This window comes from Rattus norvegicus, chromosome 4, assembly GCF_021556685.1.
Source record: "Rattus norvegicus strain SHRSP/BbbUtx chromosome 4, alternate assembly SHRSP_T2T, whole genome shotgun sequence".
Lineage (NCBI taxonomy): Eukaryota > Metazoa > Chordata > Mammalia > Rodentia > Muridae > Rattus > Rattus norvegicus.
In genome coordinates, this window is record NC_141537.1 from 106,519,368 (window position 1) to 106,591,456 (window position 72,089).

Here is a 72,089-nt window from a genome sequence, read left to right on the forward strand (position 1 = left end):
ATACTTATAGCTGGATACCATGGAGGCATTTCCTCTACTGAGGCTCCTTTCTCTGTGATGACTCTAGCTGTGTCAAGTTGACACACAAAACCAGCCAGTACAGTAACCTTGAACTCCTGATCCTCTTGTTTCTGTCTCTGGAGTGCTAGGATTGCAGGCACGTGCCACTCTGTGCCAGGTTTGTGCCAAGCATGGTTTTTGCTGCACTGGGGATTGGACCCAGGGCCTCTCGTGTGCTGGGTAAGCACTCTACCAACTGAGCTATGTCTCTAGCTCCTATTTTTGTCCTTTTAATTGACATAAACGTTGCACATATTCATGAGGTAAAGCATGGCGTGCCTTGTTGCGCATACTTTACCTAATGATCAATCGGGATATTTAGAATATCGCTTCCCCTGAAACATTTAGTATGCCTTTTAGTTACTTTGAAATATGTAACATCAGAAGCTGCAGAGCCCGGAGGCATGGGGAAATGGAAAAAGAATGGCCTGATTTAAACTGTTCCAGGGCAATGCTAGAGAAGATCATGACTCAGCTAGAGGATGGTCAGAATGATGTGTTGATGATATTAGAAACTGAACTTCGAAGCCAGAAGTGAGCTTGCATTCACACCGTGTGTCCGCCACTCACTCACGGCTTGACCTGGAATGCTGTATTCAGCGTCTCTGTGCAAGCCCTCAGCTATAACATTGCCGTCTCAGACGTACTAACTGCGTGAGGGGGAGACTGGTGGAGGAAAGGAATGAGTGCTGCCCGTAAGGGCTTAGAACAGTGAAGGGAGTGGGCCACCCAAGTGATGGGAGAAGCCAATAAGTGTACTTGAAGCTGAAGGTTTGGGAGGGCTGTGGTCCAGGACAGGCGCACATGAGAACACAGGACTGGTGGGTGGAGAGTGCTGCACGGGATACTGAGTGGCCTCTGCTACAATCCACTGGTGACCAGTGTCTTAGGATGCTGAGGTAAGAGATGGAGAGCGCAGGGATCTATATTTACATACACAGATGACACCCACGGGGGAGGAAGCAGTAAGAGAAATTGTTATGACTAGGCTAGCCAGCGTGAGGCAGGCATCCTACGATTTGGCTAAAGCTTAGAATTTAGAGCCTTCATACATTTTTCTTTCTTAAAAAAAGAAAAAGCAGCCACATGATCTAGTCACTAATATCCGTTCCCATTAGTTGTTGGTAGGTCCCCCGCTGCTGGGCAGATTTGATATATTTTAACCCAGTTTCCAGCTTTCTCTAATCTCACTCCATCAATCCCTCTGTGCCCAGGTACGTCTGCCTCCATTTGGCAGATATGGCAGGTTTTTCATTTCCCCATGTAAACGACTTGTTTATTACAGTAGGGGTCCCGAGTCTTCGGAAAGGAAGCTTGCAGACATCCTCAAATAGGTCTTCATGAATAATAATGCCCAAGAAAACCTGAGATGAGTTTGGATGTTGCCTCTTTGAAATTCATACATCATAAAGGATATCATTTAAACAGAAAGTGTGGACGGCTTCCTGGGAAGACTGAGTCTGAAATATACTTTCTTTACAAAACCGATCCTCTCGGCTCAGAACAAACACAAGCAGCCGGCAAAGGTGGGAGGAGGTGATTCCCAGGATGTGTTTTACTTGAGCATACAATTTGTTTTTTTTCTGATTGTATTCCGGCTTTTTACGGTATCTGGTTCTAACTTTTTAATTTGCAGCTCTGTTTCTGGTAAACCTCTCTCAGCTTGTTCACTTCTAGATTGTGTATTTACTACAAAAGGCACAAAACTGAGGGTTGAAAGTCAACTTATTCACAACAAGTTAACTCAGTTTTATTTGTTCTGGGAGACCAAACAGAAATGCCAGGAGCATTTATATTAGGGACTTCATTTCCTATCCAGGCCAAAGGTCCTGCGGCTTGACTGTGCTTGTAACTACTCAGAGTTGGTTTAAACACACGGACACCCAGAACGTGCTTATGAGTTTCTGTTCGGGGTGTGTCCTGGAGATCGGCACTCTTCAAAGATTCCTAGGTGATCCCTATGTGTGGTAAAGGTTGAGATTCACTGGTATGTATTGTGCCAGTCACAGGGACTTGGACATTTATGGAGAACAAATAGGATGATCCAACAGAAGCCTTCCTACCCAGAGGTCTGAGTGGGCTCCTAGGAGAGAAGCTACTGGAAACTGGAAGGAACCATGTCTAGAAGTTAGAATTTATACAAATTCATTTTGTAGGTTATAGCTCAACCCATAACAATGTACATTTACATTTAACTCAATCTGACAAAACCTTTCCGTTATTCTACCTACTTTTATTAATCTATTCTTCTAGTGGATCAGGTACAGACATTTACTGTACAGGCTGTACCTGTGGTGTTTCAGCTTCTGATGCTGCTCCATTCTTCAACTGTTCTCCAAAACACCATGGGGTCAAACTGCCTGTGTGTCATCTGGGATCTCACTTACCGCCTGAGAGAGCCTGACGCCTATCTAACTGCTTTCCACATTCACAATCAGCACTGGCTCCTCAAGCCATCAAAACATTCTTCTGTATAGAATTTATAGTCATATTTCAGAGAGATGCTTAAATATTTCCTTTGACATTTGAGATCTGGGAGTCTACATTTTGACTTTTTATAATCAATATTCAATGAAAAGATGAATAAATGCTCTCTCTCTCTCTCTCTCTCTCTCTCTCTCTCTGTGTGTGTGTGTGTGTGTGTGTGTGTGTATACACCTACATGTGGAGGCCAGAATTTGATGTCAAGTATCTTTTTCAACTCCCTCCACCTTATCTTTTAAGAAAGCTTCTCAAACTGAATTTGGAACTCTCAATTGGCTAGATTTGCAGGCATCCCAAATCCTCCTCTCTTTGCTCCCCTCCAGTATTGGGGTTAAAGATGTGTGCCTCAGTTCTTTGCTTTCCGTATGAATTCTGGAAATCTGCACTCAGGACCTCATGGTCATCCAGTGAGCACTTTACCAACTGGGTTTCTCTCCAGTCCGTCCTCATTTCTTTCACGGTACGAAAGTCTAGCCATCTTTATTAGGGTTACTATTGCTGTGACGAAACACCATGAGCAAACCAGTTTCAGGGAGGAAAGGGTTTATTTGGCTTACACTTCCATGCCACAACTCATCATCAAAGGAAGTCAGGATGGGAACCCAGGCAGGGTAGGAGCCTGGAGGAAGGAGCTGATGTGGAAGCCTTGGAGGAGTGATGCTTACTAACTTGCTAATCATGGCTTGTTCATGTTTCTTATAGAACCCAGGAGCAGCAGACTGGGAGTGGCACCACTCAACATAGGCTGGGTCCTTCCTTCCCCATTAATCACTAATTAAGAAAATGATCTATGATATAAAACCAGCCAACACAATTGACCACTTGTCGACTTGACACATAAGTACATTACTGTTAAGCCACAACCGTTTTTTTTTTCTTGTTCGTGCCCAAGATGACATATTCATATCTACATCAAAATATAAATTCTCCAAAATTTAAAGGCCCCACAGTCTTTAAAAATTCGAACATTTAAAAATTTGGTCTCTTTAAACTGTCCAATCTCTTTTAAAATCCAAAGTCTCTGTAAAATTCCAAAATATCTTTAAAAGTTCAAAGTTTCTCGATTGTGGTCTCTGTAAAATCAAACACAAATTAAAGACTTTCTTACTTCAAGGGGAAGAACAGGGCACAGTCACAACCTTAACAAGGCAAAACCAAACCCCAACAGTGTAAATAATTTATTGTCCAAAGTGTCGGATGCACTCACAATCTTCTGGGCTCCTTCAGAGGCTTTGGGTCGTTTTTCTGGCTCTGACATCGTCGCACACACCGCTTGTCTTCCAGGCTTCATCCGGTTTCACTCCAGCACTGCTGCTGTTCTCGGTGGTGATCCCATGGTACTGGCATCTCCAAAATGGCCAGGGTTTCCTGCTGTAACTGGGCTGAACTTTCACCAAAGCCTCTGCTGGACATTCTCAATGGTGCCAAGCTTCAGTTTCTCTGTATGACCACTTTAATCCTGGGCCTTCAACTTCTGCTGAGGTTGCAATTCTCTAGTGACCTCTCTCGGCCTCTCATGGTGCCAAACTTCAGCTGCTCCCCGTGACCCCTTCATCTTCACATCCTATATTGGGAGACTCTTCGACGTGGCTAGTTCAGCTGCCAGATAGAGGTACAATCTTGACTACCTCTGGAACATAGCTTCTGTGTGCTGACCCTGTGGAAACACTTCTCCAAATACTCACTGATGCTGGGAAATGTAGGGCAAAATAAAAGATCGTCTCAAGTATTGGAGACTTATGGTCAAGTGCAGGGACAGGTGGTAGTGAATGAAATGGGGTCAGACGGAGGTTGGTGGTGAAACTAAACTATCTGTCAACTGCTGAGCCCTCTACCGAGATATGCGTGTACTAACATGTTAATATTACCTCCATGTTTGAAAGGGCAAAAGCAAACCAGATGGGAAGCTTTGACTTTAATCCTCCCCCAACATTCACTTGAGGGTGTTTATCAGAATGTCCAAATGAAGAACTGGGGATCTGAGACAAGTGTTACATTTGTAGGCAATGTTCCGTTCTCTCAGTCCCAGTACATAATGAATCCCTTACACCAGAAGGTCTGAAAATCCCAAATATGAGGTACTTCTCTAGGTTCTCTTGCCAGAAAGCCACTTTAAGAAGCCAGTGCTTTGGAACATGCAACTTGGAGAGGAGACTAAAGCAGTTGGCAAATTGTCCTGCACACTTTGGGTAAAACAAAATGTGCATAGAGTCCACATGAGTGAAGTTAAACAGACCTCTGTGCCCACATTACAAAGTAATCCAGTATCAGTGGGGAAATGTTGCTATCTCTCTCAGGTCTTAAGTTAATTTTATTATTTGATGTCAGGAGGATGGAAACAGGGTTCTCATGACTGATCTTGTGTCTTGTGTTTTATTCTCTCTCTCTCTCTCTCTCTCAATGTTTTCTTTTATTTATTCTTTCTCACACAGTACATCTCAACTGAATCCATTACTCCATGTACTTCTCTCGGTTCCCTTCAACCTTCCCTCTCCCCATAAATTCTTCTTCTTTTTTTTATTACATATATTTCTTTACTTACATTTCAATGTTATTCCCTTTCCCGGTTTCCTGTCCATAAGCCCCCACCCCCTCCCACATACAGATGTTCCTCCATCCACTCCCCTTACTGCAGGGGAATGTCACAGGAGGTCCAACCTTGACAGAACCAAGGGCTTCCCCTTCCACTGGTGCCCCAACAAGTCTATTCTCTTCTACATATGTAGTTGGAGCCCTGGGTCAGTCCATGTATAGTCTTAGGTAGTGGTTTAGTCCTTGGAAGATCTGGTTAGTTGGCATTGCTTTTCTTATGGGGTTGCAAGCTCCTTCAGCTCTTTCAATCCTTCCTCTAACTCCCCCAGAGGGGGTCCCGTTCTCAGTTCAGTGGTTTCCTGGTAGCATTGACCTCTGTATTGGACATGCTCTTGTTGTGTCTCTCAGGAGAGATCTATATCCGGTCCCTTTCAGCATGTACTTTTTAGCTTCTTCAATCTTATCTAGTTTTGGTAGCTGTATATATATGGGCTACATGGGCCACATGTGGGGCAGGCTCTGAATGGCCATTCCTTCAGTCTCTGCTCTAAACTTTGCTTCATTTTTTATTCTCTTACACTCTGATTTCATTGAGCTTGGTGGGGGTCGGGGGTGGGATTAATGTCTTAGTACATATTAGCTGTTATTGGATCTCAGAGCTTCCCACATCTGCAAAAGCAATTCCTTTATATCTGTGACTGGCACTTTTAGCTGTTTTCCTTATAGCCATTCCTCCTTTCTGTTCCCAAGCATTGCCCTCTCTCTGTCAAGTTCATGTTGTTGAGCCCTACAAGTTTCTGGGTTCCACTTTCCTAGTTGGCCTCATAGTTAGAATAAGCTGTAGGACCTCATTCTGATGAGAGCTTTTGGAAAACTTTTTGTTCTACTCTTAATACAAGTGGTGAACTGTAGAAAAGGCTCAGTGGGTGAAATGGCTGCTCTGCAAGCATGGAGACTGGATTTCAGATCCCCAACATTCATGTAGAAAGCCAAGGGTAGTAGAACGTGCCTATAATTCTAGGACTGGGAGGCAGACGCATCCTGAGGGCTTGCTGCCCAGCCATCTTGGTAAATAAGAGAGTTTCACATAGGGTGAGAAACCCAGTCTCAAAAAAAAAAAAAAAAAAAAAAGGTGAGGGCTGGCTGGCAAGATGGCTCAGTGGGTAAAAGGCACTTGACCACCTGAGTTTGATTCCTAATATACACAGGGTAGAAGGAAAGAACCAATTCCTGTAAGCTGTCCTCTGATCTCCTCATATATAACTTACATATACACAAAATAAATGGCTATGAAAACATTAAGACACACACACACATATTATAGGGAGAGCACTAGACAAAGATACTTAATGTTGACCTATGGCCTTTCATGTACATCTGCACACTTGTGTGCACATATGCATACACCACAAACAAAGACTCAGAACAGCTGGTATCATTGTCCCCTTGTGATTGACTTTGAATGTAAGCATGGTTTAGAGTTAGGACTACCGTTTTGTGATGACACGAGGAGCCATCAGCGAGAGGAGAAGGAAGAGAGAGCGCGGTATTAGTTGGTGTTAGTTAAGTTGTTGTTTTCAAGTCTTCATTCCAGTAGTGACCACACTTTCTTGGGTTTTGGGAAAATGTCAAGGTTCTCTTTTATTCAGCAAGGCATTGAGTGTCAAATCTGTAGATTTTAATCTCAGAACTCCTAGATTTGGGACAGGGCTGTATGTATCACTTACGAGTATGTGAAATTGGACAAGCCAGCTTTTTAAAAATAATTCTTGGCTTTCTCATCTGTGAATATGAAATCATGTTGCTTAGGATCTAAATGAATTGCAAAGGAAATCATGCATAAAGACACAAGATATTCTTATTAAAATAATTTGTACATGGTCATTAATTGTCATGACAAAAGGAACTATCTTACAGTTGAGAAAGTGGTATTAATTTATATCAGTTATAGATTCTTAACTCTCTCCTCACTGTTAGGTAGTCACATAGACTTCACTGGAGGGAGGAGGAAGCTGAGGGATAGGAGGTTAATCTTCTAAACAAAACAAGACAAAACAAGACAAAACAAAAATCAGGGGTCTGGAGAGATAGCTCAGCAGTTAAAAGGACTTGATGCCCTTCTAGAGGACTCGTACCCTGCTCACAGCCCCTGTAACTCCAGCTGCAGGGATTCCGAAAGCCTCTGCTGGCCTCTGTGAGCATTCACCCACACATGGCATACACTCACACATATGCACACATGTACGTGTACACATACAAGTATGTACATGCAAACATGCACACACACATACACACACATAAAGAAAACATAAAGATCTAAAAATTAATGAAACAAAATGGACCATCTATCATTACCCCCGCCCCCGCCCCTGATATTCTGCCCCCCACCCCCTACCCCATCCCCACCCCCACCCTGTAGTGTTTCCCATGCTTCCCTCTGATGATGTGGCCATTTCTCTCCTCCTCCTTTCTCTAGGAATCCTTCCCTGTGCCCCTTATTAAAACTCTTTCTTTTCAGAGTGCCCTCACCTCATCTGATTCCTAGGTCCCCACTGTCATTCATGCAGATTCTTACTCACTCAGACACAACTGACAATGGAAGCGAGGCCGGGCCCAGCCGTGTCTTTCACCTACCTCCCACTTGGTTTGTTCCTTTTCCCCATCAAGTCATCTTAAGCAGATAGCCTGTAATGGAATTCAGTTATCATTTCCCTTTCACACTTGACATTTATCTCTAACCTCTTTGTCCATAGTATAGAAGAAAATATTTGGGCAATCTTGCTGAATATTCTTTTCAGTAAGTTAGCAGCATTGTCTGTCTTCTGCTCCTTCCTTTGTCCACCCACCCCAGCCCCTGAGGGTGCTCCCAAAGCCTGAAGAAAGAGCACGTAGTTGCACTGGGGCCTTTGTCAGTAGCTAACCTGCGTTTTGGGGAGGTTAGCTACATTGACTTCCTCTCCAGGGGGTCATTCTTTACCACTCTGTCCTGATTCATTTTGTTTTGAGACACTCTTGCTAGGCTGAGCCATTGCGTATCTACTTTTGATTTTCTGCTTCTCTCACAACTGTCTCCCATCTTCTGCCTGTAGATTCCAGAGCTTCTCTCTGCACTAAAGTCATGCTGGTGGAAGAGAAGGGCAAGGAAAGCTGGCTGCCTCTGTGTCTACCGATGACTTAAACATCTTTTGACAAACTCTAGTTTGAGGATCAAGTTGAGGCATTTTTTGTATGTTCTCTTCATTACTCGTGTGATTCTGGGGTGCTAGAGAACACAGAGAGGGTAGGGGAGAGCGCACAAGCAGGGCAGCAACTGATGACGACTAGTATAGGGTAGACCTCTTTCCTACTGAGACTGGTGAAGCCAAATGTGTGTAGTGAGAGGTTTTGCTATTAGTGTGAATTAGAGCCCAACAGTGCAGGCAAGTGACAGCAGAGGCCAGCAGAGACCAGCAGAGACCAGTGGAGACAGTGGAAAACAGTAGAGACCAGGCACTGGCTGGAGAATGTTAGTTCTGTACTGTGTTTAGAGGGTAGTGAAAATGAAATTCACAGTGGGTTGATCGTGGAGCTGAAGGAAGGGAGGAGTCGTAAAGGATCATGCTCTGCTTAGGTACATGTGCTGCTTAGAAATGGATGGTTGGCTACCAACCCAGAGGCGCATGAAACAAAATGGACTACCTGTCCATTTTTGGGGTCATAGAGCGATTGGTTGTACACACTATTGAAATGGAGTCTGCAAAAGAAACTGTCATTATGGCCGGAAGGTATCCTACTTTCAGGAGTTTTAAAAGCTTTTCCTTGGTGATGAATAGAAAGCCCCACAAACCAGGAGAAGGGCAGTACCGATTGGCTTTGGGAACTTCCCAGTACATCCCTCATAGCATCTCAGTTCTCTAGTACTAATTCCATAGTCAGAAATGGAAAATTACTTTACGATTCCTGCCAAAGTAAAAAAAAAATTGTACTCATCAACTGTTTTACATGCTATAAGTGGAAAAGCAATACATCAGTATGACTTAACCATGAAAAGTTTAACAGAAACATATTTTCATCACTGGTTCTGATGAAAAGAATACAAAAGCACGATCAATATTAATGATATAGCTGTATGTTTGTTTATTTAAGTAAAATGGCCTCCTTCGGGAACAAAGCAAAAATTGTTTCTGACTAGATGTTAATTTTTGTGAATAAAAGACATTTGAAAAGTTTAGTGATTGAGTAAAATGATAAAATCAAGATTACATTCTTTAAAACTTATACAAAGCGTTAGGTTATAACTTGGGAAGGTGTGAATACGGTAATCACAGCCTGTGGAGACTGTAGTGGGCGTCTTTAGCGACTGCTCTGTACCTGAGGCTGAGGTCCTGGGTCACGTCGACGACGTTTCCAGCTGATTGAGTTCTATGATTGCACTCACATCTCAGTTCAGCTCATATTCGTGAATACAGTTAAAATTATTTTAATCCATCTTAGCAAACCATGAGGAAAAGAACGCAACTTGTTTATAGCTTCAAAATCACTCTTAAAAATTAACTCATGCAATGGGTAGCGTTTATCATTGCACGGCTTCACGTCAGACTCCAGGCTCTGTGTGCACTCAGAGTTTTGCCCAATCAGCAAAGCCACGAAGATTGAATTATAATTTAACAAGGCTTTGTGACGATGACACAATTAGTATACGGACATGTATCCTTTTTTGTGATTCTCAAAATATATTTCATTTTGTATTTATTTTAAAATTTTGATTATTAAAATTACCTTATAAAACCAGTCATTTTCTGTGTGAGGTTTTCATAATATTTCATTTTGGCTGAGCCTCCTCTCCTTTCTACCCCCGTCTTTTTGTCCCGCCCCCCTGATCTACTCTTCTATCCCCCGCATTCCTCGGCTTTACTCTGTTGTCTTCCATGAACAAAGTTGAAGGCCCAGAGATAACAGCGCACAAATACAAACTCCTAGTGTTTGATAAAGGCGTCAGAAGTACGTACTACACAACAGACAGCTTATTTGTCAAATGGTGCTGTCAAAACTGGATCTCTACCTGTAGAAGAATGAAATTAGACTCATATCTTTTACCCCTCACAAAAATCAATTTAAACTGGATCAGATATTTCAATTTAAAGCCAGAAACACTGAAAAGGCTAAAGGAAGAAACAATATGGTGCAGGACAGGCACCAAGTCCTAGATAGAACCCCAACAGCACAGAAAACAGCTCCAAGAACTTGTGGTGGCATCACACAAAATTAAAACGCTTCTCCACAGTCAATGGAGCCAAAAGAATTAACAGACTGTTGATAGAATAGGAGAAACCTTTGCCAGTCATACCTCAGCGGGGGGTAATGTCTCGAATATGTAATGAACTGCAAAAATGAAACTTCCAAAAAAATAAACTGGCAATCAACAAAGGCCCAGTGATCTGAACAGACCATTTTCTAAAGAAGGTTTACTAATGGACAACGAATATTTAAGAGGGTGTATGGTTAGGGTTGGAGGGTCACTGATTTTGCTGAGAGTGACGTCAGAAGCTACACCCATGAACTGTCAGCTGCATGGCGGCCTAAAGGTGAGCTGAACAAGGAACACTGATGAACATGCTAACGTGGCTGGGGAAACGCCCACAAGACCTCAGCTCTACACGAAGAACTGCAGCCTACTGAGTTGGGAGCAGGAGAGACGCTCTTCCACAGGGAGGGGAACACAACTCGGTTATTCAGTGCCAAGTGATCAGCCCTGGAAAACATACGTGCAAGTAACTATACGGACTGAGCAGGTTATCTTTAGGAATATGTAATAAATTTATACACACACATATATACCTATATCTATATCTATATCTATATATTTATGTATGTGGATTGATGTCTATATGTAGGTGAGAGCAGGCACAAGATAAAACAAGGCCTGTGATTGGGCAGTGAACAGGACAGGTGGAGAGAGTTTTTGAGGGCCAGAGAGAGAGGAGAGGGAGAAGAAGAAACGAAGATGGAGGAGGAGAAGGATGAGCCACCCCCGTGTGGCTTTAAATAGCCACAGGTAGCTATGAAAAATCTCATAAGGGATGGATAATTACAGGACAATTTGTCTTACTAGGTGGGCAGTTTATATCAGTATCAGTTGGCTCTGAGTTCATTGTGTGGATGTTTTGCGGGGTGAGAATTTACTGATATAAATCTGATTGATAAATTATAAGCCCCTAGAGTTTTGATTTTAATGAGTTACTGGGAATTGTAAGTTTAACTACAGGGGGCGGATGCTGAGAATGTGAACAGAGTCTGCAGTGGAGAGCCTTGAGATAAGCGGTCTCTCTATGGGACTGGTGTGGCAGCGACCTGCCCTGGCAACTGGATGGATGGCCTCTGATGGGGCTGCCCATGTAGGCGGAGAGACCGCCGGGGGCAGAGAGTAGTAGGATGCAGCATGGCATGGTGCCTGGTGCACTGCATCATATATATATATATAATATTTACTACTACATATGTACATGCATATACACACATATGCATATTCATGCAATAACAATTAACGAATGAAGAGACCATGAACTTGAGGGAAAGAGGGAGGGATATATATATATATGTATGTATACATATATATGGATTATATAAGAGGGTTTGAAGAGAAGAAATGAAAAGGGAAAAATTCTGAAATTTATTAAAATTAGTCATCAGAGAAATTGAATTAAAATGATTGCTCTAGAGAGCTGACCCAAATTTCTATTATATAATTGAGACTGCTTACAAACTTTAACAATCTATTTGTTTGATAGGTTTCCTTTCTTTTCTCTCTTCTCTTGGTTTTTCAAGCAGGGTTTCTCTGTGTAACTTTGACTGTCTTGGAACGAGCTCTATAGACCAGGTTGGCCTCAAACTCACAGAGATCCACCTGCCCCTGACTCCCAAGTGCTGGGATCAAAGGCATGCGCCACCACCACCTGGCACTCCTATGTCTTCAGATACTAGAAAGTAATTAATATCCACTTACATTTCTTCTGGCAGATAAGCTTATGATTTGGTTTGAAGTCTCCTTTGCAAAAAGCAATGTACAACAAATTGATTTTAAGATTCATCTGTTTTACAAAGTGCTTACCTGAAAGGCACAATTATTTAAGTCATGTGGACTTTCCCTCTCCTCTCTTTAATTACTACAGTTTAAAGTTCTACCAAGTGGTCTGCATAACTTTAAAAAAATGGAATGAAATTCATTTTGGTTTATCAGATGTTTTAGGATGACAATAAGATCATTCACCAATCCAGTATTAAATAAAATGTTCACAATTCAACCCAAAAGATTGAGTTCCAGCCATTAAAGGGAATGGACAATCCTTGGGCTGGGTTTGAAGAGTCATTTTTAAGGAAACAGTAGATGGACACACTTAATTAATCTAAGAACTACATGGGACGAGAGCTCTACATAAAGCAAACATTTACTTGGTGTTGACTTCTAGGTGCTGTAGACGATACTTAATGCCTAGGGATGAACACAATTCTTAGCTCAAAACTGAAGAAATGCAATGGTATTTGGGGGCCTTGGAAAGTGAAATTGGTACTCTCATGAATGGGATCAAAAGGATCTTCAGAGAGAGAGAGAGAGAGAGAGAGAGAGAGAGAGAGAGAGAGAGAGAGCCCTTCCCCGTCCCCTTGCACACTTGAGCACACAGCCAGAGGCACCATCTGTAAGTCAGGGAGCTGACCCTCACTAAAATCTGTCTGTGCTGGAGGCTTGATCTCAGAGTCCCCGGGCTTTTAGAACTGTATAAAAAAAAAATCAACTTCTGTTGTTTATAAGCCAGACCATCTACTACAGTGCTTTGTTATGAAAGTATCAACTCGAGTGTGATGCTGAGGTGAGGCACGCACACACACACACACACACACACACACACACACACACACACACACACACAAGCACATGACAGGCAGGGTTGCCAGATGTCATTATAATCAGGTTTATCATAATCAGTTGTATCAAGTCATCACACCCTCCACAGAAAAGCCACCTCAGCACCATAAACATGTGAAAATTTTGGCTAGTAAAAATCTTATTTGCTTCAAATTTATTTTCTTTAAAAATTCAATTGAACTGTCAATTCCACATGTGTGTGTGTATGTATGTATATATATATTTGACATTCCAATTATATATGTCTATATTGATACATATATAAGTAAATATATACATATATATTTGCATGTAGGCCAGAGGTAAACCTTGGGTGTCTTTTCTCAGAGCATCTTCCTCAGTGTGTTATGAGGTAGGCTCTCTCGTTGGTCTAGAACATGTCAGTTCAGCTAGGCTGGCTGGCCAGCAAGCCCCAGGAATCCAACTGTTGCTGTTTTCACAGTGGTGGGTTCAAAATATGTGTCATCACACATCAGTTTTAGGTGGGTCCTGGGCACTGAACTCAGGTCTTTATGCTTTTGCAGCAAGCACTTTACTGAGAAAGCCATCTGCTTACCCACCAACCAAGGCTATTGAAGCAAAATATTAACTGAAAATCTCTCACATGCTGATAACAGTCAATAAACTATAAAGTGTAGCTGCAATTTTGTCTCTCTACAGATCCATATATGCCATTCGTCCTTGGATGGACAGGAGTATCTGTCCCCTTTTCTTTTCCTCTGGCATGAATCTCCTGATGTGAACAGGTTTCAACATGAGAAACCCAAGCTTCTCCAACTTCTATCAACTTTAGAGTGTGGACTGAGGTCCAGATTGGATCCAGAATATCTGCAGGAACTTTCTGGTCTGAGGCCTGAGCTCTAGAGCCCGTGTGCTTGGTTGATCGGCGGTCTCTGAAGCCAACAAGGTTCTCAAGTCGGCAGGACCCTCTGTTTGCAGATGCTTATGGGATGTCCCTGGCAAAGCTAGACCAAATGTAAGACAAGTCTCATTCTTTAAAAGCTGTGCTTGTCTAGCAGGATGCAATGGGTTGGCATCGTGGTGACTTCCAAGCTGGAACAGGGAAGGCCGGTGTATGAGGGTGAAGGAAGGTGTCCTACCTGTAGCAGACAGTGAGAAGTGGAAGTTACTTCCAAAGCAGTGCCTTCTGGGGACAGAAAAGCATGGAAATTGTATCTGAAGAGCTTATACATATTCATATCGGAAAATACTTTAGGGGTGGGCTAATTCCTGGGCATGTTCAGTTTTACATCGAAATTCAAGGTGGCAAGATGGCAATGCATACTTTGGGGGCATGGTGAACTGAGAGTTAAGGATGGCCTGCTCAGAAGGTAGGAATGGTGAACAGAAAGCCCCTGGGTGTCCTCGGTCTGCTAATGGGAAGCTAGGAGCACTTTGAAGGTGTATTAACGTGTGATTTTTCACTAAAAAGCTGTTTGCCTCAGCTAGCTGCTGACAGTTGAGCTTGCCGGTGTAGCTATGTCACTCTGGGGCAAAGGGCAGATTAGGCATGACTGAGTGCCTGGAACCATTGAGGTAAGCGATGTTCTAATATCTTCGCTATGGACTTCTGCTGAGACTCTGTCCTGGTCAGCCTGATTCTGTGTGTGGTCCGACCATGTATCTCTTTGTGGTCAGACTTTGACCCAGAACAGAATAGGTGACTTCACACTTCAGGCTGGAAGAATTCAATATGTGTTACAAAATGTTGCCAGCCTAAGACAATTCTCTCTGCTGGTTAATGGTTAAACCTAACAAGCTCAGAGGACGCTGTCTCCTAGGCTTAGGCAGGAGCAAGGTTGGGTATCTAGAGTCTCCAAGAGGCTTAAGCTCTAGCAATGCACATCTGACAGAGCAGCCGTTCAAGGACTGTTCATAGCTGAATATTTTTATGGTAAGGAATTAACTGTCAGGTCGGCTGAAGGCCTAAGCCTCCAACTATTGGTCTAACATTCCCTGGAAATCACCTGTACACACACACACACACACACACACACACACACACACACACACACACACACACACACACACACACAGAGAGAGAGAGAGAGAGAGAGAGAGAGAGAGAGAGAGGGAGAGAGAGAGAGAGAGAGAGAGAGAGAGAGAGAGAGAGAGAGAGAGAGAAAGAGAGACAAAGAAACAAAGACAGAGGGACACACGGGGAGAGAGACAGACATAGACTGACAGAGACAGAGAAGAGTTGGAGAGAAACAGAGGGGGTAGGGGAGCAGGCAAATATAAAATTGCGTCCAAGGCTTCACTTTTTCATCCTAAGCAGGTCTTCTGTTTCATTGCCCGCTGACTACATCCAGGTTAAAGGACTGATGCTGCTCTTCTCCCCACTGAAGCCTTTGGCTTCTTTTTAAGTCGAACCTGGTGCTGGAGGGAAACTCAGCTGCAGCTTGGTTTGTACATCTTGAGATTTGACCTGGGCTGGACTTGGCTTGACCTGAGGTGACATTGGTTTGTCCTGTTCCTTTTGAGTTGAGGTTTTAACAATACAAAGGCAATGTGGCTTAGAGCATGTCACAAAGTCTCTTTGGAGACACCTATCACCAACCTCGGTGAGATTTCCCATGATCGATACTTTCTCTGGTGTCAGATTGTCTTCCTGACAGTATATTGTAATCATCCAAGGGGTGAAACCAGCTGGGCTTCAACCTCAAGAACTTAGAGCCATCTGGTCTGGAAAGGGCTTGTGTTCCCATACGTTCACCCGTGCTCTACAATGTAATGCCAGTTAAAAAGTTTCCTGGGGATAAAATGTCAACCCTGAGACACGTGCGAGAGGTGGAAACATCATAACATGGATGCGTTTTATGTCCTTATGGCTAGAGTCTCATTTGACTGTGTGTGTGTGTGTGTGTGTGTGTGTGTGTGTGTGTGTGTGTGTGTGTGTTAGCACCTGTGGTACTTTTTTTTAAAGTTGGGCAGGGAGAGGTTTTGGAATCTTTTCAGTTGGTAACTGTGTAGCCAGTGCTGACAACGCTTGCTGCAGGGTTTATAGAGCTACAGAAGGTGTGCCTATGACTGGAAAGGATCTAGACAGCTAAATGCCTGGTTTAAATGCCTTTTTTGTTAGCTCCATCATCTGTCTTCTGAATCAGCCAGCTTTACACCCAAAAACCTGCTCTCCTAATGTCTGCAGCCACAGACAGACACTGTGGTCCGATAGAACTAGTGTATGGATTGGGGGTCTATATAAGACTTTTTCCCCGTCTTTACAGAAGGACAGGCCTTTAACTTCTTGTGGGGGTTCGTTATGGAGTCAGGAGATATACCATGCCTACTTCTCATGTAATAAGTGACCATTTGTCCTTTTTTTTTTTTTTTTTTTTTTTTGGTTCTTTTTTTCGGAGCTGGGGACCGAACCCAGGGCCTTGTGCTTCCTAGGCAAGCGCTCTACCACTGAGCTAAATCCCCAACCCACCATTTGTCCTTTTAAAAATGTTTTATATCATTTGAAAACCAGCCAAGAGGTTTTCAAATCAGATTCACCAAGCACTCAGGGTCTTTGAGTCTATCTTAGGATTTCTATTGCTGCTAAGAGACACTATGACCACAGCCATTCTTATAAAGGACAACACTTAATTGGGGCTGGCTTACAGTTCAGAGGGGAAGCATGGTGGCACACAGACAGACACGTTGGACAGGAAGATGAGAGTTCTGCTTTTGGATTGGTCAGCAGCAGAAAGAGGCAGTGAGCCACTAGGCCTGGGTTTAGCATCTGAAAGTCAAAGGCCAACCCCAGTGATACACTTCCTTCAACAACATTTTCTAATAGTGCTATTTTCCTTCAGCTGAGCAAAGATGGAGGGCTGTGGAGCACCTCGGGCTCAAGGAATTTGTTATCAACCTCTGGGAATTCAGATTCTTTGACTCTATTGAGGTATGTGAGAGGAAAGTTCAGAAAAGCTGCTTAATGATTGACTAAAAGAGATACTAGCATCAGTACTGTGGGCACCATAAAAAGGAACAGGGGCTTTGGGTTGGTAGTATACATGACTAATATGTCCCTTGGTTTGATCTTCGTTATTACAAACAAACAGAAAAGGAAGTGGTTCCTCAGGGATGAGTCAATGAACAGAACCTCTAGGAGAAACCATGGATGATATAGAAAGCAATCTTTCTAGCCCTCGAGAGGAAGGATAACACTTCCTTGACCTAGTGTGAAAACAAACAAATAAAAAATATAGATGAAGTCTCTGCTCATTGGCTTGGTAAAACTGTTCTCCCATGGCTTCCAATATGGCCCTCATATTCCGGATTTAAGGCTGCTCTATTTGCTTTAGGCACTTATAAAGTGCCTGATCCTCGCTGCCCAAGAAACCATATAAGATGTCTCCTCCCTCACTGTCTTTAACAAGCATGTTAGCAACCCTCCATTTCTCCGCATCAAGAACAACTCACGCCAACTTACTTCCACTCCACATTGTACATACGTCCCTGTTATGAGAATTTCAAGTAACAGGATCTGCATACAACACCTGGGTCCCAGGATATTTTCTCAGAAGAATTCATCCACATCCATGAAATGTCCTGGAAATGTTAAGAACGATCAAAGACAAACAGGTTGCCCAGTTGTATCTATGCACCGCCACATAATCATCTGGATGCTGGCCGCCAACTACACCTTTGTCACACCATCTCTATTCTCTTCCTCGAGGACACTGAAATGAACATATCCTTGACTTACCTCTTTAGACTCAAACACCTCAGCGGTGCCCTATTTCCTATTAGCCTCAGCAACGTTCCACGCACAGAAATTTTTCCTTTACATCATCTCTTCTTGTAAACATCTCTCTTGGGCCCATTTCTCTTTAATTGGGTGATTTTCTCATTTGCCAGTTCCACAGTGTACACAATATATTCTAATTACCCATCTCTCACTTCCACTCCATTCCTACCAGCCTGCTTCCCAGATTTGGGAGTTTGGTTTTGTTTCGTGTACATTTTGTCTTGCTTTATGTTTAGTGTGATCAGAGCCATCCATCTGCACGGCAGTTGTATCCACACTACTCAGGGCAGCCAGATGAGGTCACAGGCAGTACAACCAGGCAAAGGTTTTCCCCCTCCCTGAATCTACTGGTAGCCAATAGTACAACAGCGAAGTCTGGAGTCCTTTTCCTCCTCCCCAGTCCGGGCCTGACAGTTGATGGCCCACACTGTTGATGGTGCAGAGCCAATGCAGACATCGCAGCTGCCATTGGTTTGTCAATGGACAGTGTCTGTGCCTGGCACAGAAGGTGCCAGTTCACAGTGTCCCTCCTCATTTTCTGGCTCTGAGAGTCTTCCTGCCATTTTTCCATCCTCATATTTTCCTTCAAAGCTTATCTTCTCTTAAGGGCTGTCAGGCCTTCTGTGAGATGAGATGTCTCTCTTTTCTGAGCAGGGATTTTCTTTCTGCCTGTGGACACAACTTCATTTCCTCATACGGACCCTCCTTTCTAATAACCTCCACTCATTAAGAAACATCATGGGGTTGGAGAGATGGCTCCGCACTTAAGAGCACTCTCGACTCTTGCAGAGGACCTGGGTTTGATTCCCACCATATCAGGTGGCTCACGACCATTTGTAAATTCAGTTCCGCAGGATCCAACACCCTCTTCTTGTCTCCATGGGCACCTGTACTCATGTGCACATACATTCATAGGAGTGTTCACTCAGGCACATAATTAAAAACAAAAATCTAAGAGGAGAATTTGCATAGGCATCTTCTGACTTTCCTTTTAACCTGAAAGCACAAACAAGATCAGACTTGTTCATCTTGCCTACCAGCGAGAATCAGTGGAAATTCTACTAAGCCCCTCCCCAGATTGCCTCAAACTGCTCACAGCTGAGTCCATCACGCTGTCCCTGCTGTAGTCCGAAAGGAGGAAATTTATTACCTGTCAGAGAGACTCATCTTGCTATAGAATCTTTAATGGCAGGGGCCCAGGTTTTCCCCCGTCCCTTTTTTTCCTAAGCCTTGACTACTTTGCCGATCCATTCTGGTCCTGCTTTCCCTTCCATAATAATAGAACTCGACAGGCAATTTCTGTTTTCTTTCTTCCCATCAAGACTCCACTTCACCCAGACCACAATTTCCCAAGACTGTAGTCCACAATCTTAAACGTGATTTAGATTACATCAGGTTTCCTGGAAACTCTGCTCTCATCTAAAACATTAGTGACCTTTCCCTGCCTAGAAGCCTACAAATAAGATGCCGCCGTCTCACTGGCTTTCCTGGCACACAGGGCTGCAAAAGCCGCAGATGAATAATTCTGGGGGACTCAAGGCCTCACTGAGCAGTCAGTGAAATGGCACCTAGCCAGGTGTGGTAGGAAGGACCTGGAGGGAGTGGGAGGGAGAAGGTGTGGGTCAATAAGATCAAGATATGCTGTGTACATATACGGAATTGTCAAAGAATAAACAAAAATATTCTGCAGAAAAGGTATCTGTCTGCTTTGCCATTTTCACTCTCCAAGCTAAGGCTGTAATTATTCTTTTGGGGAAGTCTGCTTTGGTGCTTTTGATGATGCACAACCATCAGAATCAATAGATTTCTGCTTTTTGAAGTAACATTGTCCAAAGCCTCCAATTTATTTTATTTTATTTTTTTTTGTGCTTTTTATTGTGGCTTCTATGAATTCGGTTGCTCAGAGGAAAACTTCTCTGATGTCACCCAAGGGCTCTGCTGGATGCTCTGAGATACCAGAACCAGAATCACTTCCCTTTCCAGAACAGACCTTCCTTTCTATCCCTAGTTCTCATATAACCATATCAGATGTTTCCTGTGCCCACACGCATATCGTCTTCAGGGAAGTCCTTTCTACAGGGAAGAGTGAAGTGTCCACATTAGGTCCTGACCTCATGGTAGAAGAGATCTGTCCCAGGGGAAGAGTCCAGGATGGTTACAGACACCTCCCTGTCACAGCAGACTGGCCTCTCCTAACATCCACCGCCCAGGTCACTTATGCACTCCCCTTAGCAACCACTTTTGTGGTTTTCAGATTCTGCTTTGTTTTCTTGGCCTGCAATGAGGGTGAACGGGGACTTGAAAAAAATGACACTAAGAGTGAACAGTGTTTCTTTCTCCAAATAGCTTAAAAAAAAAAGAAGATTAAGGGTTGAGCGTGTCATAATATGCTGGAGATACGCACAGGTGGCCACAGGAGGGGAAGCTTAAACAAGTGGGTTTTCCTGCGTTTCAAATGCTCAAGGTCTGAAGCCCAGGTATCGGCCGGGTGAGTTTCTTTGGAAGTCTGTAGGGAAGGTTGGATTCAGGCTTTTCTTGTGGAACTGAAGAAAGTCACCTTTACAACATCTTTTTCTTTATGTCGTCCTCCATTCACGTCTGAATTTTTCTATAAAAATCTGGCAGATCACTCAGTGTCAGGACCTGAGGTTTGTAGCGCTATGCTTGGTTTATGGGAACTGGAGATGGAATCGAGGCCCGGGTGCATGCCGGACTGAGCTACAGTCTGACAGCTTACCCAGTGGTCTCATTTGAGCCCTAACTACATCCAAAAGTTCCCCGTTTCCAAATTGAGAGGTACTGGGAGTCAAGACTTCAACCTGTGGATGGGACCCCGTAATTTGACGTGCAGTCTGTTTCCATGTATCCCCAGGTTATTCTGTGGGTAATAATAAATGTGCATACAACTCTGTGTCCAGTCATGGACCGGGGCTAAGTGTCTGCTCACTACAGTTGTTTCCTCAGCATTTAGAAACATTAGTAAATGTAGCTTATACGATTTGGCTTCATCACCCCACGGTGAAACTCCTGTGTTGGACAAATCCAGGCAATTTATCCCTGGACAAGAAGTAGATCCATTACTTAGGTTCTATCCTTGAGAATTAACAGAAGCCCAAACCAAAGATGTGATTTTAGATCAAAGTAGCATATAATATATCAGGGAAGATTCAAAAAGGGGAAGGTTTTAGTGTTGAAAGACACAGCTCAGGACCCTGTGCCTACCACCCACAAGGGGCGGGGCTTCCTACATCAATTAACAATCAAGGCAACCCTCCACAGACATGCAAACAAACAATTCCTCATTAAGACTTTCTTTCTAGTTGAATCTACAATGTGTCAAGGTGGCAAAGGATCTTCCTTCCTTCCCTCCTTCCTTCTCCTTCTTTCTTTCTTTCTTTCTTTCTTTCTTTCTTTCTTTCTTTCTTTCTTTCTTCCTTCCTTCCTTCCTTCCTTCCTTCTTTTCTTTCTTTTTTTTATGGTAATCAAGTGTTCTACTACTGAGCTTCATCCTTAGTTGAGAATTTTTTTTTTTTTTTGGTTCTTTTTTTTTTTTTTCCGGAGCTGGGGACCGAACCCAGGGCCTTGCGCTTCCTAGGTAAGCGCTCTACCACTGAGCTAAATCCCCAGCCCCCCTTAGTTGAGAATTTCAGAATAAAATTTTGATTGTAAATCCTCATGGAATTTTGGGAGACTACATGTTTGAGGAGATGTGTGGATGCTGTAAGCATTTAGATTTATCTGTAGCATTTGGTGGGGTTGTTTTGGCCATGGAAGGTGGAGTTGGGTGGTGAAGGACACTAAGCACAGTGGGATGCTTTTCAGGAGAGGAGTGACATCTGAAATGTTTGGGAGATGAATGACTAAGCGACTTGGGGGAAGGACAGAGGGGAGAAGAGAGACTTCAGTGTGGATAGTCCACACTGTAAGGAAGGCAAAAAGGTCATTTTTTTTCTGCACCTATAACTAGCCCTTGAGTTACAAGTTGTGATTTGTGCTGTGGTCCTATGTGGAGTCCCCTTAGACAAAGTTAGATCATAATTGGAACTTAATGCAGGCATTTTTGATATTTAAAACTTTAAGAACTGGAAGAGCTTGAAGGGGCTCGAGACCCCAAAAGTACAACAATGCCAAGCAACCAGAGCTTCCAGGGACTAAGCCACTACCTAAAGACTATACATGGACTGACCCTGGACTCTGACCCCATAGACAGCAATGAATATCCTAGTAAGAGCACCAGTGGAAGGGGAAGCCCTGGGTCCTGCTAAGACTGAGCCCCCAGTGAACTAGACTGTTGGGGGGAGGGCGGCAATGGGGGGAGGATGGGTAGGGGAACACCCATAAGGAAGGGGAGGGGAAGGGGATGTTTGCCCGGAAACCGGGAAAGGGAATAACACTCGAAATGTATATAAGAAATACTCAAGTTAATTTAAAAAAAAAAAACTTTGTTTGGAGTGAGTGAAGTTAGTAAATAAGTATATCTTTACTTATATAAGCATATAGCAAACCAAAGTAAAAGGAAAAAATACATAGGTAGATTGAATCATTGTTGAATCAAGTGCTCAAAACATCCATCTAAAACTGACTGGGGAAGCTGAGGCAGGCAGGAGTTTCCAGTTGAACGTTTTATAGTGAGCCTCCCATAGTTGGCCTTCACACGGAGGAGCTCTGCTTCTTTTCCCTACTGCAGGCAGGTTTACATTGCGCAACAAACAGCTATCTTTGTAAGAAATGCGTTTCCTTCCTGCTGTTAGAAAAGATACACTGTTTTCATCTGGCACCGGGATGAGGAGGAGCCCACAACAAACTTGAATCTGAAAAGGAGGGAAGATAACTCCACTTCCAGATCCAGCTTCTCAGTGGGCTCAAAGAACACGTGGAATTTACCAGTCTAGTGTATAGTACAAAGACTTTGTGTTCCCTTCTCTACAGTAAATCCTATGCAAAAAAATATTCAAGCGCTTGCAAATGGAGAAATAAGATGAATATTGACAGAAATTTGGTAACAAGAGCCACTGAAATAGGAGTGCTGACATTTAGATTGTGACCATACCAGGAAGAGGGCGAACAAAATATTAATGCAGGAACTCAAACCGATGGGGCAGTCAGGGCTGCCTTTATTGTTTGCTAAGTGAGTCATAATGTCCCTGATAGGAGCTGATAAAAAGAGATTCATTCATTCATTCATTCATTCATTCATTCATTCATTCATTCATTTTGTGTGTGTGTGTGTGTGTGTGTGTGTGTGTGTGTGTGTGTGTGCGTGTGTGTGTGCAGGTACCCAGGGAGATCAGTTTTCTTATATCTGAGTTATAGGTGTTTGTGACGCACCCAGTATGTGTGTTGTGATCCTAATTTGGGTCTCCTGGTAGAACAGTGGTAGTTTGAATAACAATAGTCCCCATAGGCTCACATATTTGAATGGTTAGCCATCAGGGAATACCACTACTTGAGAAGGATTAGGAGGTGTGGCCTTGCTGCAGGAAGTGTGTTATTGGAGGAGGGCTTTAAGGTTTCAAAAGCCCAAGCTATTATCAGTGTCTCTTCCTTCCTGCTGCCCAAGGAACTCTCAGCTTGTTCTCTAGCACCGTGTCTGACCGCATGCCACCATGCTTCCAACCATGATGACAAAGGACTAAACCTCTGAGATTTTAAGCAAGCCCTAAGTAAATGCTTTCTTTCATTAGAGTTGCTGTGGTTATGGTGTCTCTTCATAGCAATAAATCACTGACTAAGAAAACAGCTAATTTGTAAGGCATCTCTCCAGACCCAAGAGCTGCTCTTGGTGGAAAAATAGTGGGCTCAATCTTCTCCAGAACAGCAAAGGGCATCAGTTCCACACAAAGGGAGCCACCTCTGCAGAACTGGGTCGAGATGGAAACCAAATATCTGGTGTAGAATGAACTGTTTGCTCTAAGATAGAGGTTAGTAGACTTTCTTAATTCTATCAGACCAAGTTCCCACTATAGAAGGAATGATGGACATGTCTATAATATAGAGTTCCCTGTATAATGGGGATAACAGATGTCCATTTTTCTTTAGAAACTCTCCAAGTTTCATCTGAATCTAACCACTGTTATGAATGTTATGAATGGTTTATTAACGTATCTATGTTTTTTCAAAATTTTGCTCAGGAGGCCAGGCAGGGGCGTTAATTATGCTTAAGGGGACAGATTGAGTATTGGGAGCCAATTTTTATTTAAAGTGCAGATAAAAGTCAGATGCAGGATATCTTACATGTCCAACTCCTTCTTTGTTCTCCTGTTATGAGCCCTAAATGCGGATGCTCTTTAATGATAATAGCTTGCTTTCTTCTAGTTGGTGTATCTTTGAACAATAAAGATAACCAGTGTTTATTTATTACCTCCCAGACATCACGTTAAACCCTTTTACTGCTCATTATCTAATTAAGTCCCAACTTCAACACTGTGGGAGGAGTATTACTGGTTTTGTTTTCATAGTAAAACAGAAAAAGCAAACACGAGCACTGAGGCCATTTTTTTTAAAAAACAATTTTTACCTGACTAACAAATGGGTAGACTGAGACTCCGCCTCCCCCTTTATGTCTTTGTGTAATCACCATGAATGAGCAGACTTGGGTTAGAGTTATGATTCAGTCTAAAACCACTTCCATTCTTCCCTGCATTTCTGAATTCCTGTGTCTAATGCATGAACAAGATGGTTAGGAAACAGCATGAGCTAGATCCGAGGGTGTGAACCCACTCCAGGTAGATTCGTCTAATGCATTAACTCGAAAAAGTTTTAAAAAATTTATTCTTAGTGAGGGGCCAAGAGGGTGTTTCAATAGAGTGTAGGTAGAATTTAGTGGATGAAAGCACTAAAGGGAGTAATGGATCAGGAAGAGTTAAATAGGAATTGGAGATGGGAGGGCAGAGTAGAGGAGAGAATTCTGGAAAGGATAAAGAACATTAAAGAACTTTTCAAAAACGTACTCCATTCGAAGCTTCCTAAAATATACACATACATATAAAAACATCCCACGTGGAGTTATCTCACAGCAGGTTACCCTGTAATGGTGCCTCTATGAAATATCACAGGTTAACAAATAAAAATCTAGTACCAGGAATGGATTACCTCTTTTGGAGTCATTGCTTAGCAAACTCCCACAGAACCCTAAACGTTACAGGTTATTGCCATTGTTCTTGGTCACTCTCTAGAACTTGACCATAAGACCCTATTGCCAAAGACACCATACTCTTTTTTTTTTATTAACTTGAGTATTTCTTATATACATTTCGAGTGTTATTCCCTTTCCCAATTTCCGGGCAAACATTCCCCTCTCCCCTTCCCTTCCTTATGGGTGTTCCCCTCCCCACCCTCCCCCCATTGCCGCCCTCCCCCCCAACAGTCTAGTTCACTAGGGGTTCAGTCTTAGCAGGACCCATGGCTTCCCCTTCCACTGGACACCATACTCTTAAGTCATAGAACATGGAGAAGTCTAGCTGGTCCACACTAGAAGCTTCATCACTACTGGTTAGCTTTCATAGTGCTGGGAGGTGCTGCTCACATTACTGGAGGAGAAAAGTAGTTCATAGCTGTGAACACAGAGAGCCTTGCAGGACACACCCACTGGTACAATAGTGGCACAAATGTCATGTGAGTAACCAACTACTTTATGATTAAGTTTAAGGCCCATTTCACAGGTTGAAGTCTATACTTGGCACTACTATTGAGGCCACGAACCTGGTACCATACAGGCCAGAGGCCCTGGGAAAAAAACCTACTACAATTGTTTTGCTAAACAGGCATAGTATTAAGTGAACTCTTAATGATTTATCTTACCTGTAAATCAATGCATCTCTCAACCCTAATCAAAGAAGCTTCTATGTGTAGTAGTGATTAAATCAGGCACTCACAGCAGGTCAAGGTGGAGGAAATAGGTCTATGAAATACTAGACATCTGTGTCATAGCCTTCCTCCTGTGGCTTAGAGATCATTGCAGGAGAGAGGGGGTGGCAAGACTGTAAGGGCCAGAGAAAGTGGATGACTATAAGGAAGCTGTTTTCTGGACACAGCAGGGCAGCTGCATATGTAAACTCACAGTAATTGTATATTTGCACAGGACCCAAACAACCTCAAGCTAATAAAAATCCTAGCACAGACAAGAGCATGGAGTCCTACTCCCTAGCTGATGAACTATTAGTAGTTGATAGCTGTGGGAGGAGAGTATTTCTTTTTCTTTAAGAGCATATTCCCAAGTACATCCACCACCTGGAATGCCACACATCCAAAAATATATGAACAGCGCAAATTTGACTCAATGGACTTAAAAACAAAACAAACAACAAAGTTGGGTGGAGAGGGAATGGAGGGCTTAGATCTGAGAGAAATTGAGGAGGGGGTTTAATATGATCAAAATACATTGTATGCCATTCTCAACTGATAAAAACAAGGAAGAAAAATGTAGTCTTTGAGAATTTCATACACGTATACAATGGATTATGATTATATGTTCCCCTTTGGTCTTCCAATTCCTCTTCAGGTCACCCTAGTGTATCCTCTTCTGAACTTCATATCATTTTCCCCCTTATTTGTAACTACATCAAAATAGTGTTGAGCCTATGCCCATGGGTGTGGGATTATCCACTGGAGTGTGGGCAATCTACCAGCTGCCAAACCTCCAGAGAAAACTGACTATTTCTCCTCCAGCTGCCATCAACTGCCAATGGTTCCTGTGCTAGGGCTGGACTCTCACGAGACCCTCCTCCTTTACCCATTCCCTCATTTACCCATTCTAGAATGTGACTGGCTTGCTTTTGCACAGGCAACCACAGCTGCTATGAGTCCAGTAGTGCAGCAGCCTTGAGTGTCCAGGAGACAGCAATTTACAAAACTCCTCCCTGTCTCTGGCTCTTATGTTCTTTATGACTGTTTTCACAATGTTTGCTGAGCTCTGTGGGCAAGGCAATGTTGCTACAGATGCTCTGTTTAGGATAAGCTCTTGGCTTTTGTTTATTTTTTGTTGGTAAAAAAGGGGAGGGGGAATCTTTGAGCTGACATTTCTTTTTTTTTTCTTTTACTGGATTTTTAAAATTTACATTTCAAATGTTAATCCTTTTCCCGGTTTTCTGGACATAAACTTCCTATCCCATCCCCCTTCCCTTCTTCTATAAGGGTGTTCCCCTCCACACCCACCCCCTCCCCTAACATTCCCCTACACTGGGGGTCCAGCCTTGGCAGGACTAAGAGCTTCTCCTTCTATTGGTGCCCAACAAGGCTATCCTTTGCTACATATGCAGCTGGAACCATGGGTCAGTCGATGTATAATCTTTGGGTAGTGGTTTAGTCCCTGGGAGCTTTGGTTGGTTGGCATTGTTGTTCTTATGGGGTTGCAAGCCCCTTCTGAGCTGACATTTCTTGATTCTTGTTTTATTTATTCTTCTGAGACATGTTCTTTTTTTTTTTTCCTTTTTTTTCAGAGCTGGGGACCGAACCCAGGGCCTTGCGCTTGCTAGGCAAGCGCTCTACCACTGAGCTAAATCCCCAACCCCTCTGAGACATGTTCTTGCTATGTAACTTATACTGGTCTCAAAATTTGTGAACATTGCTGAAGTTAAGCCTCCCTCTTTCTAGTGGCTCAAAGAGAAATTGAGGAATACCTGACCTGATGTTTATATATTGTCACAAACACCTGACCTGATGCTTATCTTTTCTCCTGAGGAACACCTGACTTGGGGTTTATATCTCCCCACCAGAAACTTCTGACCTGATGCTTCTATCTCCACAAGAGAAACACCTGACCTGATGGTTCTATCTCTCCACCAGGTCAAATGTTCCTCCTGGAGAGACACAGTCATCAGGTAAGGTGTTCCTCACTGGGCATAGGAACATAGGAGACCTCAAAGCCTGCCCTCACAGTAGCATCTTCCTCCAGCAAGGCTCCACCTACTCCAACAAGGTCACATCTCCTACTAGTGCCGTTTCCCATGGGTCAAGCATTCAAACAGATGAGTCTACAAGGGCCATACCTATTCAAACCACACTGTTCCACTCCCCTCCCTCTACAGACTTGTAGCCATAACATAATGCAAAATGCATTTAGTCCAACTTCAAAAGTCCTGATAATCTGTCATAATCTCAACAATGTCCAAGTATAAAAATCCCTTCTGATAGTCATGCAATAATCTTCTATAATATCAAAATCAAAACTAGATGACATACTTCCAACATATAATGGCATGGGATATACATTACCATTCCAAAACACAGGAAAGGGAGCATAATGAGGAAATACTGGATCAAACCAAGACCAAAAAACATCTGGACAAACTCCAAACTTTGCATTGCCATGTCTGATGTTGAAATGTTCTTAAGATTTCTAACTCCTTTCAGCTTTGTTGACTGCAACGCACTTCTTTCCCTTGTGCTGGTTCCTCTCTCTGTTGGTAGCTTTCCCTAACAGTTATCCCACAACTCTGCCATTTCTAACATCTTGAGATCTCTTTTTAAAAAAATTATTTATTTTTATTTATATGAGTACACTGTAGCTGTCTTCAGGCACATCAGAAGACGACATCAGGTTCCATTACAGATGGTTGTGAGCTACCACGTGGTTGCTGGGAATTGAATTCAGGACCTGTGGAAGAGCAGTCAGTGCCCTTAACCACTAAGCCATCTCTCCAGGCCACATATTAGGATCTCTAAGGCAACTTCAATGTCACAGCTTCATGTAATGGTCTTTCTGGGACTCATTGTAGGGACACCCCTGCCACATTCCTGCTTATTTATCACAATCTACAGGGAATAAGGAAGACTTCCAAATAAAGCCATGTCTTAGTTAGGGTTTCCATTATTGTGAAAAGATACCCTGATCAAGGCGACTCTTAGAATGGACAACATTTTAATTGGGGCTAGCTTACAGGTTCAAGGGTTCAGTCCATTATCATCATGGTAGGAAGCTTGGCAGCATCCAGGAAGGCAGAGTGCTGGAGGAGCTGGGTTCTACATCTTCATCCAAAGGCAGCCTGGAGCAGACTGTCTTCAGGCAGCTAAAAGGAGAGTCTCTTTTTAGTCACTGTTAATTTCTTAGCTTGAGCTAACTAGCATCAATTGTCCCCGTAGTCCCTTCTGTTTTTGACTCTAAAGTCAGAGCCACATGGCTGAAGCTGCTGAGTTGGAAAATGGCTCTCTTATTCTATAAAATTATCACCAGCTTGCTATTTTCCAACTCCTTCATTGCTTAAGCTTGGCTGCCCTGGAACTTGCTCTGTAGATTGATTGACCTTGAACTCAGAGATCCACATGGCTCTGTGTCCTGAATGTTGGAATCAAAGGTGTGTACCTCCATACTTGGATTTAGGCTTTTCTTCACCTAGAACTTGCTCTGTTTCAGGTTGGTCTTGAACTCAGAGATCTGCTTCTGTCTCTGTCTCCTAGGATTTTTTTTTTTTTATTAACTTGAGTATTTCTTATATACATTTCGAGTGTTATTCCCTTTCCCGGTTTCCGGGCAAACATCCCCCTTCCCCCTCCCCTTCCTTATGGGTGTTCCCCTCCCAACCCTCCCCCCATTGCCGCCTTCCCCCCATAGACTAGTTCACTGGGGGTTCAGTCGTAGCAGGACCCAGGGCTTCCCCTTCCACTGGTGCTCTTACTAGGATATTCATTGCTACCTATAAGGTCAGAGTCCAGGGTCAGTCCATGTATAGTCTTTAGGTAGTGGCTTAGTTCCTGGAAGCTCTGGTTGCTTGGCATTGTTGTACATATGGGGTCTCGAGCCCCTTCAAGCTCTTCCAGTTCTTTCTCTGATTCCTTCAACGGGGGTCCTATTCTCAGTTCAGTGGTTTGCTGCTGGCATTCGCCTCTGTATTTGCTGTATTCTGGCTGTGTCTCTCAGGAGCGATCTACATCTGGCTCCTGTCGGTCTGCACTTCTTTGCTTCATCCATCTTGTCTAATTGGGTGGCTGTATATGTATGGGCCACATGTGGGGCAGGCTCTGAATGGGTGTTCCTTCAGTCTCTGTATTAATCTTTGCCTCTCTCTTCCCTGCCAAGGGTATTCTTGTTCCCCTTTTAAAGAAGGAGTGAAGCATTCACATTTTGATGATCCGTCTTGAGTTTCATTTGTTCTAGGCATCTAGGGTAATTCAAGCATTTGGGCTAATAGCCACTTATCAATGAGTGCATACCATGTATGTCTTTCTGTGATTGGGTTAGCTCACTCAGGATGATATTTTCCAGTTCCAACCATTTGCCTATGAATTTCATAAAGTTGTTGTTTTTGATAGCTGAGTAATATTCCATTGTGTAGATGTACCACATTTTCTGTATCCATTCCTCTGTTGAAGGGCATCTGGGTTCTTTCCAGCTTCTGGCTATTATAAATAAGGCTGTGATGAACATAGTGGAGCACGTGTCTTTTTTATATGTTGGGGCATCTTTTGGGTATATGCCCAAGAGAGGTATAGCTGGATCCTCAGGCAGTTCAATGTCCAATTTTCTGAGGAACCTCCAGACTGATTTCCAGAATGGTTGTACCAGTCTGCAATCCCACCAACAATGGAGGAGTGTTCCTCTTTCTCCGCATCCTCGCCAGCATCTGCTGTCACCTGAGTTTTTGATCTTAGCCATTCTCACTGGTGTGAGGTGAAATCTCAGGGTTGTTTTGATTTGCATTTCCCTTATGACTAAAGATGTTGAACATTTCTTTAGGTGTTTCTCAGCCATTCGGCATTCCTCAGCTGTCCTAGGATTAAATAGGGTATACCACTTTGCCTGGAACAAAGCTTTTCATGGCCACTCTTCCTCAAAATCTAGAACAAAGCCTGTGTCTTCCAGCCTAAGTGTGTCCACCATTTTTGGATTAAAAGTCCATTTCAGATTAAAAGTCCAAATGGAAACATAACCAGGTAATAATGCCTAACATGACATCATTATTCTATTTTTGTTCAAATGCAAACACATAAGCAATAAGCTGAACTTGGTGGGATCTTGCTCTGAGGTCACACTCTCTTAATCTGTTTATCTCCTTGACCATAGGAGATTCAGTGGCATTGCATTCCACTGCTTTCCAAATGAAAAGTCCACATTTGTCCAAACAAAAGCATGGTCAGACTTTTACATCGATACCCCACTCCTGGTACCAACTCTGTCTTAGGGTTTCCATTGCTGTAAAGAGACACCATGACCAAGGCAATTCTTATAAAGGACATTTAATTGGGGCTGGCTTTAGGTTCAGAGGTTCAGTCGATTATCACCATGGTGGGAAGCATGGCAGGGTCTAGGCAGGCATGATACTGGAGAAGGAGCTGAGACTTCTACATCCTGTTCTATAGGGAAACAGGAAAAACTGTCTTCTAGGCAGCTAGGAGGAGGGTTTCAAAGCCCACTCTCTCAATGACACGCTTCCTTCAACAAGGCCACGCTTCCCAAAAGTGACATTCTCTATAGGCCAGATAAAGCTATTTTCCTAAAAGCAGAAGAAATAAGTAAGTTTATTACTTTCCTAAAAACACTTTCTAAGGAAAAGACATAAAATGAATCATAATGCAGAAAGTCCCCAAGAATGCAACTGGCAGATACTAAAACCTAAAAGTGAGAGGTTGAAAGCCAGATTGTAGCATTCGACTCAGCTTTGTTGGAGCTGTGTCAAGTGGATATGGCTGTGCCAATCCACCAGTCACCTAGCTGCCTCAACCAAACTTACTCTCAGAACCATCTTTGCCTTTTCCTTTGGAAGAAGACATGAGTCCATTTCTTAATCCCTTTGGAGTTTTATAGCATTAGGGATTGTCGTCTGCTGCTCAGCTGAACATTCTTAGGGCTGATAAGATGTTTTCTATGATTCTGTTCCTCAGCTTTTGAGCACATGTATGTACTTATGTACAAATTGTGTACGTAGGTTGGACCTGCCATCATTTCTGGATTATCCAAAATTTTAAAAATTTGAAAAGCCCTCCAATCTAAAACGGTTTTGAGTGTTGTGTAGAATTTTAGGGCATTTCAAAAGTTCTGAATTTTGTTTTAAGAATAACAGGTAGAGTTTATGCAAATACTCTAAGATCCTCACATTTCTGAAATCTAAAACATCTTTTCCCAAGCATTTTGGTTAAGGATGCTCAATATGTAATTTCTTCTCATTTACTTAATTATCCATTCCTTCTGAATTTACTTAAAGGTTGTGGTTTTACATTTGAGTATTTCTAATTGGTTCTTTTGAGAAGTCATCTGCTCACGATTCACATAATTGCTTGTTTTTTCTCTATATATTTCTGCTAATTCTTTTTTATTATTTTTAAAAATTTTTAAATTTTTTATTGGTTATTTTATTTATTTACATTTCAAATGTCATCCTTCTTCCCAGTTTCTCCTCTGCAACCTCCCCCATCCCATCTCCCTTCCCCCATGCTTCTATAAGGGTGCTCACCCCCCACTCCCACCTCACTGCCCTAGCATTCCCCTATGCTGGGGCATCGAGCCTCCATAGGATCAAGGGCCTCCCCTCCCATTGATAAGGCAATCCTCTGCTACATATGCAGCTAGAGCCATGAGTCCCTCCATGTGTACTCTTTGGTTGGTAGTTTAGTTCTTGGAAGCTCTGGGGGGTCTGGTTGGTTGATATTGTTGTTCTTCCTATAGGGTTGCAAACTCCTTCAGCTCCTTCACTCCTTCCCCTAATTCCTCCATTGAGGTTCCTGTGCTCAGTTCAATGGTGGCTGCAAGCATCTGCATCTGTATTCGTCAGACTCTGTCAGAGTCTCTCAGGAAACAGCTATATCAGGCTCCTGTCAGCAAGGACTTCTTGGCATCAGCAATAGTGTCTGGGTTTGGTGTCTGCAGATAGGATGGCTCTGTAGGTGGGACATTCTCTGGATGGCCTTTCCTTCAGCCTCTGCTCCACTCTTTGTCCCTGTATTTCCTTTTGACCAGAGCATTTCTGTGTTAGTATTTTTGAGATGGGTGGGTGGCCCTATCCTTCAACTGGGGGCAGTGCCTAACTTCTGGATATTGTCTCTACAGTTTCTCTCTCCTCTTTGTTACGTATTTCAGTTAATGTCATCCCTATTGGGTCCTGTTTGGGCTATGTTTTTAGTGCACAAGTATCAGTTATTCCTGTGATATCATTAAATGCTTATTTTATTGAATGTGTGCATGTGTGTAAATGTATGAACATGTATGTATTTACATATGTGCACAGACATGTGCATGTGTATGTGTGTGCAAATGTTTATTATAAATGTGTATGACTTTTTTGATATTGGGTTTTTCTTCTACCTTTCTCAACTCTTTAAGAATGAATTTTCAGGCCCAAAACTAGGGACACTGAGGGCTTAGAGCTCTTGTGTGGAGAGAAACATGTTTAGAACTTATCTCTGAGTTTACTGGTCACCTCTGCTCCTCCTGCACTCTAAGGCGCCATCGTTCCACCCATAGCCCCAGACAAGGGTTTGTTGTCTTTGTAGGCTGACAATGTCAACTCAGGCAAGCTTTCCTTTACGGGGCTGGACTTTGGTCTACTGATGTCTTTGGGGACCATTATGATGTTGAAGCACAGTGGACCCATGTCTGCAGCCCTTTAGCTATTTTTATGTTGTACTACAATTATACAATTATAAATGTATATACATAAAATTGTATAATCTAACTTCAATAGTATATCCTGATTTATTTATGTAGCTTGTGAGATTGAGTATTATATTTTGTATGGTTGAGTTTCAGTATGAAGTCACAGTTCTACCTCATTAAAAATCAGGTTCTGGGGGTTGGGGATTTAGCTCAGTTGTAGAGCGCTTACCTAGGAAGCGCAAGGCCCTGGGTTCGGTCCCCAGCTCCGAAAAAAAGAACCAAAAAAAAATCAGGTTCTGGGGTTGGAAGGAATGCATAATAGTTAGGAACATTGCTTTTCAAAGAAGTACAGGCCGACAGGAACCAGATGTAGTCTCTCCTGAGAGACACAGCCAGAATACAGCAAATACACAGGCGAATGCCAGCAGCAAACCACTGAACTGAGAATGGCACCCCCGTTGAAGGAATCAGAGAAAGGACTGGAAGAGCTTGAAGGGTCTCGAGACCCCATATGTACAACAATGCCAAGCAACCAGAGCTTCCAGGGACTAAGCCACTACCTAAAGACTATACATGGACTGACCCTGGACTCTGACCTCATAGGTAGCAATGAATAGCCTAGTAAGAGCACCAGGGGAAGGGGAAGCCCTTGGTTCTGCTAAGACTGAACCCCCAGTGAACATGATTGTTGGGGGAGGGTTAGGTAACGGGGGGAGGATGGGGAGGGGAACATTCATATAGAAGGGAAGGGGGAGGAGTTAGGGGGATGTTGGCCCGGAAACCGGGAAGGGGAATAACAATTGAAATGTAAATAAGAAATTTATAATTTAATAAAGATAAAAAAATTAAAAAAAAAGAACATTGCTTTTCTAGGGGAATGGGTTTAAGTGACCAGAACCCACATGGCAGCTAGCAAACATCTGTGACTCCAGAACCAGGAGGGAACTGATGCCCCTTTTTGGTCTTCTCAGGAACCATGTATTTGTGGTGCACAGACATACATGAAGATAAGACATCATATACATAAAACAAGAATAAGTAAATATTTATGAAAAAGTTATGGTTTTTAGAATACTCAGGATGAAAGCAATGTAAAACATACTATATTCTTCCTGCTCATATTTTTATCTTTTTTCAGCATAACTATTCCAAACCATTGAATAGCCAGGCTAACAATAAATCCCTTTAAAATTCTTTCTAGGAGAAAAGTTTAAAGGAAGTAGGGCATTAAAGAGGACAGAGATTATCCTATCAAAAAAACAAGTGTTTCTTAAGTCAGCAAGATTAGTTAACATTGATCTCATTTTTAAACTTAAGCAAACACAGTTTAACACCCTTGAAGGCTCAGTGTTTAGTGAGTGGTCTTTCGTTATTGTCTTCAAGGCCTGCCCTAATTTTCCTCTTCTTTAAAAGCCCCTTTTCACCCTTCAGCCTCCACTTCTGTGCAGCCTCCCATTTTCCACACGAACATGCTCCGATTTTAAATGATTGATTTCTTCTTCTGCAGAGGGTCAGTTTGATCTGGAACGTCTCTGTTTCATTTCCACCTTTTCAGTAGTGTATCTCTACAAGGCTGACTCATGTCTTTCCGTCTTTGTATGGCCATGCTGTGGTTTATGCAACAACAGATGCTTATTGTATACAGATCTGTTTTCTTGTAGCTATGTGGAGTGGTTCCACTCAGGGTCGCTCTCCTAGGCACACATGTAGCTTACACATGTAGCTTTCCCAGATGTGAATTCACTTTATAGTGTGCTTGAGTCCACATCTCCAGTGTCATAATCAGAGAGCTGTAGGTTTGGGAAGGACTCTAGGGATGGATGGTCTAATGGTTTGTCAAATGTTTTCTTATTTAGGGAATACTGTCTTCCAAAAATTTAATTAAAAAAATCCTGCCCTTGCTCGGTGGCATCTATAGGGTAGACATAGACACCCCTGTGCCTGTACTGTCTTGCCATTGTCTCTGCTGACTGAAGAACCGGAATACATAAAGCATATCTGAATATCTGTAATGTGGTCCTGGTTCTTTCTTTTAAAGATTTATTTATTTATCATATATAAGTACTCTGTCGCTGCCTTCAGACACACCAGAAGAGGGCATCAGATCCCATTACAGATGGTTGTGAGCCACCATGTGGTTGCTGGGAATTGAACTCAGGACCTCTGGAAGAGCAGTCAGTGCTCTTAACCACTGAGCCATCTCTCCAGCCTTCATTGTTTAGGTTCTTAAATTGTGCCTCCATGGGGAAGCAACATCTCTAAAGCCACATGGGTGTCAGTAGAGCCAGCTTTAGGATGCATTGTTTCTTGACCCTGCGTCTACCAGGCTGTCTTTCCACTTCACTACAGCAGCCAGATAGCTTTTTTTAAAGACGAAACTTACATTTAACTGTAACCAAACTTTTACTAAGCATTTCTTTCTTTTCATCTTTTGCCTTCAGATGATGCTTCCAACGATGAGACCTAAACAGCAGAGCCTGCTCTGCCTGCCGCTAAAGCTACCAGCTTCATCACCTAGGACAGGCTACCTCTTGAAAACACTGCAGAACCAATGGGCTTAGACTCCCAGAAAGTGCTTTATTGGTTTTACAGCAAAGCCTAAACATTGAGGAGCGTGAGAAGCAGCTCGTCAATTAGTAACATGTACTGCTCTTGCAGAGGAACTAAGTTCAGTTCCTAGCACCCATGTCTCACGTCAGTGACTCACAACTTCCTATAACTCCAGCTTCAGAGAGATCTGATATCCCTGGCCTCCATAGGCACTTGCATTTATGTGTGTATGCCCAGAGACAGACACACAAAGCTCTATATTATTAAAAGAAATAATCACCTAGCTAAGGCCATCAACTACTTCTAGCTACTATGAAGCCTCTGACTCAGATCCAATACCCATGTCCTAGCTATCTTTCTGTGATCAGGCACATGTCTGAACTGCCTGACAGTCTAGGAGGTAGTTTGAAGGATTTCCACAACATTGGAAAGATGGCAATACTAGAATAATTTTTTTTAAAAAGATTTATTGTTAGTGTGAGTGTGTGTGTGTGTGTGTGTGTGTGCGCGCGCGCGCGCGTGTGTGTGCAAATAATGCCCATGATATCCTGAAGCTGGAGTTGCAGGAGGTTTTGAACTGTTTGATATGTGTGCTGGGAACTGAATTCAGGTCTTACAGAAGAGAAGGAAGAGCTGTTAACTGTTGAGTCACCTCTGCAGCCACCAGAACTATTCACAGGTGAGCCTAGTTGAGGTGAGAAGTAGATCCAGTGCGCTTGCCTAGCAAGCACAAGGCCCTGAGTTTGGTCCCCAGCTCCAAAAAAAAAAAAAGAAAAAAGAAAAGAAAAAAAAAGAAGTAGATCCAGCATTGCAGAGTTCAAACTAATAAAACCAGGACCAAAATTCAGATTCTTTTGTCTTTGAGTTTTGTATTCCTTATGTCCTTTAAAAAGCAGAATCTCGGAGAGGACATGCCACTGATCTGAGCCAGTCAGGTAGGTTTTATGTACAGAGACGCCTCATTAATCTCCTATTACTGGGGAATGAGCTGTTTCTATATAAGTGAATATTTCATGTAATGAAAGCTTTAAGCACCAAATCTTAACACAAAACTTACCCATTTTGAAGGGAACCTTTCTGGCTGGTGTTAGATATTTTTCCTGTGTAGGCTACTTCCTTTGCCAGCCCCATTTCCTCTGAGTTTTCCCATTTTCAAATGTAGTCTACCATCTGTAGAACTGTGCCACCCAGGCTCAGGGCCAGTGGAGAATGGACCTGGAAGGGCGTGGAGTCCTTCCAGTTTCAGAAATTGGAACTTGAGTTTGGGGTTCTATTGCTTATTGAAATGTGTATGGATTTAAGCCCTGGGGTATCTCTATGGTGAGGAACCATGGCTTTGTCTTCACACCGTCACGTGCTTAGACAACAGACGATCCTGGTTCGTGAGCACCTGCAGTTGAGTTAGCTCAACAAAGACTGCAAAGGCTGATGGGAAGGCTAACTATTGTTCAGCAGAGTTGGAGGCCATTTTCCTAAGACAGGATCCTACCTCAACATTCTTGACATTTTTTCATTTTCCCACTTTTTTTTTGTGGCTTCTTATCATGAAAGGGAAAGTTAAAATCCTTACATAATACATCATTTTTGCTTCACATCACCCGTTTTCCATGTGAAATTTTACCCAATGTTTATCTAAAGTATTGAGAATGTTTGCTAGTGGTTCACCCTACTAGCATTTTGTGATTACATTTTTTTCTTCTTCAGATGTCTTACTTTCAGGGGAGAAAGGTGGAAGAAGAGAGGTGGGGAGGATCTGGGAGGGGATGAAGGAAATGAGACTGTGATCAAAATACATTGTATGAAAAATTATTTTTAATAAAAATGTGCTGCTTCCAGAAATTAATGATTAGTTTTTCCCTCCCACCTGCTTTTTTGCTTATATCTTTTTTTTTTTTTTTTTTATTAACTTGAGTATTTCTTATATACATTTCGAGTGTTATTCCCTTTCCCGGTTTCCGGGCAAACATCCCCCTCCCCCCTCCCCTTCCTTATGGGTGTTCCCCTCCCAACCCTCCCCCCATTGCCGCCCTCCCCCCATAGACTAGTTCACTGGGGGTTCAGTCTTAGCAGGACCCAGGGCTTCCCCTTCGACTGGTGCTCTTACTAGGATATTCATTGCTACCTATGGGGTCAGAGTCCAGGGTCAGTCCATGTATAGTCTTTAGGTAGTGGCTTAGTCCCTGGAATCTCTGGTTGCTTGGCATTGTTGTACTTTTGGGGTCTCGAGCCCCTTCAAGCTCTTCCAGTTCTTTCTCTGATTCCTTCAATAGGGGACCTATTCTCAGTTCAGTGGTTTGCTGCTGGCATTCGCCTCTATATTTGCTGTATTCTGGCTGTGTCTCTCAGGAGCGATCTACATCCGGCTCCTGTCGGTCTGCACTTCTTTGCTTCATCCATCTTGTCTAATTGGGTGGCTGTATATGTATGGGCCACATGTGGGGCAGGCTCTGAATGGGTGTTCCTTCAGTCTCTGTTTTAATCTTTGCCTCTCCCTTCCCTGCCAAGGGTATTCTTTTTCCTCATTTAAAGAAGGAGTGAAGCATTCACATTTTGATCATCCGTCTTGAGTTTCGTTTGTTCTAGGGATCTAGGGTAATTCAAGCATTTGGGCTAATAGCCACTTATCAATGAGTGCATACTATGTATGTCTTTCTGTGATTGGGTTAGCTCACTCAGGATGATATTTTCCAGTTCCAACCATTTGCCTACGAATTTCATAAACTCGTTGTTTTTGATAGCTGAGTAATATTCCATTGTGTAGATGTACCACATTTTCTGTATCCATTCCTCTGTTGAAGGGCATCTGGGTTCTTTCCAGCTTCTGGCTATTATAAATAAGGCTGCGATGAACATAGTGGAGCACGTGTCTCTTTTATATGTTGAGGCATCTTTTGGGTATATGCCCAAGAGAGGTATAGCTGGATCATCAGGCAGTTCAATGTCCAATTTTCTGAGGAACCTCCAGACTGATTTCCAGAATGGTTTTACCAGTCTGCAATCCCACCAACAATGGAGGAGTGTTCCTCTTTCTCCACATCCTCGCCAGCATCTGCTGTCACCTGAGTTTTTGATCTTAGCCAATCGCACTGGTGTGAGGTGAAATCTCAGGGTTGTTTTGATTTGCATTTCCCTTATGACTAAAGATGTTGAACATTTCTTTAGGTGTTTCTCAGCCATTCGGCATTCCTCAGCTGTGAATTCTTTGTTTAGCTCTGAACCCCATTTTTTAATAGGGTTATTTGTTTCCCTGCGGTCTAACTTCTTGAGTTCTTTGTATATTTTGGAAATAAGGCCTCTATCTGTTGTAGGATTGGTAAAGATCTTTTCCCAATCTGTTGGTTGCCGTTTTGTCCTAACCACAGTGTCCTTTGCCTTACAGAAGCTTTGCAGTTTTATGAGATCCCATTTGTCGATTCTTGATCTTAGAGCATAAGCCATTGGTGTTTTGTTCAGGAAATTTTTTCCAGTGCCCATGTGTTCCAGATGCTTCCCTAGTTTTTCTTCTATTAGTTTGAGTGTGTCTGGTTTGATGTGAAGGTCCTTGATCCACTTGGACTTAAGCTTTGTACAGGGTGATAAGGATGGATCGATCTGCATTCTTCTACATGTTGCCCTCCAGTTGAACCAGCACCATTTGCTGAAAATGCTATCTTTTTTCCATTGGATGGTTTTGGCTCCTTTGTCAAAAATCAAGTGACCATAGGTGTGTGGGTTCATTTCTGGGTCTTCAATTCTATTCCATTGGTCTATCTGTCTGTCTCTGTACCAATACCATGCAGTTTTTATCACTATTGCTCTGTAATACTGCTTGAGTTCAGGGATAGTGATTCCCCCTGAAGTCCTTTTATTGTTGAGGATAGCTTTAGCTATCCTGGGTTTTTTGTTATTCCAGATGAATTTGCAAATTGTTCTGTCTAACTCTTTGAAGAATTGGATTGGTATTTTGATGGGGATTGCATTGAATCTGTAGATTGCTTTTGGTAAAATGGCCATTTTTACCATATTAATCCTGCCAATCCATGAGCATGGGAGATCTTTCCATCTTCTGAGGTCTTCTTCAATTTCTTTCCTCAGTGTCTTGAAGTTCTTATTGTACAGATCTTTTACTTGCTTGGTTAAAGTCACACCGAGGTACTTTATATTATTTGGGTCTATTATGAAGGGTGTCGTTTCCCTAATTTCTTTCTCGGCTTGTTTCTCTTTTGTATAGAGGAAGGCAACTGATTTATTTGAGTTAATTTTATACCCAGCCACTTTGCTGAAGTTGTTTATCAGCTTTAGTTCTCTGGTGGAACTTTTGGGATCACTTAAATATACTATCATGTCATCTGCAAATAGTGATATTTTGACCTCTTCTTTTCCGATCTGTATCCCTTTGATCTCCTTTTGTTGTCTGATTGCTCTGGCTAGAACTTCAAGAACTATATTGAATAAGTAGGGAGAGAGTGGGCAGCCTTGTCTAGTCCCTGATTTTAGTGGGATTGCTTCAAGTTTCTCTCCATTTAGTTTAATGTTAGCAACTGGTTTGCTGTATATGGCTTTTACTATGTTTAGGTATGGGCCTTGAATTCCTATTCTTTCCAGGACTTTTATCATGAAGGGGTGTTGAATTTTGTCAAATGCTTTCTCAGCATCTAATGAAATGATCATGTGGTTCTGTTCTTTCAGTTTGTTTATATAATGGATCACGTTGATGGTTTTCCGTATATTAAACCATCCCTGCATGCCTGGGATGAAGCCTACTTGATCATGGTGGATGATTGTTTTGATGTGCTCTTGAATTCGGTTTGCCAGAATTTTATTGAGTATTTTTGCGTCGATATTCATAAGGGAAATTGGTCTGAAGTTCTCTTTCTTTGTTGTGTCTTTGTGTGGTTTAGGTATAAGAGTAATTGTGGCTTCATAGAAGGAATTCGGTAGGGCTCCATCTGTTTCAATTTTGTGGAATAGTTTGGATAATATTGGTATGAGGTCTTCTATGAAGGTTTGATAGAATTCTGCACTAAACCCGTCTGGACCTGGGCTCTTTTTGGTTGGGAGACCTTTAATGACTGCTTCTATTTCCTTAGGAGTTATGGGGTTGTTTAACTGGTTTATCTGTTCCTGATTTAACTTCTATACCTGGTATCTGTCTAGGAAATTGTCCATTTCCTGAAGATTTTCAAATTTTGTTGAATATAGGTTTTTATAGTAAGATCTGATGATTTTTTGAATTTCCTCCGAATCTGTAGTTATGTCTCCCTTTTCATTTCTGATTTTGTTAATTTGGACACACTCTCTGTGTCCTCTCGTTAGTCTGGCTAAGGGTTTATCTATCTTGTTGATTTTCTCAAAGAACCAACTTTTGGTTCTGTTGATTCTTTCTATGGTCCTTTTTGTTTCTACTTGGTTGATTTCAGCTCTGAGTTTGATTATTTCCTGCCTTCTACTCCTCCTGGGTGTATTTGCTTCTTTTTGTTCTAGAGCTTTTAGGTGTGCTGTCAAGCTGCTGACATATGCTCTTTCCTGTTTCTTTCTGCAGGCACTCAGCGCTATGAGTTTTCCTCTTAGCACAGCTTTCATTGTGTCCCATAAGTTTGAGTATGTTGTATCTTCATTTTCATTAAATTCTAAAAAGTTTTTAATTTCTTTCTTTATTTCTTCCTTGACCAGGTTATCATTGAGTAGAGCATTGTTCAATTTCCACGTATATGTGGGCATTCTTCCCTTATTGTTATTGAAGACCAGTTTTAGGCCGTGGTGGTCCGATAGCACGCATGGGATTATTTCTATCTTTCTGTACCTGTTGAGGCCCGTTTTTTGACCAATTATATGGTCAATTTTGGAGAAAGTACCATGAGGAGCTGAGAAGAAGGTATATCCTTTTGCTTTAGGATAGAATGTTCTATAAATATCCGTTAAGTCCATTTGGCTCATGACTTCTCTTAGTCTGTCTACATCACTGTTTAATTTCTGTTTCCATGATCTGTCCATTGATGAGAGTGGGGTGTTGAAATCTCCCACTATTATTGTGTGAGGTGCAATGTGTGTTTTGAGCTTTAGTAAGGTTTCTTTTACATAAGTAGGTGCCCTTGTATTTGGGGCATAGATATTTAGGATTGAGAGTTCATCTTGGTTGATTTTTCCTTTGATGAATATGAAGTGTCCTTCCTTATCTTTTTTGATGACTTTTAGTTGGAAATTGATTTTATTTGATATTAGAATGGCTACTCCAGCTTGCTTCTTCTGACCATTTGCTTGGAAAGTTGTTTTCCAGCCTTTCACTCTGAGGTAGTGTCTGTCTTTGTCTCTGAGGTGTGTTTCCTGTAGGCAGCAGAATGCAGGGTCCTCGTTGCGTATCCAGTTTGTTAATCTATGTCTTTTTATTGGGGAGTTGAGGCCATTGATATTGAGAGATATTAAGGAATAGTGATTATTGCTTCCCGTTATATTCATATTTGATGTGAGGTTATGTTTGTGTGCTTTCATTCTCTTTGTTTTGTTGCCAAGACGATTAGTTTCTTGCTTCTTCTAGGGTATAGCTTGCCTCCTTATGTTGGGCTTTACCATTTATTATCCTTTGTAGTGCTGGATTTGTAGAAAGATATTGTGTAAATTTGGTTTTGTCATGGAATATCTTGGTTTCTCCATCAATGTTAATTGAGAGTTTTGCTGGATACAGTAATCTGGGCTGGCATTTGTGTTCTCTTAGGGTCTGTATAACATCAGTCCAGGATCTTCTGGCCTTCATAGTTTCTGGCGAGAAGTCTGGTGTGATTCTGATAGGTCTCCCTTTATATGTTACTTGACCTTTTTCCCTTACTGCTTTTAATATTCTTTCTTTATTTTGTGCGTTTGGTGTTTTGACAATTATGTGACGGGAGGTGTTTCTTTTCTGGTCCAATCTATTTGGAGTTCTGTAGGCTTCCTGTATGTCTATGGGTATCTCTTTTTTTAGGTTAGGGAAGTTTTCTTCTATGATTTTGTTGAAGATATTTACTGGTCCTTTGAGCTGGGAGTCTTCACTCTCTTCTATACCTATTATCCTTAGGTTTGATCTTCTCATTGAGTCCTGGATTTCCTGTATGTTTTGGACCAGTAGCTTTTTCCGCTTTACATTATCTTTGACAGTTGAGTCAATGATTTCTATGGAATCTTCTGCTCCTGAGATTCTCTCTTCCATCTCTTGTATTCTGTTGGTGAGGCTTGTATCTACAGCTCCTTGTCTCTTCTTTTGGTTTTCTATATCCAGGGTTGTTTCCATGTGTTCTTTCTTGATTGCTTCTATTTCCATTTTTAATTCCTTCAACTGTTTGATTGTGTTTTCCTGGAATTCTTTCAGGGATTTTTGCGATTCCTCTCTGTAGGCTTTTACTTGTTTATTAATGTTTTCCTGTGCTTCCCTAAGTGTGTTCAGGTCTTTCCTGAAGTCCTCCAGCATCATGATCAAATATGATTTTGAAACTAGATCTTGCTTTTCTGGTGTGTTTGGATATTCCATGTTTGTTTTGGTGGGAGAATTGGGCTCCGATGATGGCATGTAGTCTTGGTTTCTGTTGCTTGGGTTCCTGCGCTTGCCTCTCGCCATCAGATTATCTCTAGTGTTACTTTGTTCTGCTATTTCTGACAGTGGCTAGACTGTCCTATAAGCCTGTGTGTCAGGAGTGCTGTAGACCTGTTTTCCTCTCTTTCAGTCAGTTATGGGGACAGAGTGTTCTGCTTTCGGGCGTGTAGTTTTTCCTCTCTACAGGTCTTCAGCTGTTCCTGTGGGCCTGTGTCTTGAGTTCACCAGGCAGCTTTCTTGCAGCAGAAAATTTGGTCTTACCTGTGGTCCCGAGGCTCAGGTTTGCTCGTGGGGTGCTGTCCAGGGGCTCTCTGCAGCGGCAGCAACCAGGAAGACCTGTGCCGCCCCTTCCGGGAGCTTCAGTGCACCAGGGTTCCAGATGGTCTTTGGCTTTTTCCTCTGGCGTCCGAGATGTGTGTGCAGGGAGCAGTCTCTTCTGGTTTCCCAGGCCTGTCTGCCTCTCTGAAGGTTTAGCTCTCCCTCCCACGGGATTTGGGTGCAGAGAACTGTTTATCCGGTCTGTTTCCTTCAGGGTCCGGCGGTGTCTCCGGCAGGGGTCCTGCCGCTCCTGGGCCCTCCCCCACGGGAGCCCAGAGGCCTTATACAGTTTCCTCTTGGGCCAGGGATGTGGGCAGGGGTGAGCAGTGTTGGTGGTCTCTTCCGCTCTGCAGCCTCAGGAGTGCCCACCTGACCAGGCGGTTGGGTCTCTCTCTCACCGGGTCTGGGAGCAGAGAGCTGCTGCGGGCCGGGATCCGCGGGTGTGGGACTTCCGGTAAACACAGAACGTGCCCGGTTCTAGAGAAATTCTGCTTCCGTGTGTCCCAAGCTCACCAGGCAGCTTTCTTGCAGCAGAAAATTTGGTCTTACCTGTGGTCCCGAGGCTCAGGTTTGCTCGTGGGGTGCTGCCCAGGGGCTCTCTGCAGTGGCAGCAACCAGGAAGACCTGTGCCGCCCCTTCCGGGAGCTTCAGTGCACCAGGGTTCCAGATGGTCTTTGGCTTTTTCCTCTGGCGTCCGAGATGTGTGTGCAGGGAGCAGTCTCTTCTGGTTTCCCAGGCCTGTCTGCCTCTCTGAAGGTTTAGCTCTCCCTCCCACGGGATTTGGGTGCAGAGAACTGTTTATCCGGTCTGTTTCCTTCAGGGTCCGGCGGTTTTTTGCTTATATCTTAACACTGCTTTTAAACTGTCCATCCCCAGGAACCATGGTTCTCTCCAGGCAAAAGCATCATTTTCCCATTGTTCTTAGAAATGTTCTTCTGGGAGTTCTCCATCCTCTTGTTCCAGTCTGGTCAGGCTGAGGATGCTGTACCGTCCATTCTCCTGACTTCTCTTTGTCTCTACCATGGGATATCCTGTCTTGGTTTCTACTTCCCACCACCCTCTTCCTCAGTTTCCACATCAACGTCAGCAGACCACAATTTTCAGCAGCTTATTAAGAAATTGTGAGTGAGAGATAGTTTTCATAACCATGGAATTCTCAGTATTCATTTTTCTGTCTTCATTCTTAATTGATAATTTGTCTAAAGGATGGAACCCTGGGGTTCAGGTTTTAATCTCCCATTCGAAGCAGCTGCTCCTTGACTCACAGCTTAGAGTGCATTGTTGAGAAGTCTGAACTAGTAATTATTCGTGACTTGATGATTTCACTGCCTGTGTCTCCCGCGCTATGCAACTTCACAGTCAGGTTGTGTGAGCTGTCTCTCTGTGTTAGACTCTCATCACCAAGACAAAATGATTTGAAGGCAGGGAAGACTTATCTCGATCCACAGATGCAGAGGTTTTAATATGTCACTGTTAACTAAACTAAAAAAGCTTAGCAGATGACATCTTGACAGCCAGGAAAGAGATGGAGATCAGGGGAGGACGTCAGAGTTAGTGGGAAAGAGTTAGGTACAGAGGGAGGGAGAGAGAGGAGACAGGAAAGACAGTCAGGGAAGGAGGGAGAGAGATAGGGAAAGAGAGAGTTAGGGAGGGACAGAGAGAGGGAGAGAGAGAAAGAGTGGATGGAGGGAAGGAGAGGAGAGAGACAGAGAAACAGAGGGAGGGGGAGAGAGAGACACAGAGAGAGAGGTAGGGGAGAGAGAGACAGACAGAGAGATGGACACACACACAGACACACACAGAGAGAGAGAGAGAGAGAGAGAGAGAGAGAGAGAGAGAGAGAGAGAGAAAGAGAGAGAGAGAGGAGAGAGAGAGAGAGAGAGAGAGAGAGAGAGAGAGAGAGAGAGAGAGAGATTGGGAAGGGGTCCTTTGCATCCCTCTGGGGCTACCATCTTGAGTCTTCATCCTTCAGATAATTCTCCTGAAAACATTTTAGGAACACCCTCAGAAGTGTGTTTCCTAATCTTAGAGACCTTCTTAACCCAGCAAGGTGATAGTGAAGACAAAGCAGCACATGGTCAACGGACTGTTGTCATCTGAGGACCCAATGCCTTAGCTATGAGGAAATTTTTGTACAGCAGTTTTTTGATACTTAATTCTTTCTCTATTTTCCTTTATTTTTTTTTTCTGGAATTTTACCTTACAGTTGTTAGACTTTTCTTTCCGAGGAAGATCTTCTTATTATCAGATTGGCGAATAATAAAGCTAGCATTTAAAAAAACTTCATTATGCATATACACTGTACACGTTACTGTTCTCTAAGGACATTTTCCTACAAGTTTATAATGTACACTGCTCACGTCCTCCAGTACTCTCTTCCGGCCCTTTTTCTTTTCCTTCTCTCCCCTTTAGTTCCCCCTATTCCCTAGACACTTTCACATAGGTATGGCTTCATGTATTTATATAAAATCTAGGAACTAGAAATGAGTGTATCTGACATCTGTGTTAGCTTAATTCACTTAATATGATTATCTCTAGTTACATTTATTTCACTGAAAATGACATCACTTTGTTCTTTGTGTTTCAATATCTTTTCTGCTGTAGATAAATATTTTAGTTGTTACTGTTTTAGAGTCTAGGGCTTGAGGGGACCTGGGGGCTCATGCTCTGGCTGTAGACATCCATCCCTCCACCACGAGCCCGTACCGGCTGAGATTCTGGCTGTAGATGTTCATCTACACTCTGTTTTGCCCCTTCCCTTTCAGAGTTCCTGCTGAAACGCTGGGCTATTCCTCTGGAGCTTTGCCTTTGAAAAATAAATCTTCAGCTTCCTGCCAAAGCAGAAGATGGGGTGTAAGGTTTTAACCACTCTCTTAACAGCCTTTAAATGAATCCCCTGTTTGCAGCCCAGCTGGCCCACTCCTTTTGTATGCTGCCTTTGATTTCTGAGTCTTTCAGGGTCAGAGGCCTGAGCTGGATGGTCTCCCAGAGGCTCTCTTCTTCAAGCCCTTTCCACTCTGCATTGCCAGCTCTGGTAATTTTATTTATTATTTTCCAGTCTACAAATGTTGGCTGACATTTCTTTTCCTACTGTGTATCTTTCCCTCCTCCCTTTTCCTTGTGGAACACACATGCATGCACGCATGCACACACACGCACATACACACCACTTTCTTACTCTTTTCTTTTGAAAGTAGGGAATTTGGAGGAAGTAGAATCAAACATGTTTAATCTACCAGAAACAATCTTTCGTCATTTTTATGAGTACTCATTGGAAATAGTTTCAGTGTTCATTGCTGAGTTTTGGCAACCAACAAGATGGCGTTAATCACAGCATGCAGAAGAGCAGTTGGAAGGATTCGTGAGTTTCATGTGTATCTGTATTGAGTGTTCCACAATAGTGGGACTGAAATAATATCCTTCCTTCTTTCCTTCTTTCTTTCTTTCCTTCCATCCTCCCTTCCTTTCTTCCTTCCTTTCCTTCTTCCTTTCTTCTTTTCCCCTTCCCCTTCCTCTTCCTTCCTTTCCTCCTTCCCTCTCTTTTTTCCTTTCCTCCTTCCTTCCCTCCCTCTCTCCCTCCCTCCATTCCTCCTTTTTTCCTTCTTCCTCCCTTCCTCCCTTTCCCTAACCGTTTATGTTCCTCACACTGGGTCTACCACAGTGAGTCAGACAAGGTGTCCACCAGTCTAAGACCCCTGTCTGCTTTCTCCTTTGTCCTTTGTCCTTTTCCTTTCTACTGTTAATGATCTTGACAGTTTCTTTGTTTTGTTTTTCAGCTCAACATTTTTCATTGTTGTGACCAAATAACTGGCAAAGAATAAAGAGGAGAGGGACAGTCCATTGTGATGGGGGCTGCATGTAGCAGGAGGCTGGGCAGGAAGTGGTTAGTGATGAATGATGTTGCTCAGCCAGCTTTTCCCATGATTCAGTTCAGGATCTCAGCCTGTGGAACGGGCGTGGGTTTTCCTACCTCAGTAAATTCAATCTAGAAATTCCTTCAAAGAACCGCCCCCCACCAGAGGTTTGTCCCCTACACTATTCTAGAGTCTTTCAAAATGATGACAATATGTAAGTTCAAATTTAATATATGTAACACACATATTTATAGATTTCTGATATGCAACTTGGCTAGAACAACCTTACAATATTCAGTTTCCTATTAACACACAAGACCTTAGCAACCACACTTCTTTCCTGCCTCTGAGTTTAAGGTTGCTCTCAGCAAAGTAAGATTTGGAAAATACTTCCTACTGTTATGACTGTTACCGTTCCTTGTTCAAATACAATCTTATGTCATCCAGATGTAAAACCTTATTACTTTGTCTGCTTCCTCTGATTTGTCCCTTTGAGTGTGGCGTTTGCCAGGCAAGCAAGGGAAGTCACATTTTATTAGGCCAGTGTGTAAGGGAGAATGACTAGGTTCTGAGTGTAGATGTGTGCAGCCCTGGGAAATTTAAAATGCACAGACTCTGTAACATTAATTTATGCTTCTTTTTTAGTGTCCTATTTTTGATCCATAGCTATATTTTTGAGGGCTAAAATAGTCAGGAAGGGACTTCTAAGCACAGAAGTCATTTAGGATCCAAGAATTTTAGAGCTGAAAGAGAACATGGAGGGCTTGAAATAAAATTCTCTCAGTTTATTGTTGAATGATGCATGAGTCCCTGTCCAGGGAGGATGAATGTAGGATTCCCTGCCCTGGGGCAGGGGGTAAATGCTGAAGTCCCTGCTCTGGAAGGTTAAAGAATATTGTTCAAGGCTTCACGGTGAGTGACTAGTCTATCCAAGGCTGGGCTTAAGATCTCTGGGGTTTGTGTTAGGAAGAGCTCCAGTTAGGAAAGGGAGATGATTCACTCAGTAAGGTACTCGCTATACGAGGGTATGTTCCTGAATTTGGTCCCCGAATCCATGAGAAAAGCAAGGTGTAGAGCTTTAGAATTTTGTAAAGATTATATATATATATATATATATATATATATATATATATATATATAAAATGTATATAATTATCTCAAGAAAAAATAAGCAGCCTGTTATGATAATGAGAAATGGCACTGCAGACAAGGCTGTCTTTGCTGAAGGAATCCATCCATCCATCCATCCATCCATCCATCCATCCATCCATCCACCCTCCCATCCATCCACCTACCCACCTATCCATCCATCCATCCATCCATCCATCCATCCATCCATCCATCCATCCATCCATCCACACACACACACACACGTATGTACATATATTTCTTCTCCACCTCTTTTCTTTACTTCAAACCCTCCATTGTCAGCCATGTTGGATTCAGAGTCACCACAGAAATGCACCTCTTAGGGTATGTCCCTAAGGCTATTAATAGAATACCCACTATGAACTAGGACCACTTAATGAGTAGAGCCTATGGTTGGAATAAGAGAAGAAGTCAAGCGGGTCAACAGTCACTTCTCTTAGTTTCTTAACTGTGGACACAAAGTGATCATTTGCCTCCGATTCCTGCTTCAAAGACTTCTCTATCATAACAGATTATATATACCTTTAAACTGAAAATACCATACCCCCTTCTTAAGAAATAGGAATCCAATTGTTCTATCAGATTTATGATTTGGGCATTTTAAATAAATTGCATCCTTTTCAGAAAACAAAACAGCAACAACAAAAACAAAAACAAAACAAAAAAACCAGACTGCATTTGCAAGCCCAGTACTGGGGACAGACACAGGAGGATCTTTAGGAATTGCTGGCCCTCTGGCCTAAAGAATTGGTGAGTTTCCAGTAAATGGTAGAGACTCGATCTCATGTCCGAGGAATGTCACCTGATGACTGACTCCTGGCATCCATACTCACGTGCACATATGTGCACCAATATACGCATATACCTACCTACACATATACACATATACATACACCAAAAATACTCAAACCAATTATCTCAATAAGCACATATTTTTAAATAAAAAGCAGACAGTTCAGATAAATATCACCACAAACAAGGCTGTGTTTGCTGAAGGGAGTGGATCTCTTTAGAATAGCAGGGAATCTACATGTTGAGCTGACCCATCAAATGAACAGGGCTTTACTGCCTGCACCCTTCTAGTGTGTAATGTAATTACACCCTCACTTCAGCTTAACCAGAAAAGAGCTTGCATTTACACTACGCATGATCTTGACGTGTTTTCTGATGATCGCTGCTTAGCAAGTCATTCCACAGGAGAGGTTTGTTAGCTTTAATAACCCTTAAATTACTATGGCAATTACCTGCATCACTTTCAACTCCGTGGAGGTTATTAAAAATCTCTCATGGCAACTGTAAAGAAATAAGAAAATAGGTAAAGATGAAATCATGTCTGCTCCCCAAAGGCATTAGTCTGGAATATATTTGCATTGCTTTTATATGGGGAGAGAAATTTAGCTCAAGGGGGGGGGAAAGAACAGAACCTCTGAGGCTACACCAACCTAAAATCAGACATATTTCACTAAATGCACTTTTTTTCTCACCTGGACAGATTGGTTCTACTTTTATCCTCACAAGACAACTGGGAGCTTCTTTAATTGAGATTTAATAAGTGCTTTGTGAGTTTCAGGCACTGGACCAGAAGCACTTTATATTTTAGCTCCATCTATTCTCAAAGAGCCTACCTGTTCTGCACATCGAACAACTAGGAAGGCCCGTGTTTACAGAAGCAGAGAGAAAGGTTGTAAAGATGACAGCCTCACAGTAGATGTGTGGGAGTCATCCTCAAGCTTGTCCCCCCCATGTTCTGTCACATGCCGCTTAATTGATGAGGGACATGCCTGCGAGCAGAGGTGTCTTGGTGGAATATGTGACGATTCATGAGTCCTGTCTAATTGCTGAGATTCCATTATTCTTCGTATTCCGTGGGCTAAAGGACCCTCTGCCATTTTCTTAAGGAGTATTAATTAGAATACAGAGGTATAAATGATGGAAAGACCATTATGACATTCTCAAAAAGTGTTCAAAAAAGCATATCCAACCACAGAGTGGGTGTGTAAGGGAGCAGGTGATTATTAACCTTTCATGCTCTGCCCATCAAACTATGGCCCATGGGTGGGTGTCCACGGCATCATTTGTTCAGAACCCAGAATCTCAAGCTCCGCCCCACTGAGGCATCTACACTTTGAACTAGATCGCAGGGGGTGCGCATGCTCACTGAGGATTGAAAACCCCGATGTGTGGCAGTGTGTAAGGGAATTTCTTTTCCTTCTTGAATTGAAGGTATTGTTCATTTGGAGGGTGGGGTAAGAGGACCTCTCTGTTGAAGAGAATCCCACTCCATAGAGGTATACCACACATGAATCTCAGGCTGTTCCAGTCGGCTGTGGAATCTGCCTGAGCTAGCCAACCTCAGGGAGGAAGCGGCCGGTGCAGCTCCATGCTGGGTGCTTTGTATAATGTGATCTTCCTTAGGAACGCTCTGTGATAGGGGTGTAGAGGTTTCTGCCTTCTGTGGTAAAGAAAATCTTCCATATCTTCCCATCCCCATCTTTGCTTTATCCTTTATCTTTCCCCTGAGCTTCAATCTCCTGCTCCGATTTATTCCTGAACAGGTTACTTCAGGAGTCTCAAAGTGCTTTTAACTCACAATACCCAATGCCAAACACACTCTCCTCCAATCTATCTAGCCAGAGGACCAGACAGACTCCATTTCCTACTGCAGCGTGTAAATGAATCCCGTCCAGCCTGCTCGTTCTACGGTAGGACTCTTTGACTTTCACATGGTCTCCTTGGAGACCTTGCCTGCACCTGCAGGCTGCAGCACGAGACAAATAAAATTCATTTCCCACTCTAGATGAAGGGTTAAGGATAGTTCAAGGTTTGTTTGTGGTGTCCTGTTTTCTTTGCTAAATGGTGACTTAAAATCAATTATAATCAAATGGGAAGAGGCAAAAGTTGCTGATTCTGGAGACTTTGGGGAGAGAAGGGAGGCTGGGACTTCACTCTCATTTTTTTGTCCTGAGATAAAAGCTGGCACTTGTGAGCCAGGTTTGCTGTGTGATTGATAGTTCTGGCATGCGGCACACTTTCATTTTCTATGGAAGTGCAGTCCAAGGACTCAGAACCTCCAAGCAGGAGAGCGGTCATTCTCAGGTGTATGCCAGTGATCTACTCAGTTTTCTATTGTGGGAAACACAGGAGACTGAAGACCAATCAAAGAGGAGGGGATGAGACATGAGCTAAATACCCATGGGACACCGTAAATGGCGGCCTCTGGATTTATCTTTCAGTCTGAGGGAAGGCTCCTCTAGTCTAGAGGAGGGTAACTGGAGGCTTTACCTATAGACTGAGAGTCAGATCTGGACAAACAGTGAGGTTTAGTTAGCAGCAACCAGATTATTTTCCCATGCTGAACATTGTTTGAGGTTGGAGGAATCCAAAAGAAACACCACAGTCCTGGGGATAGCTGTTCTTAATCTTCATTTTATGAGTGACCAAAGTGGGGTTAAGTGTATCCACGTATCACATGTGTGTTTTGTGTTAGTCTGTGACATGTTCCCCCAGAGGCTATATATTATCCTTCAAATTTATTTATTATATGTGTGTGTGTGAGAGAGACAGAGAGACAGACAGACACAGAGACAGACAGACAGACACAGAGACAGACACAGAGACAGACAGACACAGAGACAGACAGACAGACACAGAGACAGACACAGAGACAGACAGACACAGAGACTGACAGACAGAGACAGACAGACACAGAGACAGACAGACACAGAGACAGACAGACAGACACAGAGACAGACAGACACAGAGACAGACAGACAGACACAGAGACAGACAGACAGACACACACAGAGAGAGCAAGAGAGAGAGCGAGAGAGAGAGCGAGCAAGAGAGAGAGAGCGAGAGAGAGAGCGAGAGAGAGCGAGCAAGAGAGAGAGAGCGAGCGAGAGAGCGAGCGAGAGAGAGAGAGAGAGCGAGAGAGAGAGCGAGCGAGAGAGAGAGCGAGCGAGAGAGAGAGCGAGCGAGCGAGAGAGAGAGCGAGAGAGAGAGAGCAAGAGAGAGAGAGAGAGCGAGCGAGAGAAAGAGAGAGAGCGAGAGTGAGAGAGAGAGAGAGAGAGAGAGAGAGAGAGCGCGCATGGGTATGTGTGGGGTCAGATTACAACTTTCAGGAGTCAGTCAGTTCTCACCTTCCATCTTATGAGGCAGAAGTTCTCTTATTCCTGCCCCCATGCAGTGTGCTCCAGGATATTCACTCCCACTATCAACCCCTGTGCAGTGTGCCCTAGGCTGTCTCCCCTCCAGCATGTACCCCTGTGCAGTGTACCCTAGGCTATCTCCCCACAACCCCAGCATGTACCCCTGTGCAGTGTACCCTAGGCTGTCTCCCCTCCAGCATGTACCCCTGTGCAGTGTACCCTAGGCTATCTCCCCACAACCCCAGCATGTACCCCTGTGCAGTGTACCCTAGGCTGTCTCCCCTCCAGCATGTACCCCTGTGCAGTGTACCCTAGGCTATCTCCCCACAACCCCAGCATGTACCCCTGTGCAGTGTACCCTAGGCTGTCTCCCCTCCAGCATGTACCCTGTGCAGTGTACCCTAGGCTATCTCCCCTCCAGCATGTACCCCTGTGCAGTGTACCCTAGGCTGTCTCCCCTCCAGCATGTACCCTGTGCATTGTGCCCTAGGCTGTCTCCCCACAACCTCAGCATGTACCCCTGTGCAGTGTACCCTAGGCTGTCTCCCCTCCAGCATGTACCCTGTGCAGTGTACCCTAGGCTATCTCCCCTCCAGCATGTACCCCTGTGCAGTGTACCCTAGGCTGTCTCCCCTCCAGCATGTACCCTGTGCATTGTGCCCTAGGCTGTCTCCCCACAACCCCAGCATGTACCCCTGCAGTGTGCTCCCAGCAAGCTGCCTCCAGCATCCGGCTTTTTACAGGAGTCTCAGGGTTGAAACGCACGTGCTCTGATGCTTGTGAACCTACTGCTTTTACTCACCGAGCCACGCACTATCCATCCAGGTTCTTTACTTGGATTCCATTCTGATAAAATGCCTTTTATCAGAAATATATTTGTAACCCAGTCTTAGAAAGAAAAAGTCAAAAAATAGAAGAATAAAATGAAAGAGAATTCTATTATTGGCGGATTGCTTCCCCTAAAACAGCAGCAACCTTCTGTGCATTGTGTGAGGCAGACATTGGCAGAGTTCGCAAGGCATGCTTGCTCAAGACTGAAACCAGTCCCCAATCCCCCTGAGCTCAGCAGCTGATCTAGGTGGCTTCTCCGTATCATTAATGCACACTGAGGAGAAAGAGCACTCTCAGAACCTACCTAGGAGGCCTTCCCAGGGCCCAGGATGTTTAATATCCTGAGATGTAAACAGGATGGGGTAAAATGAGCAGGTAACTGAGGACAGGAAGGCACGATGGCTTTGCAGAGGACAAAGTTACCTAAGATGTAGTTATCTCAGGTAGTGATCATCTTACTTGGAGTTATCTATCCTAGGTAGGAAGTCACCTCAGTAGGTGTTACCTTAGGCAGGAGGCAGAGAATATGCAAACACATGGTCTCTTTCTACAGTTGTGGTTTTGTTTTTATTTTCTGTCCAAGCTATAAACAACAAATGAAGCAGCCTCCACTTTCCGGATGCAGATTTTGTATTCAGAGCCTTACTCTGCTCTAGAGGGGTTTGTTACCTCAGAGGATGCTCTGAGTTTCTCTGTACCTCCCTTTCCCTGTCAGTGAGTGGAGGGGCCTGTTGGGCTTGTTAGATTAATCAGCTAAGGTGTGGAGAGATGTCAGGAGAACCTCCCGAGAATCCAAATCAATACTGTGCAGGAAAACAAAGCCAGCTTTGAAGCCCCGAGCTCTAAAGGAAAAAGTCTCCATGCTGCTGAGAGAAGTTAGAACACTGCAAAAGTGCTTAAAAGCAGTTCCGAAAATTCTTTCTTCCCTTGCTCCTTTTTCTTACGAAAGTTTGATGATAAGTTTTGGTGCTATGGTGGTTTGATTAAAAATGGCCCCCATAGGTTCATAGGGAGTGGCACTGTTAGGAGGTGTGGCTTTGTTAGAGTGGGTGTGGCTTTGTTGAAGGAAGTGTGTCACTCAGGGGTGGGCTTTGTGGTCTCAGAAGCTCAAACCAGGTCTTGTGGCTCACAGTCACTGCTGCTGGTCAATTTAGATATAGAACTCTCAGCTCCTCTCCCAGCACCATGTCTATCTGCACCCTGTCATGCTTCTCACCTTGCTTCCTGCTGTAATGATAATGGACTAAGCCTCTGAAACTGTAAGCCAGCCCCCATTAAGTGTTTTCCTTTATAAGAGTTGGCATGGTCATGGCATCTCTTCACAGCAGTAGAAACCTTAACTAAGACAGAAGTTAAGACGGTGTCTTCCCATCGTGCATTTGGTCACTCTTCTCCGAAGAAGAATGAGACATGAAGTATTTAATTACTTTGCCTTTTGTTGGCTGATAATCTAGTCAGCTTCCTCTCACCCTTTGTCTGGATACCCAGGGCTCATAGTCCTTTCTGACTGCCCACTGTGCTGAACCCTCTCTGCTGAGCATCCCTTCTGTTCTGGAACATTCCTTCTTCCACTCAGACTTTGTACAGTGTCCACCCACCCCTAATGCTCAAAGTCTTGCTCATGAGTGCTTGAAGCAGGTTAAGCAGATAGATGCTATTTGAACTTTTGGATATAATGTCTTGTCTTAGAGGAGTCTAATACTATATGGTTTTGGTCAAGCCATTTGATGAATCTTTGTTAAGCTTATCACGCGTTATGAAATCTGATTCAACATGATTAAACATGGTGAAAAGGGGTAAAATATCAGGGCACATGTTTGGTGATGCAGCAGAGCGATAACCTCCCAACCCTCAGTTTAGCCACATCTGTGCTTGTGCAGAGATTCCTTACCCCTGTGTTAGTTCCTCCTTCTCTCCTCGCTTCTGTTAGGCCAGAAGTTCTCACCATCTGAAAACACACTTATTTATATTGCAATTCACAACAGAAGCAAAAGCACAGCTATGAAGTAGCAATGGAAAGAACTTTAGGGTTGGGGGCGGTCACCACAGCGTGAGGAGCTGTATGAAAGGATCTCAGCACTAGGAAAGTGAGAACCACTGGGCTAGACTGAGGTGTGTGTGGGGGCCGTTCTCACAGCTACCTAACCTCTGCGTGCCTACTACCATAGCTATGGTGGTACCCCGCAAACCCAGGTCTGAGCCACACTAATGCCAGCTATTGTATTAGGGGCTCTCTCTCATGAATGCGGGTCTGGACTGCCTCAGTCACAGAGAGGAGTGAAAAGACTGTGGCCCAGAATTAATGCCTAAAGCTGTCCCTCCTCCCCCACAGGAAGACAGAGAGATGAAAGTAACCCACGCTCCCAGAAAAAGCAACAAACAAACAAACAAACAAACAAACAAACAAACAAAACCCCAAATCACCTGTTTCTCAGTCTACCTCAGAGGTGGCTGCTCGTCTAAGCACAGTTCTAGTCGATGGCTTTGGCAGACCAGGCTGAGGTGCTCCTGGGAGAGGAGAAAGGGTCTCCCTTCAGTCAGGCCCAGAGGGGTGAAGGAGGGGTTGAACTGCATCCCTTCTGCGGATCACTAACCCGTAAGAATGATGGCCCTTCCTTTCCTCGGGGGTGCTCATTGCGGTTGTGTCCTATGCCTTGTGGGGTAAGAGCAGCTGTCTGCGACTGGCGCTCTTCTGGCTGCTTCCTGAGCAAAGATGATAAAGAATGGAGGGTGAAGGAGAGACACTGGAGACGACCATTACTGCGTCACCCACCAGGCTCATAGCCCATGCAGAGGACACCGGCAGCAGACCTACCACTGGGTCCTGGATGTAATCCCTGGGGAGGGTGACATGAGAGCCAAGTTCCTTCTTCCACAGAGAGTTCTTCCCTGGAGCTCTATAGGAGCATTGGCCGCTGCTCCTTGTCACATAGAAAGCAGCCAAAAGCCAAGGGCTGAGACAGGCAAGTGAGTGGACAGCCTTACCCTAACCTTTGCCCACTCCTGCGAGCTGCAGGAAGTGCCCCAGAGACCAACATTCCTGTCCTTGCCCCGCTCCAACAGTTGGCGTTCTACCTGTTCTTGCTCCGAACGGCAATAAGGTGTCTGAGGAAAGTTCAAATGTAACAGAATAAATTAATAATCAAAAGTGTCCCCCAAATATAGGCTCTGATCAAACTCCCATTAGGAGATCTGTTCTTCAGCGGGGGAGAGATAAAGTAGTTTTAAAAAATTAAGCAATTGGCATTTATATTTCCTCCCTGAGCTCAGACATCCCAGTAAATTCTTCGTGGCCACCAGGAAAGGGGGCTGTGGGAATGAAAGTCAAGAACACTTTGAGATTTTAAAAAGTATTTATTTGTTTTTTATTTACTTGTTTGTTTTCCTCTCTTTCCTCCTCCCCCCTGCTCTCGCTCTCTCTGTGATACTGAGGGTGTGCACGCCAGTGTGTGCAGAAGCAAGGCCAGTGTCTTCTATCACTCCCTACCTTATTTTTATTACTTAAACACCTTGGCTGTCGTTTTCTGTGAAGGTCCCCATCTACCGCAAAGAGAGGTCTCCTTGGCGAGGGTGAGGACTATATTTACCTGTGGATATAAGCACAGATATTTAGAATGTAGTTAAGGACTGTGCTACTTTAGTAAAGTGGGGGTTGTAGGTTCTCCCCTAAGGCCCTAGCCTTGGGTAGTCGTCTAGATTTACAGTCCAGGCAAGGTTTCCCGATTGGTGAGTGGGTCTGAAGTCCAATTAGAGAGCTGTTGGTTACTGCCAAGGTGTGCGTGCCACCACTGCATCCAGAAGCCTATCTTCTGGTCGTTATTGTGGTTCACAGGCATCATAGTTGGATAGGACTGTTGCTTACTTGACTCCTTTGAAAGCTTGAAAGACACCTTCTACCTTGTTTTTTTGAGACAGGGTAGCTGTGAATATGGAGCTCACTGATTGGCTAGATTGGCCATCAATTAGGCTTCATGGTGCTCAAACCCCCTGAGCAGCCACTTAGGATTGCTTTGCGTATGCTTTGTCAGTTATCCTTCAAAGTGTTAGGTGAGTAAAGGCCACAAGGTGGCAGCAGAGGACTAGTATGGCCGGTGGCTGCTTGCATGTGGAAGGAGGAAGTTCTGAGGAGTGCTTTTCGCATGAGGAAGGTTGCGAGTCAAGGAAGCAAATAAACAAGTTAGAAACCTGGGAGATAAATGCAAACAGGTGCAGATGAATTTTAGGAGGTATTGAGATGAGGCTTGAATAGAAAGATTAGTAATCTGGTACCGAGTATTTATTCTGGGCAGGCAATATGCTTAACTCTCCGGTCTTGTCTGAGCGGTTTCTTGGAATAACCCTGTAATTATTTCTATTTCACTTCTGAGGAAATAGAGGCTCCGATGAATTAAGTTCCTGACGGAAGTTTACACAGTCACTAGTGGGTGGAACTGGGACTAAAAGCCAGGTCTGTCTGACTTCTGAACTGCTGTGTTAGACAGCATGAGACCAGAGGTTCTCAGGATGTGACACACGGGGACTCTCAGTATTTCTAATTGCATCCATATTGTGTGTGTGTGTGTGTGTGTGTGTGTGTGTGTGTGTGTGTGTGTGTGTGTCCGTGTCTCCGTGCTTTCGCGCGTGTGCGTGCACTGGCACGCTTGTGTGTGTGCTGGCATGAGGGTGGGTAGCGTATGTGTGGCGGTCAGAGAGCAGTATTCTCTTCTTCCACTATGTGGTACGGGTCTGGGGCATTGAACTCAGATCCTCGGTCTTGATGGAAAGCATCTTTATGTACGGAAACATCTTATCGGTGCCAATCATGTTTTTTACAGCAGTCTTTGAGGATCCTGATGCAGTGTAGGTTAGTTTAGAGTTTGAGACCTCAGCATGGTAGACGGGCTTTGGCTCTTCGCTGGGGTTTTCACTGAGCAGCCAGTGAACCCGGTGGGGACAGCCCTAAAGGTACAGAAGGGACGGGGAGTCAGGGCTCCCTCCAGCGTCCTCCCTTACCAGCAGTGTCTTGCTTCCGCTTCAGCTGTGTGTGGGGAAAAAAAGTCTTTGTGGAACTTGGGACTTCTCTCTTCATTAACATGACAAACAGGCTACCTCCGTCAAGGGCGGTCGCGTGAGACTGGCCTGGAATTTAGAATCTCCTTACAAATAAAGTCTCAGCTTTAAACATTAACAAAAGACATTGGATCTTTATGGCGCCATTCATTTCCGATCTTGCCAATTCGGCAGCCAGAGAGCAGCTTCTATCCGTGCTCCCACCACTAATTATGAAAGTGTACCCTGATGCGTGGTAGCTCAGATTCTTAGCAGAAGCTGTTATTCATCTTAAGATGTTGCAGGATTTACAGGACTGGGGGAAAAGACAGCAAGTTGTTCATCTGTTTCTCAAGCCAGGAATTTCCACACGATGCTAACTGGTTTCCCGGTGCCTTTGACAATTTGCTTAAACTTTGAAGTGTACACACTTTTTTTTTCCAGTAAGAGGGGAAATAATAAATGCTCTCCTGTAAACAAGTCTTTTATTCTGGGATATGAACCCAGCAGAATGAAAGTTATGAGCTGGAAGTTGAGTTGAAGAGCTGACTAAAGTTTTTGGATAGCCCTTTAAAGGAAAAGAAAAGCAAGTTAATGTTCACTTTATTTGTTTGAAATTTGTGATTACATCCACAGAAGAGAGGAGCTTCCTTTTGCAGAGACCACACAAGGATCGATAGGAAGGCCATGGTGTTGTTGAGGAAGACATGTTGTTCCATGAGTTTGTGCTTCCTTTGACATTCCCACTTACACACCTGCATTAACATGCTCCATGTATACTCTTCTTATTTATTTCCTGGAGCACATTATATATGGTAGACCTCTCCACCAGCACCTATCTCTAGCTTTGAAATAAGAGTACAGGCTGCCTCCCCATAGCGGTTGAGTGTCAACTGTTTGCAAGTGTTTATTCAGCCAAATCTGAAAATGATGGTTTCATTCTCTGTGCTGATTCCTGGATGTCCAAGGCACCTTTGCTTCTGGATTTAGTCAGTTTTATCATAATGAGAACAAATACTTGACAGAACAACTCAAGGGGAAGGGTTATGTCTTCTAACTGCAACGTTATAGTTAGTTATAGTTATAGTTATAGTTACAGTTACAGTTATAGTTATAGTTCCAGCCAATCTTTGTTTTTTTTCCCATCTTTATTAACTTGGGTATTTCTTATTTACATTTCGATTGTTATTCCCTGTCCCGATTTCCGGGCCAACATCCCCCTAACCTCTCCCCCTCCCCTTTTATATGGGTGTTCCCCTCCCCATCCTCCCCCCATTACCGCCCTCCCCCCAACAATCATGTTCACTGGGGGTTCAGTCTTGGCAAGACCAAGGGCTTCTCCTTCCACTGGTGCCCTTACTAGGCTATTCATTGCTACCTATGAGGTCAGAGTCCAGGGTCAGTCCATGTATAGTCTTTGGGTAGTGGCTTAGTCCCTGGAAGCTCTGGTTGGTTGACATTGTTGTCCATATGGGGTCTCAAGTCCCTTTAGGCTCTTTCAGTTCTTTCTCTGATTCCTTCAACAGGGGTCCCGTTCTCAGTTCAGTGGTTTAATGATGGCATTCGCCTATGTATTTGCTGTATTCTGGCTGTGTCTCTCAGGAGAGATCTACACATGGTTCCTGTCGGCCTGTGCTTCTTTGCTTCAGCCATCTTATCTAGTTTGGTCCAGTCAGTCTTTGGGTCCATTGATTCTGGACCCACGTTCAGACAGAAGGCAGTGGCAGTGGGGACGTGTGTCAGAGGCTACTCATGTCATGGTAGAGGAAAGCTGAGACAGGAACCAGGTACAATCTTCAAAGGCATGTCCCCAGTGACCTGCTTCTTCCAACTAGGCTCCAACTTCCAAAGTTCCCAGAAACTGTTAGATAGGAACCACATACAGGAACTCGTGATGGACATTTTAATGTGTGAGTGTATGTGTGTGTGTAATGTATGAGCATGTGTGTGTGTGTGTGTGTGCATGTGTGTGTGTATGAGTGTGTGTATGTATGTGTGTGTGTGTGTGTGTACAGGAGCACATACATTTGTCTGCATGCATGTGGATGCCACTGGTATTTATTTACCTATCAGCAGGTTCTCTCTTACTGAGCCTGGAAATGCTCAGAGATTCAGCTCAGCTAGTTGACCAGTGAGCTCCAGGGCGGTGTCAATCTCTGCTTCCTCAGTACCACCAAGAACACTATATTCCACTAACAACACACTTTGTGGTGTTTTGATGGGGCAGCTTCTATTCTGCCTCCTGACAGCATCCTGGTTTTCTTCTAGAGGCTTGCTTTAGGAGGCAGTGAAGTGGTCTTAGACTCTCCACTTAGAACTCTTGGGGATTCCTCAGCTCTAGTGTAGACTGTGCCCAGATGATTGAATTTTCTCTCCAAAATCCTTGACTGAGAAGGGTGCTTAGGATCCCAGTGTCTGTCAGTCAGCGATGGCCAGTAGAGGAACAGACAGTTGACTGTGTGATGTACTTGGTGGCACTGCTCTCTTTCTGAGAGTTACAAGCCTGCATCTCTAGCTCCCACAACCCTCTATGGTCCACAGTCATCTTGATGCATTCTGCATCCCACTGTCTGCAACCACCGTGTCTTGACTAGAAAAGGCCAGTGACTTTCGCCAGAGCATCATAATTTTTTTTTTTTTACCAAGTTTTAAGTGTGAGACTTTAAGCACACACCCGAGAGTCTTTACTGGCCCTCTGTTGCCATGGAGAAGCTTGTGCAGTGGACCACAGGCTTCCTCCTGACCCTGCTATTGGATAATCCTTCTTTTCTAGACTCGTCTCTCCCTTTATCTTCTTATCCCAGCTTAAATGGAAAAGACTGCACTGTTCTGAGTTTAGGACACGGATCACTTCCTTAATGAAAGCTTTTTTAAAAAATGTTTTTCCTCCCGAGGACAGAGTATCAGGCACACAATTGTTTAGATTCGCCTAGTGATGATTACAAGTCTATAGTGACTGAAAGTTCCATCAATGAGGGCATCCTATGCTTTGCTCTCATGTTCCCAGGCTAGTTTTTAACTTTTTAAAAAATCAAGATGTCTTAAAATGTATTTTATTATGTTTATATATGTTCACATGCCAGTATTTGAGGCCTTTTCTAGCCCCCCACCCCGTGTGTGTGTGTGTGTGTGTGTGTGTGTGTGTGTGTATGTGTGTATGTGTGTGTGTGTGTGCATGTGCGGGCGTGCATGTGTGTGTGCCATGGAGCACAGAGGGTGGTCAGAGGATACCCCATGGGAGTTGGCTCTCTCCTAACACCGCATGGGCCCTGGGGAATCATACTTAGGTCACCAGGCTTGGCAGCAGGTGTCTTCGCACTCTAAGTCATCTCAGCAGCCCTAGATGTTTTTAAAAATATAATTCTGAACACATGATAACCTGTGGTAGTCCCATGCAGGCAGTCATGCTGAAAGGCCCATGATCATCCACCCTTCTTCTGCAAGTTGTCCCAACCCTAACAGTGCCTGGGTACCTTTCTTCAGAGCAGATGTTTCATTTCATGCTTTATTGTCGAATGGATGAATGGATCACCCATGAGTCTGGCAAACACCCAGCATGATGGGATCAGGAATCACCTAAGGCAAGCTTCTGGGGACACTCACGAGGTTGTATAGATTAGGCTAGACCCTGAGCATGCCTGTGAGGGATTATCTTGATAAGGTTAGGTGAGTGGGAAGTCCACCTTCACTGTGGGTGACGTCATCCCGTAGGCTGGGAGCCTGGACTGAATAGGAAGGAGAAATGGGGCCGAGCACTACTATTCATCCCTCTCTGCTTCCTTACTGCAGAAAAATGCAGTCACCTACCTCTTCACTCCCCGGTACTGTGCTCTTGACCTGAGTTCTAAAATAAAACCTCCCTTTCTTCAGCTGCTTTTGTCCGGACATTTTATTATAGCAACACGAAAGGCAACTAACAGGAACCTGCCTTAGCACCTGGGAGATGAGACTGACAGTTCAAAGGCAAGCAGGGTGCATGCTGGGAAAATTGACTGGAAATTACCTTGTGCAGACACACCGGGGCACTCGGGCTTTATTGCTATTCCCATCAAGAAATGGCCTTAATTTTCCTATTATTGATCTGGCCCTGTGACTTAGTTTGACTAGGAGATTTTCTGAATCTAGCCTCCAAGAGCTAGTTACTGCCATTGCCCTTTCAGATTGCCGGCCAGAGTCCACCATGTGAAGCACCTCTGGCCAGCCTGCCAGAGCCAGCCAATCACAGCGCTGCAGCCAACAGCCAGCACCAACTGCAGGGCGTGTGAATGGGCTGCTGCCTAGCATCCCTCCGGGACAAACAGCCAAATGATTGGCGCTGCCTGATCCAGCCTGCAGAGAGCACTAGCAGTGTCTGCCCAGATGCTCTCAGCCGGGACTGCTACCCTGCAGAGTTGTGGACAAATGAATGCGCTTGTTTTAAGCTGCTAAATTTTAGGTGGTTTATTGTGCAGCGAAGAACTGATGTGAATACCATGAATAAATATGCAAAAGAACAGGGGTTCGCCGTTTCCCTAATACTTTCCATTCTTCAACGATTGTATTTGTCCCCTGTGCCTGTTTGTGAAGCTGACGGAAGTGATCGCTGTTAGTCCCAGCCTGTTTGCTGCCGGAGTTAGTTTGCTAAGTGAGCCATAACAAAAGACCACGAGCTGGATGATTTAACTTCACAGAAATTAACTTTCTTGTAATTTTGGAATTCAGAAGCCCTTAGACTAACATGGCAGATTTGATTTTTTTCCACCCCCGTAAGTTCTCTTTTTGACTTTTGAATGGTCATCTTTCAATGTTCTCTCACAGCACTTACACATTGATTGTGGCTTTATTTACTTTTCTTATGAGGCACCAGAAATGAATTAGGGCCCATCTCCTTTTATTCTACGTATCCATGTTAAAGGGTGAGGGTGGACATAGGCTCCTACTATATAGTCCAGGCTGGCCTTGAACTCATGAACCGCCAACTTTAACATCCAAGCATTGGGGTTGCAAGTGTGCAAGCTACTGCATCTAGCTCGTACTTAACTTTTTAAAGGCTTGTCTTCAAAGAAAGGTACAAATTAAAATACTGGGTAGGAGGATTTCAACATTTAAATATAAGATGATATAATTTGTTCCACGGGGCAGGGTACCTGAGGTTTGGGCATTCGCTTATTTTAGTAGACACTTCCGATTGGTATTTGCTGGATTGATTCTATCGAGCTTGGTGTGACTGACAGTTAAATGGCCAGGACCATTCTGAGAAACTTCCTTCCAGGTTTGTGAAAATCAAAATAAGTTAGGGAGTATACGGTTCCATATGGTTTCTGCCCCATCAACCACTGAGCTCTTCCTGGCTGGGTTCCGGGGTTACCTGAGCAGTTTCCAAAATCTCAGTGCAAAATGCAATCAGGAAGAACTGAGTGGGAGGAGTCCAGCCATCTGTGGAGGTCACTACAACCCTGGTGCTGACACCATTGTATTCCTGGTGTGGAAATGTCTAAATAAGAACCACAGATTTCCTCTAGAATAGAATAAAGGATGAGGGTGATGATGTAGCTTTTACTAAATTCTTCAGCAAGGGAAGCAAACTCACATGCACTTCTAGAATTAGAGATGGCACGTCAGCAGGCCGCCTATCAGCAGACAGTGAAGTCTCAAAGTAGAGACAGCAACAGGAGGCGTGTGCATGCACATGTATTGGGTTTTGGCCTTTGTCGATCAATACACACACAGCAAAGACAGACTTGAGTTGCTAGAAGCATCTAGATTTCTAAGGAGCAATCAGTTAGTATTTATTGAACGTTCACCACCTGTGAAGCCCTGTATAATAGGCTGTGAAGAAAGATTCCAGTCTGGACTCTTGCTGGGTAAATACTTTCTGAAACATCCGAGTCAACATTCCTGCCTAATTAAGTCTCAGTTAGCTTGTAAGGCTGAGCCTGATGGCTTGGCTCTTCTGCAGCCCGAGGGTGTTAATTCTTATTTCTAGTGATCATTGGGAGGGAGAAGGCTGCAATTAACTGTGGGAGGATGACTGGGCTGCTTGTCAATGGACCCAGTTTATTGTTCTGTTCAAAAGGCATTGGATGAAGATACCATGGCACCAAAGAGATGGCTCAGTGGTTAAGAGCACTGGCTGCTGTCCCAGAGAACCCAGTTCAGTCTCCTGTGTCCACAGCCAGTGGCTCAAAGCTACCTGTCACCTCTGTTTCAGGGTATCTGACACCTTCTTTGGGACATCACAGGCACTTGGACACTTGTGGCATACACACAAATGGATGTGCACACATAAATAAAAACACATATTATGAAACTCTTGTGATGGGTGCCAGATTTAGATTATTATCCTAAGATCTACACAAGTGGCTAAACCAGGACTACTATGCCAGACAGCATAGGGCCCAGAGGTTTATTTAAGAAATAACCTAGAATGAGCCAAGAAATTGCTCATTTAAGTGAATTCCTGAAAAACCACAGAAACCATGGCTTACATTATTAGAAAGGCAACCTCACCAGAAACTATAAATAATCAGCACTTGTGGGAACATCACACAACATAGGAAGCTCTTTGAGGTGCATATATAGTGAAAAGCAGCTTTTTGGATTATACATAATTTTATGTTATGTATAAATCCATATAGCGTCCACTCATATTAATTAACATTACTTGCCTTTTGATATACATGTCTGAGTAGATACCAAGTGACCTGTATATAGAAACATGTCTGTGCATGAGAAGGGTCTTTGTGAACCTTTGTGAGATGCCTTCCTAGGAGAAAGGCCGTGGGACTAGGCACTGGTATGGCATTTCACTTTGGGATTCTCTCACTTTAAGTCCAGAATGAAGGACTGGGGTGATCAATGTTAAAGTGCTTGCTGCCCCAGCATGAGGACCAGGGTTCAGATCCCTAGAAATCCAAGTACATGCTGGGTGGATGTGGCAGTCATTTTATATTCTCAGGCCATATCAACAAACTCTGGGTTTGACTGAGAGATCCTGATATAATACATAATGTGCAAGAATGATCAAGGATAACTCCTGACATCAACCTCAGGCCTACACACACACACATAAATACACACACACATGCAAACACAAACATACACATGCAAACACACATACACACACATATACACACAAATACACACACACAAACACACACAGACACAAACACACATACTCACACATGCACACACACAAATATACACACAAATACACACACACACTCACACATGCACACACACAAATATACACACAAATACACACACACAAATACACACTCACACATGCACACACACAAATATACACACAAATACACACACACACTCACACATGCACACACACAAATATACACACAAATACACACACACAAATACACACACATGCACACACACAAATATACACACATAAATACACACACACAAATACACACACATAAATACACATACACACACAAATACACACAAACACACACAGACACACAAACATACACACTCACACACAAACATGCACACACGCAAACACACACTGAAAAAACGTTGTGACATCTGTAGCAGGTAGTCATCATTCATATTGGCATTCCTTGGAAGTGGTAAGAATACTTCTGAGGGTGGCATGAGCTGAGGCAACCAGTGACTCATAAAATGACAGAAACCAAAACTAAAACCAAAACCAAAACCCATAAAACACCATAAAGCACATGACACCTTCCACAGGGAGACGGTTAACAACTCCTCCTTGTAAGGTGACTAGATGGCGTCTCTGTGGGAGGCTGCATGGTACAACATTCTCATGTGCCCACCAGATACTTTGGTACTTACAGCATTTCTTCAAAGCAGATATCCTGCTGTTCCCCCTCGTTCTCTTTAAATGATAAACTGAAATATGTACAAAGCACTCAGAGGCCTTCTGATGAATTTTCATTATTTTCTTTGTCCGACTTGAAGCTACCTTTGCTGATTATACAGACTTATTTTTGCTTTTGTTCTTGTTTAGGGGTGTGTGTGTGTGTGTGTGTGTGTGTGTGTGTGTGTGTGTGTGTGTGTGTGTGTGTGTGTGTGTGTGTGAAGTGAGTGTAGTACTGAAATCGGCCAGAAGAGGGCGTCAGATACCGTGAAGTTGGAGTTACAGGTATTTAGTTGTGAGCCTATACATAGGTGCTGGGAACCGCATCAATCCTCTGGAAGAACAGCTAGTGTTTAATTCACTGGGCCGTCTCTATAGCTCTCTCCTTGTTTACCTAAGGGTGCCACATAATGACTGGACAGGCACAAACAGATCATCCAGCGTCCTCCAAAATGTGCATCTTCAATAGATAAAAGATGAGAAATTTTTCTCTTTTTCCTACTTTCACAGCTGCTTACTTTCCTAGTGAACATAAGAACTGTTCAGGGAGGATTGAATTCCACATCTCTGATCTAATTGTCAAAAGGACTGGAGAGTCCTCCTGGCGGGAGGTTGGGATGCCTGCAGATGGCGAGGGAAGCAGATAAATATCAGCACTTGTGGGAACATCACACAACAGAGGAAGCTCTTTGGGGTGCATATTGATCATGACGGCATGAGCTTCAGGGGGCCTTGTTGCTTTGTTGCTAGTAGAGGGTGATGGGATGATTGTCAGGTGTGAGTGAGCTGGGCAAGGAAGTTGTCTTCCATATTTATCATTAAAAAAATCATACAAGTATATTACACATAAATACATCCTGCCTGTAGATGCAACTTCCCTCTCCTTGTCGCTCTCTCTTCCTTTTCATAGCTCAGCTCCCTTCGTTTCCCACCTAATAAATGCAGTATATAGTTTTCCACAAATGATAGGAAACCTGACATTTATCTTTCTGAGAATGACTTAATTTGCTTATTATAAATATCTCCAGTTTCAGCCGTTTTCCTATACACAACATAACCTTGTTCTTTTTCACAACTGCAAACAATTCCACTGTGTATGTGCATGACATTTTCTTTATCCATTGCTCGATTGTTAGACACTGAGATGGGTCCCATCTCTTTGCCACTGTAAGCAGTGTCACCACAGATGCTGGTGCGCAAATACTTCCGAGTATAAAGGGTATCAGAGTTGTAGAGATGGCTCAGCTCTTAAGATGCTTTTTCAGAGAACCAGGGATTGGTCCCCAGCATCCATGTGGCAGCCTACAACCATCTTTAACTCCAGTTCCAGGGATCTAACACCATCTCCTGACTTCTTTAGTCACTTCATGCATGCGGTGCACAGACATACACAAAGGCGCAACACTTATATATGTATGAAAATTATTAAAAGCAAGTTTAAAAAGCATTGTCACATTCTTACAGACAGAAAGAATTTAATTAATTAACTAATTACCTTTTAAGGCAGGCCTTCACTGTAAATTCAACCACATTAAAACCAAGACCAGACACACACAGGAAAGTGCAAGCACAAATCACAGGATGGGAAATTATTGTTGGCAGTGACCACCTCTGTCCTTGTGCTCTCAAACCAAGAATGGGACAATTCAGAAGAAAAAAATAATTGGTAAATGATTTGAGCCCACGCTTCATAAAAATGAAATGCAAACCGTGCATAGTCAAATGAAAAGGGGCTAAGCCTCATTAGCCTTCATTAGTCATCAAGGAAATGCAAATAAACCCACCAAGGATCTCATCACAAGCTTAGCAGAATGGTTGGGATTAAACATTCAGGAACAATGGATGCTGGCAAGGATCCACACTGGGGAAGATTCTCACTGTGCTGGTGGAAGTCTAAAACAGTTCAAACTCCTCAGACGACCATGACGAAGAACAGCTACCTTCTGCATACAAACCTTCTCGGGACACATTATACAGTGTTCCCAACAAGCTTTTTCTTAATGGACCCAAACATACATGACACAATCTAAGTGTCTATTGACAGGGTAGTAAGTAAGTGAATTGCACTATCTGCATACAGTTACTGTAGAATATCTTTAGAAACGAAGAGTAGAGTCGCAGCTCCTCACAATAACATGGATGACCTTAACTGATATATTCATTAGTCATCACGAGACAAAAGATGTCCCTTCTTTCACGGTCAGTACCACAAGCCTGTCCAGTTATTTAATGCTTGGGAGAGGCAAGAAGGAATTCTTGACCTTCATTCCTCCCCAACCATTAAAGTATGTGAAACTCAAGAGTTTTCCCCTGCCCTTTCATCCGGGGTCACGGACCTGGCTTTCATGTGTGAGCTGCACAAACAAAACATGCTTCATAGTTAATGGGCTGGTTTTTTTTTTTTTTTACACACATCGTATTTATATGGAAAGGAGTCTCCTGGGGAAAATGCAGGGGGTACCTTCCTGGGTCACTGGGGAGGTTCTTCCTGAAGAGGCTGGCATTTCAAGTGAAGTTGTGTGATGTCCTAGTTACATTTCGTTGCTGTGATAAAATAACTCCAGCAAAAGACAGTTTAGGGGAGAAGGGATTGATTTGATTTAGACTTTCAGGTAACGTGCTCCTCCCATGGCGTCTAAAAATACAGAGAGTAGAAGAATGAATGCTTCCTGCTCAGCTACCTTTCCTCCCTGGGGTACAATTCAGGGCCCAGCCTATGAAATGCTGCCGCCCAACATGGGTTTTCTCACCTCAGTTTAGGCAATGAAGACAATTCTCCATAGACGTATCCTCAGCCGAGCGGGTCTCCACCTTCTTTGAGTAAGACTCTCATCCTGGGAGACTCTAGGTTACACCAAGTCGGTGGCACTGGTCATTACTTGTAAGCTGGAGTCTTTTCTGCTAATAAATGACGGTACATTAGTAGATGAGATTTGAGATCCCACTGGGCTTGGGATTCACAAGAAACAAGTGTGCATGGTTCTAACACCATGGCAGAGGGTGGCTAGGGTAGTCGCTCCTAGTTGATCCAGTTTTCTCCCAGGTTTGTGGGATAGGACAACAGGACTGGTATGAATGACTGTTGAAGACATCCGTCACTTTCTCCTGCCTTGTCATCAGCAGGCTCCAGGAGCTCTGAGGTCTGGTCCTGCCTGTATCACTCCATTAATTTTGGGGAATGAGATGATGGCTGAAGTCCATTTGAGCTCTGAAGGGACTTCTCTTATACATTTCCTGTGGACATTCTTCAAGGCAGCAATATGGATTTTTTTACAACTTAAATTTCATTTCTTTGCTGTGAATCCCCTGCCTATGGGTGGAATATCAGGTGTGTGTGTGGTGCTTTATTTGGGATGGAAAATTTCTATTCGGCTGTCCTTGTTGAAGGGATAGGCTGCTGTGAATCAGAAGCCTACATTCAATCTATTTTTATGACCGCGGAGAGTATTATGTGGCCCAGAGAAGCTGGATGGGTTGCCAAGATTTTGTGTGATGTGACCCTTTCTGTTTTGAATATATTTCAAAAAATCCTGGGGACACTGGCCTAGTGCACAGCCCCGTTAGCTAGAAGGTGGTTCATGGGCTGTGATTTAATTCTCTAGTGCTTTGGGACCTAGTGGGCTTTACTCAGCCTTCTCACGATGCTTTCTGGAAAGCCTAGCTACTGCCCTTCATCCTTCCCCATCTAGCTCATCAGAGCTGGTCCTCAAGATGGAACCAGTTTGCTGTCTTTGTGACATCAGCAGGTGGAGGGTCTAAAACGGCCTGAGGCCAGCTGTAGGGTCTCACATGAAATTTGCGATTTCCAGAGTTTTCTGTCTTAGGGCTCCTTCTGACATGAACGTCTGATTTCATGTGCTTTTACTATTTCATCTCTTTTTGTCTTTTTTTTCTTTTTTTCGGAGCTGGGGACCGTACTCAGGGCCTTGTGCTTCCTAGGCAAGTGCTCTACCACTGAGCTAAATCCCCAACCCCTGTTTTTGTCTTTAAGTTTAATCTTTTCCCTACTAAACCTCTGTCTTCAGGCTTATACGGCAAGTGCTTTATCCTTGGCTCTGGCCTTGAGTTCTAGGCAAATCTCCTGTGTCAGCCTTCTAAGGCTGGGATTGCAGATATGAGCTTCGATGCCTGGTAGTGGTGCAAGATCTTTTTTTAAAATTTAATTTAATTTTTTTACTTAGTCATCTTACATACCTCTCATTGACCCCTCCTGGTCACCTCCTCCCACAATCCTTCCCTTAGTCCCTTCCTTTTCTCCCCCTGGGTATCACCTCACCTTGGCACTTCAACTCTCTGTGAGGTTAGGCACTTCCTCTCCCACTGAGGCCAGACAAGGCAGCCCAGCTAGGAGAACATATCCCACGTATATTAGCTTTTGGGATAGTCCCCGTTCCAGTTGTTTGGGACCCACGTGAAAACCAAGCTGCATCTCTGCTACATATGTGAGGGGAGGCCTAGATCCAGCCCATGTATGTTCTTTGGTGGTGGTTCCGTCTCTGAGAGCCCCAAGGGTCCAGATTAGTTGACTCTGTTGGTCTTCCTGTACAGTTCCTATCCCCTTTGGGATCCGAAAGCCTCCCTTCTGTTCTTCCATAAGAGGCCCCAAGCTCCACCCAGTTTTTGGCTGTGGGTGTCTGCATCTGTCTGAGTCAGCTGCTGGGTGGAGCCTCTCAGAGGACCACAGCCTCAAGCATAACGGAACGTCATTAATAGTGCTAAGGATTGGTGCTTGCCCATGGGATGGATCTCAGAATGAGCCGTTATTGGTTGGCATTCCCTCAGTCTCTGCTCCACCCGTCCCCCGTGCATCTATTTCTTGTAGACAGGATAAATTTTGGGTTGAGAGTTTTGTGGGTGCGTTGGTGTCTCTATTGTTCCACGGGGGTTCCTGCTTCAGTACAGGAGGTGGCTTCTTCAGGTTCCATATCGCCAATGCTCTGCGTCACAGCTAAGGCCACGCCCATTGATTCTTGGGCATCTCCCTTATCCCAGGTCTCTGCCTCATCCTGGAGATGTACCTCACCTACTCACCCCATCAGTTGCAGATTTCCACTCATTTTTATGACCATCTAGTGGCACAAGATCTTAATGATAGCTTTGCATGACCCATCATATGGTCCCATGGCTTCAACCACCACTAGGCGTTACTCTCCTAGAAATTGCTTGCTTGCTATTTTCTAAGACAGTGTTGAAATATCCGTTAATCCTTCAATGCCAAATACTTGTTTTACTGATACCACACCGACATCGTACCGCTCAACTCTTTCTTTTCTGAAAGTACAATAATCATTTCATCTCACTGTCAAAGCACTGTGTGCTTTTAAAGAATTTGTTCCCTTCTATTATGGAAATGTTTAAATATAAAAAGTGGAAATAATAGAATATTGAGTCCCCATAATCTATTAAGTGCAGTAATTACCAATACCTTGCTAGCCTGCCTTTTTAAAACTTTTTGTTTTTGGTGGTGAGGATGGTACAGGATTTCTTAAAACACACACACACACACACACACACACACACACACACACACACACACACACACACACGCGCGCGCGCGCGCGCGCACAATTCTTCCCTCTAAATGGATAAGAGATAGTTTATTTTGAAGC